At 36.7% G+C, this 72,089-nt stretch overlaps 3 protein-coding genes across 5 annotated transcripts in view; 1 reads left to right on the top strand and 2 right to left on the bottom strand.

The window, feature by feature from the left end:
• Positions 1 to 11,650: 11,650 nt before the first annotated feature.
• On the bottom strand, positions 11,651 to 17,569 carry ftr63 (finTRIM family, member 63). The gene is made up of 6 exons (XM_688693.11): positions 17,087 to 17,569; positions 15,535 to 15,630; positions 15,191 to 15,424; positions 14,944 to 15,103; positions 13,592 to 13,795; positions 11,651 to 13,420 (listed from the first exon to the last, which is right to left on the bottom strand). The coding sequence occupies exons 1-6, from the start codon at positions 17,552 to 17,554 to the stop codon at positions 13,131 to 13,133; spliced, it is 1,452 nt and encodes a 483-aa protein (XP_693785.10). The 5' UTR covers positions 17,555 to 17,569; the 3' UTR covers positions 11,651 to 13,130.
• Positions 17,570 to 28,653: 11,084 nt separating this feature from the next.
• Positions 28,654 to 59,981, top strand: b4galt6 (UDP-Gal:betaGlcNAc beta 1,4- galactosyltransferase, polypeptide 6). 2 transcript variants are annotated; one of them, NM_200938.1, is given in 9 exon segments: positions 29,009 to 29,407; positions 37,504 to 37,620; positions 41,830 to 41,943; positions 47,225 to 47,346; positions 47,432 to 47,548; positions 49,260 to 49,447; positions 54,092 to 54,214; positions 56,005 to 56,106; positions 58,973 to 59,981. In NM_200938.1, coding segments are annotated over 9 exon segments (1,146 nt in total). In that variant the 5' UTR covers positions 29,009 to 29,292; the 3' UTR covers positions 59,121 to 59,981.
• An 8,600-nt stretch (positions 59,982 to 68,581) lies between these two features.
• The window catches only part of ttr (transthyretin (prealbumin, amyloidosis type I)), a 15,464-nt gene continuing 11,956 nt past the window's right edge, over positions 68,582 to 72,089 (bottom strand). The window contains exon 4 of one of the 2 annotated variants that reach the window (NM_001005598.2): positions 68,582 to 68,995. In NM_001005598.2, the coding sequence (NP_001005598.2) occupies positions 68,888 to 68,995 (108 nt within the window). In that variant the 3' untranslated portion in view covers positions 68,582 to 68,887. Of the gene's footprint in view, positions 68,996 to 70,810 lie in introns of those variants that run through there. The other variant, XR_012395471.1, reaches the window with a different exon arrangement.

The raw sequence follows: 72,089 nt of genomic DNA, 5'->3' as shown, positions 1-72,089 counted from the left end.
CTCACGTGAACGCAGGGAGAACATGCAAAATGCACATAGAAACGCCAACTGAGCCGAGGCTCGAACCAGCGACCAAGCGACCTTCTTGCTGTGAGGCGACAGCGCTATCTACTATTTATCTCCATATGGAGAACATTTCTGCTGTGGTTAGATTATTCAGTACCTCACTTTGTAATTGTGATGCAGATCACTCAGGTTTGAGTCTGGATAAGAGTCAGGTTTGAGTGTGAACGCATAAATTTAATGTAAAAATCAAGGTAAAACTGTGTGGCCACAGTGCACTTTTCATTTACGTTTACTTTTGTAAGCACTATTGATTGGGTTTAGGAAAAGCTTAAGGTCAGTGACTTGCTAGTTGATCTGTATGACAAGCCCCACCTTCTCATGGAAGTGTGTCTGAAACGTACAACAAAACACACCCTAAGTAACGTATTTCAAATTCACAAAAATGTAGAAAGCACATCTCTTGTGGATTGATTATCTGAAACATGCAGAAATGTGCAACAAACAAAATCAACCCAGGCTCATTCTGAAAACATAGTCCCGTGGACGTTTCTGGAGACTGCGAATTATGTAGTTGGAGGAATGTAGAGCTGCATTTAATTTTTTAAGCGAACGCTACGGGGCGGTATGACGCTGTTCGTTTTCGCGCTTACCGGTTGACCGCTTTCCTCTGCGTGGAGGGCTTTCCCACTGCAGCCAGTTTTTTCAGTTAGCTCACCATGTGCAATGGCATATTTAAGACTCAGAGAGAAACTGACCATGATGACGATGACCGGGTTCGAGTCTGGGGAAGAGCGGCTCCAGAAATCAGGTAAGAGAAAAAGTAAGAAAAGAGTCCAAAAAATAAAGTGAACAAGTTCATAACAGGGGCGAGGCAGTGGCGCAGTAGGTAGTGCTGTCGTCTCGCAGCAAGAAGGTCGCTGGTTCGAACCTTGGCTCAGTTGGCGTTTGTGTGTGGAGTTTGCATGTTCTCCCTGCCCTTGCGTGGGTTTCCTCCGGGTGCTCCGGTTTCCCCCACAGTCCAAAGACATGCGGTACAGGTGAATTGGGTTGGCTAAATTGTCCGCAGTGTGTGTGTGAATGTGTGTGTGGATGCTTCCCAGAGATGGGTTGCGGCTGGAAAAGCATCCGCTGCGTAAAAACTTGCTGGATAAGTTGGCGGTTCATTCCGCTGTGGCGACCCCGGATTAATAAAGGGACTAAGCCGACAAGAAAATGAATGAATGAAGTTCGTAACAGGGTGAGGATGTGGCAAAATCCAAAATTGTTGTAAAAATCAGTCAAGGACTTTTCTTTTTCTGGACGGCTTTTGTAAATTGTTGGTTGTGTTTAGGGAAGTAAGCGTGTGGGTGGGTCAATCTGTAAAACTGGTTGGGTTTAGAGAAGGAGGAGGGCGGGTCAGCCCTGTCAATCATTCAGTCAGTCAGACAAATGGTCGTTCGACAGCGGTCTCTGGTGGGTTTACGCAAGATGAGAGCGGGCGTGAACGGCACTCGCGAGAGACATTCGCACATAGCAGCCTCTTGTGGATTCGTGAAAACAAAAACTGCAAAAATACGTACCTCCACGGGATTACGTTTCCAGAATGTGCCTGGGTTGAAAAAAATAGGCTCATTCTGAAAATGTAGCCTCATATACATTTCTGGAGATCACAAATGATGTATCTAGAAGTACGTATGGCTGCATTTCTTCGTTAAAAGGAATGCTAGAGGGCGGTATGATGATGTTACTTTTTATGCTTACAATCTGACCGCTTACCACTAAATGTACTACTTTCCCACTGTTACCAGTTTGTCCAGTTAGCTTACTATGGATGTTGGCGAACATGAGAGGAGTTGACCACGATGACGGGGTCCGAGACTGATAAAAAATTATTCCAGAAAGTGGGTAAAACAAAAACAGAAGCCAATAAAATAAGTAATAACTGGGTGAGAATGTGGTAAAATCTAAAAAAAATGTGGTAAAAATCATGTGAGGGCTTTTCTTTTTCTGAATTGCTTTTTAAAAAAAAAGAATTGCTTTTTTTTTTTGTTGGTTGAGTTTAGCAAGTGGGCGGGAAGGTCAGTTGATCAGTCAGTCAGTTAGTCCAGCCTAATCTTACAAGAAAACTTAAATATTTTACGTTTTGCCAGTTTAGTGGCTAATTCGTTCAAATTCGTACGAGTTCAGTCATACAAAATTGTACGATTTTAAAAAGGAGGCGTGGCACCTAACCCCACCCCTAAACCCAACTGTCATTGGGGGATGAGCAAGTCGTACTAAAGTGTACTAATTAGATTGTACGAATTCATACAAATTAGCCACTAAATGAAAAAGTTACGAATTGCCATGAGATTGTGTTGGATAGTCAGTGAGTCAACAGTGACCTCTGCTGGATTTTGTGGAGAACAGCAGGCGCGAATGGAACTCACCAGTTAAATTTGAGATCTCAAAAAGCATACTGAGCGGCCTCTGGTGGATTTGCAAAAACAAAAACTGCAAGAAAAAAAAACGTAGCTCCTGGGATGTATTTGGCGCTCTCCAGAAATGTATAGTGGTTTGTTTTCAGAATGAGCCTGGGATTACTCATACTTAGGGCTTATTTGTGCCGGAACAAGCCGGCTTCGTATCTGGCACCTCTGAAATCTATTCCAGCATCTAATTTTACCGATCCCCCTCCTTAACGGCCCTTCTTACCCATGCACTGTTCACTCATACTTTCTTCCACGGCTCCCCAACCCTCTTCACTTTCGTCCTTCTTCTGCTACACCCCTCCACCATCCAAAACACCGCGGATAGAGTCGCATCCAAATTGTATACTGTATACTTTCCTCATAGGGAAACAGAACATGACTAAATAAATTACTGGATAGAATTTGTCAAGGAAACAATGAATATTATAAAGTATTTTATTCAGAATTCTCATGAATATAGAATGGCAAGAGGTTTAATAAATGAAGCCAGAATGTTCATTTTACAAAAGCAAGAGAGATCCATTTCAAATGGCTTTCAAATCAAAGGTTCCGTCAAATCCAAGTGTGACAAGGCCAGTTTTTTTATTTGCAAAGCTGCTAAGTAATGATAAGGTTTTATATATAACTTTTGTAATACTCCTAATCTGCAAGTTATCTCTGTGAAATTCTGAAGCTGTAATTTGTAATATCTTAATCCTGGCAGATATATGCTGTCAGTTCCTGACACTGCATTTCATTCTTTAAGCTGACCCAGTTCATTTGACTTATGACAGTACATAACTTTAATGTGGAGTGAGAGCTGCGTCAACATATAACTGCTAAAACAAGTCAGCAATTCATAAACTATAAAGACTTTAATTGCACGTCTGGGTTGGATTTGATTTTGACAATTACAGCACATGGAAGGAGGAAAATTCTTTAAGGCCCAGTACACATGCATAGTTATATGCAAGTTGATTGCATATATTAAGCTGATATAATTGCATTTAGGCCACTACATTGATCCATTTTTAAATAAATATTATCCTCATTTAAAGCAACAGTTCAATCCTCAACAATGTATTACTCCATGCTTTATTCCCCCTTAAGCTATCCTGAGTGCACAGTTGAAGTCAGAATTATTATCCCCTCTGAATTATTAGCCCCCCTCCCCCCCCCCCTTTTTTTTATTTTTTTCCCCAATTTCTGTTTAATTGAGAGCAGATTTTTTGGACTAAATTTTTAATAACTCATGTCTAATAACTGATTTATTTTATCTTTGCCATGATGAAAGTAAATAATATTTTATTAGATATTTTTCAAGACACTTTTATACAGCCTAAAGTGACATTTAAAGGCTTAACTAGGTTAATTAGGTTAATTTAGCAGGTTAGGGTAATTAGGCAAGTTATTGTATAACGATGGTTTAAAATAAATGATTTAAAAATTATCTTAAAGGGGCTAATATTGACCTTAAAATGGCTTTAAAAAATTAAGAACTGCTTTTATTCTAGCCAAAATAAAACAAATAAGAATTTTTGCAGAAGAAAAAATATTATCAGACATACTGTGAAAATTTCTTTGCCCTGTTAAACATAATTTGGGAAATATTGAAAAAAATAATAATAATTTAAAGGGGGGCTAATAATTCTGACTTCAACTGTATATGACTTTCTTCTTTCAGACCAACACAAATGGAATAGATTTAAATTTTATCCTGGCTCTTCCATCCTGTAAATGGAGTTGGGAGGTGACCTTTTTTGTAAGCTTCCGAAAGCACATAAATACATCATAACCCTAGCCTTAAAGAATGGAATTGATCACCACTTGGCATTTTAATGTTGCAATCTGAAAATATACTGTATATTTGGCAGTAATTCAATACATAAAATTCTGTAAATACATATACAGCAAGATAAATGGTGCTGTAAATGTTAACACAGTATTTTTGCTGTAACTGGCAATCTGCTGCCAGTAAGTTACTGTAGATTCTACAGGGAATTGTTAACAGTGTATCCCTTTAATATTCAACTGAAGAAAAAAGTCCAACCCAGGTTCATTCTGAAAATGTACCACTATATACATTTCTGGAGAGCACCAAATACGTCACAGGGGCTACTCTTTTTGCAGTTTTGTTTCCACGAATCCACCAGAGGCCGATGTGTACTCTTTTTGAGATCTCAAATTTCTCTCGGCATCCATGCTGTTCCCACGTAAATCCACCAGGGGTAGCTGTCAAAGAAAAACCCTCGCCTGATTTTTACCACATTTCCAGACTTTACCATATTCTCACCCTGTTATTTACTTGTTTACATTATTTTTTTGGATTCTGTTTTTGTCATACTTGCACCGAAAATTCTGGTCTTTGGAATAAACTCTCTGGCAGTTAAAATCTACTCAATCTGAGTATAGATTCAAGACCATCAAATTTACTCCCCTGCAGAGTTAAGTTAATCTGCTTTTTGGCATTAAATTTTAACACATTTCTAAAAATTTAACTCCAAATGTGAAGCTAAACATCAGCGAATGAACTCCAAAATGCAACACAGCAGGGAGTATCCTATAACGCAAATTGGTGTTAAAGTTTAAAAATGAACTCTAAAAATTTAACTCTTTCAAACTTTTTGCCTAACTCCTAATTTTTCAACTCCTGAAATTTGCTGTGTGCTTTTTGGAAACTTTTTTTCACCAGACTCAAACCTCATCATTGTGGTCAACTCCTCTCTGCGTCTCACGCCCAACGAACATAGCAAACTAACTGGGCTAACTGAAAACATCATACCTGTCAACCCTCCTGTTTTGCCTGGGATTCTCCAGTATTTCACAGTTCTATCCCGCTATCATCCCATAAAGGTATTTTCCTGTATTTCTCCCGATTTTTAGTCTTTGTCTGAATGGCAAATAAACATTAAAGAGCCGAGCCTCCCTATCCTCAACCCATACCGCCAAACCACCAGGGGCCGCCACTTACTCTTAAATGCGAATCTGTTCTGTGGCTTCGCTTTGTTTAAGCATGAAAACACTTTAAAATAAACTTAAAAACGGTGCATATGCAATCCTCGAAACAGTCATATAGCGGTGCGTGACTGTCAGCTGACGCTCTCCATTTGATAAATAGACGCTCTTTGCTAAACAGATTCTGTACACGTGATTTAAAGCGGAGCAAAAGTCTGGGTTTTGGGTGCATTTAAACAGATATACACATAACTAATAATAATAATAATATCTAAAGATGTCGATCTTGGTAGGTTGTTTTTTTTCAAACACAAGTAATTTCGTCCTAAATGACCTTAAAAAGTCGAATGCTTTTATTATAACATTAGATGAGTGCATTTTTAAAGTGACACCTCTGTTATTTAATGTAATCAAACAAAAAAAATCTAAATAAATCATTCATTCGTTTCTCTTTAATCAGAATGTGTAGGTTATACAATGAAGATTAATGAGACTTGATATTGATTCTATTTCATTATAATATAGCTATTAATTTCAATAAACTGTTTGCTAATTTATTTGCTGCTAATGTATACTGTTTATTTTTTCTTTTGTAAATAGTAATAAAACATATTACTGACCATTTAACTGTTTATTTCTAACGAAACAGCTCCAAATGAGCATATTTAGTAATTTGGGGATTTTTAAATAACGAATCCCTTATTAGAGTGGGCACATCCCTTATTTTCACATCCCAATGTTGACAGGTATGTAACAGCGGGAAAGCCGTCCTGTGGAGGTAAGCGGTCAGCTGGTAATACGGCCACGTAGCGATCGTTTTAAAATGAAATGCAGCCATACGTACTCCTGGCTACATAATTCACAATCTCCAGAAATGTATATAGGGCTACGTTTTCTAGAATGAACATGTGTTGAAAAAAAATTACCCACAGGTTAAAGAAATTTACCACAAATGTTTATTTATATTATTTTTTAAACATCTTTAAAACAGTTTTCCATTGTACCGATTGTATGTGTGTTAAAATTGTTATGATAAGTGCAAAGCAGACATCTGAACATGCAAACACAGGAAGACACTGATGCATGTGGAGTTAAGGCATCGTCACTATGGCAACCAGGCTGTTTATCTGCATGTGACATTTCTTGCCAACGCAGTAAGACGATGACAAGCGAACACACTAACCTCTGGAGGTCCATCTGCTTCTTGATTCATCTACCTAACCTTTCATTTACGCTCATCATAACATTATGTTTTGATTTGTTGTGACTCATTTTCGACTCTATTTGCTGATCTGTAAATTAAACCATTTTCTGTACAGCATGTGTGGTAATGCATGCACGTTCGGTTGATTTAAATCTAAAATTGCTGCTTAACGTAACGAAAACCACTAGTTAAAGAGTGACTCAGACATCAGATTATTACAGTTTGGCAGTGAGGGAGCAAACATGTGTGTGCTAGTCCAGTAATTGTTTATTAGAAGACTGTGTGTGTGAATGAAATGTGTGTTTGCTGGCAACTGCGAGACAAACATGCGTCATTGGCTCAATTGATAAAATGCTGGCAACAACCGGCACGTGCGCTGCAGCAGCCCACTCACACGGATATATGTGCACCTCTGTGAGGGGGAAACTAGGAAAGGCACAGCCCACGCAGATATACACATTCTCAGCTCACAGTTTATCATCCATTCATGAACAAAAAATTAGAACGAGACTCATTGGTTTAAACTTTAAATCAAGAGTGAACTATATGTCTCAGAGTGAGTGTTCTGTAGCTTTATAACACAAAATGCTGAGCTGGTAGGTTCTTTACATGAAGGATGTTCCAGTAACTAACCAGCAAGCATTTTTTGGTATTTAAAAGATGTCTAAAAGACGTCTAAACATACCCACATAGCAAAATTTCTCTGGCCCAGCTCTGGCCCACACAATCAGGTTTTGCTTGGCCCACATGTCGCAGTGAATTACGGTACATGACTGGACCAAATCTGGCTTCCAGACAAGGGCCAAACACAAACCATATCTGGGCCAAGTCTCAGCCAAGTTAATAACTCATAACTGGACCTGAACTGGGCCAGAAAGGTTGGTGTGTCACGATTGCAATTAAATTGATAAACCCATGGAGTGATGCGCTTTAGGCACACTATGGGCACGCTTTTTCTCAAAGTGACCTGATAGGTAGAATTTTTTTTTTCTTTATTCAAAAATGATTTTAGTGTATTTTAAATGTGGGTCAAGACTGGCCAAACTCACATGGCCCACTTATCAAATTTTTAAATCTGGGCCAAATACTACATTTTTCATCTGGCCCAAATCTTGTGTGCCGCCTTAAAGACGGTGCCACCGCTGCCAAACCCGGGCCATGTTTGGCCCACATGCTGTATGCCAGTGCCGGATGAATGCCTGCTGTGCCAGCTTTATGCCAAATCTGGGCCAGAATTATTTGCTACTAGGGTAGCCGTCTTGGCTAAAACAAGGGTAAACTTGGACTGTCAGTAAAAATCTAATAGACGACTAAAAATGGGTCAAAACCAGTCAGACTAGTCATCAAATAAACAGAAATGAATGACTACACATATATAAAGTATGTCTAATCTGTCCACAGATAGCATATGAATGAGCCTGAAGTTGCCCATCTGTACAATGGCAAAGGGGGGCCAAAGATTCAAATTCATATATGGGCCATTTAAGGCAAAGATTTGGCACTTATGGCAAAATGTAATCTGAATGTGAGCCTAATGTGGCCCATGTGGAAAATGATCAATTTGGCCCAAATGATGAAGGACAAATGTGGGCCACAGTTGGCAAAAATGTAGTATAGTCATTTAAGGGTAATCTGGGTCTGAACCTAAAGTGGCTCACACTTTAAGTGCAAATGTGGCCCATTTATCTTAAGACATATGTGGGCCACTTTTGGCGAATATTTGGCACAGTAAGCTCTGGCTATATTAATTGTATTTTATTAACGTCTACCCCAACCCCAACCCTCAAGAGTATTGTAAAAACAGATCTGGATGTGGAGTCTTCTCTATTAGTATAGCTGATTAACCATGTGGATGGATGATAACAGCCTTCTAAGCAACTAGTAAGCGCAGAAGGCCCCTACTGGCCCATATCTATCAGCTGATAACCACTGATAATGCTTATTCAATCGTGTGATAACAATCTTGAGTGCAAACTTTCTGTCACGTGAAATTATCGGATGTTAGGGATCTATAAAAAGCTTGCTTCAGCTAAACTTGTGGGATTGTAGGCTAAATAATCTTCCATTTCCATCAATGCTCGATTCCAAACTGATCATTTCACTTCATAAGACATTAGTGTGTTGTGTGAGCCTAACAATTTATATTATATTTAGACTTTTCTGTATTTTCAAAGTGCCTGTAGCCAATTATGACCTGCATATCAATCAAGGACCAATTTCAGCCCCTGTGTAAATTATTACAGTTACAACATAGGGAAGAAGATCAAGTTAGCAAAAGAAAATGAATAAATTCTTGATGTTCGTGTTTGTGATAAAAGTACGCAGAGGAACTGCGTCAGAGATTGATGATGAAAAGGAGAAAGTTTCAGAGAAGGTGATGGAGAGAAAGACTGAAGCAATAGGACTGGATGACTATTTTTAGAGCAGCTTTACCCCCCTGCTCCTGCTTCCTCACGTGAGGCTATATTTAGATCGGCTGTTGGCGACAGAGACCAGCACAGAATACAAAACAGTACAGACAGAGAGAGAGAGAAAGAAAGAGAGGGGAGCCCACTCATTCATTAAAACAAGCTCTTCGTGTCTGAGGAAAAAAACCGCCAAAACATCACAGAGATTTTCTGTTTTGTCTCTTAATACAGGTATTGTTTTTGTGTGTTTGTGCAATTCTAACAGTAGCAGAAGTAGCCTATACATGTATATTACTCAGTTAAACGAATAGTTACACTGTAACAATAAGGGACATCCTAAAATAAAGTGTAGGCAGCTAGTTTTTTTGTTTATCCTATTTGGGGCTGTAACTCTCGCACATTGTACCCTCCGATAAGGCCTATGGATACGATGCTGCCCCATTCCATTTACAACATCAAAAGATAATACAATTACCCCCATAGCAAAATTTCTCTGGCCCAGATCTGGCCCACACCATCAGCATTTGCTTGGCCCACATGCCGCAGTGAATTACGGTACATGACTGGACCAATTCTGGCTTCCATACAAGCGGCAAACATGGACCATATGTGGGCCAAGTCTCAGCCAAATTAATAACCCATAACCGGGCCTGAACTGGGCCCGATATGTTGGTGTGTTACGATTGCAATGTTTTTCATAAACCCATGAAGCATTTCGCTTTATGGCTGTGCTTTTCTTGAAGCGACCTGATTTATAGAATTTTTTCTTTGCTAAAAAAATAATATAAATGTATTTTAAAAGTGGGTCAAGCTAGGCCAAACTTATGTGGCCCACATGTACATTTAAACATCTGGGCCAAATACTACATTTGAGATCTGGCCCAAGTCTTGAGGGCCACCTGTAAGACGGTGCCACCTCAGCCAAACCTGGGCCATGTTTGGCCCATATGTTGCATGCCAGTGCCAGACGAATGCCTGCTGTGCCAGCTTTATGCCAAATCTGGGCCAGAATTCTTTGCTACCTGGGTATATTCCAGCTAGCAAAATTCATGTGGCTTAAATCCGGCCCACTTACCACATGGAATAATGGCACGGGCGGTCCACTCCTGTTTGGCAAACACAGGCCACAATTAAGCCATAGCAATATCACATATTAGCCAGAATTCAACCAAATGAACCAGAACTGACCCTATTCTTGGGCACAGTTTGCTTTTATTCTGGCCCAGATCTGGCCCACACCAGACACTTACATCTGGACCACATACTGAATGAAATGATGGCTCCAGAGTGGTCCGCTCCTGTTTGTCAGATCGAAGCCACAAATAAGCCAAAGCAATATCACATAATGTCCAGAATTCAACCGAATGAACCTGATCCTATTCTGTTCTCTAACTTTAACTAGGTAACATTAACAAAGTTTAACTACCGTATTAAATGTATTACTAATTGTTTGCTCATGCTACTAAGAAAGTTAATAACATTAGCATAACTAGACCATTATTTTAAAGCATTACTGCATATTGTTGCAGATTAAGTTTTTTTTTTTTTTTTTTTGTGGGCATAAAGGCGATCATTATTTGTTTTTGTTTTTTTATTATAAAGAACACAACCTGCATGTGTCAGGTCTACTCTGCAAGTGGGGTAGGTACTAAAATAACATCAATATACAGTACAGATTTGTAAACGTATTTTTTTATTTTCAGAAATCCCTTCTACTCAAAAAGGCTGCGTTTATTTCATAAGAAATCAACAAACACTGCAATAGGCTATGATGAAATCTTACATTTAGAATAACTGTTTTTAATGCTAATATGTTTTAAAATTTATTTTACTTCTGTGATTTCAGAATATTTTAAAAGGATAATGTGAGACTGAAGACTGGATTAATGCAACTTAAAAATTTTGCCAACACGCACACACAAGAACTATATATATATATATATATATATATATATATATATATATATATATATATATATATATATATATATATATATATATATATATATATTTGTTTACATATTAAACTGATCATTTAAATTAGAATAATATTACAATATTTTATTGTTGAAACATTTATTATATATTTATGAAAAAATTCTAAATGTATTTATTGTATGTATTTTACTGCAGTATTTTGCACCTTTTTTTAAAATTGTCTTTCTCTCATATTTCTATACAAACTAAACAATGCGACCTCTGAGCTGAGCATTTTATTTTACTCAATTAAAAATGGGGTTTAACTGAATTGAAAATTTAATCAACCTGTGTGATTTGTAAGGATTTTTGACACAGATATTAAAAATGTCTGTTTATTTTCCTGGTTAATTTGGAGACTTTTATTATATCATAAAACTTCTGTATGTTGCTGGTTACTAGTATTATCTAACAAACTATCAATATCTGCTAAGAATATATTTAAATGTACATCTTCAGTTCACAAGATTGAGACTGTACAGTAGTATATCGTGCCAAAACCCATTTCTCAGCTCTCTAGAATTGTTTTGCTGGCATCTAGTGTTTCTCTAGTGTTCTCGTCAATAGAACATGCACAGTAAGTCTGACTCTAAAAAAAGAGACTTTTGAGGTATGGGAACTGACATTGCAAGACAGAAAGTTGTTAAACATGCCAACAAAACCAACAATACAACTTGTTAACAATGCATTTATTAATTTACATATATTCTGCATTTTGGTAAAGAGCAAATTGAAAATTGTAATGTTGCCTTTTGAAAAATCATCCACAAAGACTACAAAAACAACAATGGCACCACGATGCAGGACCATTCGTGCTGTTTCTTTATAAACTGACATCGCCATCTACTGGCATGACATGCATGATACAGCATTTTAGTTGTTTTCGTGGATCTGTGTGTAACAGGATATGTTTTGGCAATGCTGTCATTGGATCGCAAAACTTCAACAACAAAGAAAATACTCAGTAAGTTAGTAGTCTTGGGTAAATGTAATATTTTTAACACATTGTTGTCATGTAATGCCTTTAAATCCCTTACTTACTGAAATGCACTGCAGCACGTGACTGGAATACAATCTTTAGATTAACTTAAGTGTATAGCATAAAAACTCAATTTTCATAGCTTGTTGTTGATCTTGCTTTCCCCACAGGTCCTGTACAATTCCATTACCTTGGCATAAGCAGCAGTTACACAGTTTTTTCCCGACAACATTTCTTAGGAAAATGCAGTACTTGCTGATTGAGCACAATCCTCTCTGAGAATCCTGTTTTACTCTCTATCCTTTATGAGCTGTGAAAATCAAGCATGAATATCTCTACTTTTTCAGATCTGTTCAAGCACTTTCGCTTCAGGATATTTTTTACTATGTACGGTTAAATGAAATACCATTATTTTTCAAGTAAGTACTGAAGTAAACAGTGAATTTAAAATGTATTTTGATTAGCATTTATGTGCTAAGCTAATAATTGTACCTGTATACCACAAAATACTTTGACACAAAATACCAAAACGCATACCATCCTGAGGTGGGATATCCAGATAGTTGATAGGCTTTGAAATTACCTCTAAAATTTCACTATATAGACATAAAATTCATGTATACTTCAAAATTCTACTAGATGTTTCTATTTGTATGTAATTATTTTTTAAATAGTTACCAAACATTTAAAACACAGAAACATATTGATCACTGATATTTCTTCCCATAATGCATCAAGACTATGGCAAGCAACAATACAGTATCATTAGTTCAGATAATATGGTTTACTCTTTGAGTACTTTCTCAACCAAGTTCCTGGAGGACCACCAACACTGCATGGTTTGGATGTTCCCTTTGTCTGTCACACCCATTACAGGTCTTTCAGTCTCTGCTAATGAACTGATTATATGAATCAGGTGTGGTTGGTTAAGGGGATAATGTGCAGAGCTGGTGGTCCTCCGGGAACTTGGTTGAGAAACACTGCTTTTTTTAATATCTAGTAGGAATGAGGCCTATATGAAAACGGTTTTCATATGCTCATCTATAGTTTATAAATTACCCCTAGAATCAAAAGCTCTTTGCCCTTCCACATAGTCTTATGGTATACAGAGCTAAAAACTAGGTAGGTTTTTTTTATTTATTTATTTTTTTTACTGAGGATGTTCTTAGCCTTTAGTCTTTCTGTGTGTAGTATCTGTCACGTGACAGTTTGGACGGTATAGAGCCAAACCGTGGTTTTATCAAACCCCTGGACCCCGTTTCTGTTATTGACGAGGGTCTAGATTGCAACTCTGGTTCCCTGAAGCTCCTAGATTTTAACTCCCTTTTAGGGAAGGGTCCAGGTTTTGACCCTGATTCTCTGAAGCTCCTCGATTTTGACTCTGATGTTGAGAAGGCTTGATGTGTCCATGTTTGTTTATAACTTCTGGACTGTGATGCTGTAAAGAATTTAGGCTTTGACGCTGTGGAGAGAAAAAAAAAACATGGCCCATAGTTAAATATTCAGTCAAGAAGAGCTACAGTATAGTTTGCTTTTGACTGAAATTGTTTATACAATAGGATAATTTGTACCATTGATTAAAAAAAAATGTATATATTCCTTTTTTTAAGCTCATCCTTATCTTTATACTCACTGTCGTCCTCCTCTTCCTCATCATCCTCCTCCTCGTCTTCATCATCATCCTCTTCCTCGTCTTCATCCTCCTCATCTTCATCCTCCTCGTCTTCATTATCATCTTCATCCTCCTCGTCTTCATCATCATCCTCTTCCTCGTCTTCATCCTCATCCTCCTCATCTTCATCCTCATCAGATGTGAAATTGACCCCAATAAATCTCACTACGAAACCCAAGAGTCATTTAATTGAAATATAATATTTATTATGGGACAAGATAACTGATCTAATCCTGTTATAGACCTTTTTCTTGGTACGCAAAATTACCCATTATGCTTTGCGTGTATGAGCAAGGAGAATGCGAAGAACTTCCGGTCGGCAGCTGATGCGTGTAAACAGTCACATTTGGACAGCTTTGAAACGATAGTTTTAATCTATTTTACCTGCTTTTATCCTCTTTAAACTAATACTGTTGTCCATCAGCACCATCTCCTGGACTGATCATTTAAAGAAATGCGATCTAATAGGATGGAAAACAGCTGCTGTGAGGCATTTTCCCCTCGTTGTCAGACGGCATCTTCTGCAGTTTAAATGAAGCCTTGTCATCGCTAAAGTAAATATTTTCTCTTTATTTCAAATATATAACCAGCCCAAACAAATGTAGTTCACCAAAATGTTTGACACACACACGTAGCCTGTACTGTGCCACTGACACACTGATTTAATAACTGTGACAAAGTGAAAATATAGGCTAGTGTCATTTCGAAATGACAGAAAAACACAAACCGTGGTGAAAACAACACACAAAATAAAACACAAACGGCTCGCGATTAGAATGAACAGCAAATCAGCCAGCAGAGGATCAGTAACAGACTTTTATTGGTCATTTTTGTAAATTGCACAACTTTCATACCTGTTAAGTTTCATGCCAGTACTCTGGTTTGCTCTCTCTCTCTCTCTCTCTCTCTCTCTCTCTCTCTCTCTCTGTGTGTGCGTGTGTGTGTGTTAAAGAGCCGCTGAGCTAACAGCTGACAGGCGGGGAACGCACACACACACTGTATTTCTGACGGCAGACACGTGGACTAGGAGAACGTTTTTCTCGTATTTCTGACGCGCTTGACCTACATGTGACAGATTATAACGGCTTTAACAGACACATTTCTAAGTTGTGTGTCACAAAAACACTCTGTTATCCATTAAAAACGTTATTGAAACCCATTTTCGGAGCGCAAATTATCAGTTGTACACGCTGTAAACGGAAGTTTTTAGCATTCTACCGAAAGACGCTCGTCGCTATGGCGCCCTCCATGCAGCAGCCATGAAAAAGGTCTATATGATGCACATTTAATATTTGAACACTCCAGTGCTTTACCTTTACCAGATATTTTGCTTATCGTCTCTGTGCAGAAATCCTCAAGTTTCTTTTGTAGGAGAGAGACAGATTTTCTAATATCGTCATAGCAGATGTAAGTATTGACGGCAAGCTTGAAAGAATCTGTAGATTCAGGGGGAAGAAAGAAAGAGCGGAAGCTCTGCAGACAAAATACGTCAGATAAAGACAATTGAAAACATCTACGTTTGTTAATTTGTATTAAAAAAAAGCTTTCCTGCTTGTCTACCTGAAGGAAAAGAATATGATGCTCTGTTTGTAAAAGCTGCTGCATTTCAGCATCTTGTCTCTTCAGCTCATCAATCTCCTGCTTCATTTGCTCCATGAGTCTTTCAGCCTTAGACACTACGGCGTTTTCGCGAGATCTGATCACCTGTGTCATCTGAGAGCGGCTTCTTTCAATGAAGCAGATCAGTTTAGTAAAGATCATCTCACTGTTCTTTATTGTTGCCTGTGTGGATCGCTGTTAGGACACACGTCAAAATTCAGCTCTTATTGCTATTGCGCACAGAGAGCGTCAATGGAACTGGGCTGACCACTGAGTGGACGAGCATTAGGCTACAGCTGACTCACCTTATGACTTTTCACAACCTCTCTCAGCTCCTGAAGATCTTTCTCTTTCTGCTGGATTCTATGCTTGAAGGTTCTTTGTGTTTGTTCTAGATTTTTCTGTTAAACACAAAATGCTTTATCAGTTAATTATTCTCCAATCACTTTACTGATATTATATGTAATATAAATATATATACAAGGTATATTTTATGTATATAATCTAATATATAATAAAATATAAATATTTAATATATAATATATATAATATATAATAAAATGTAACTATAATCGCAATATACCAATCCAACAAACAGCACAATCAAACTGAAACGTTTGCTTCTATAACTCTCAGAAGAAAAAGAGATGCTTTACGTGACTAATATAAGTGTTGCTGGAGCTGCTGTCTGAAGCATGAGTATACATACTTGCCAGTACTTATGGCAGAATGCCACAACATTCATTCATTCATTCATTCATTCATTTTGTCGGCTTAGTCTGTCATGACTGTCAGTGACCACCTGAGGTCGCTGTAGTTCAACGGACACTGAGTAGGAACTACAGCGCCCAAAAACTACAAATCTATACATACCAAGCGCATTACATCTGGTCCACAATATTGATCTGCCATCACAGCTGTGTCTGTTTTCCGTTGATTATCTGGACTATATATTCTATCATTCCACCTCTGTTTGTCATCGCGTCATTTGTCTATCTTGACTGTCTTGTCTCTAGTTTCCAGTAAGTCTGATATTCCGAGTTGCTGTTCCTGATCTTGTTCTCGTATCTTGCTTAAGTCTAGTACGTGTTTATCTGTGTTAGTTTCTTGTTTTGTTGTTTATTTGTTACTTTGCACTTTGATATAATGTATTTTTTTGTCACTAATACTGCACTAAATATCTAATAAAATCTGCACTTGGATCCGCAACCTTTTGTTTCTGTTTTGATCACGCTAAACGTGACATTGTCCCTTTATTAATCAGGGGTCGCCACAGCGACATTAACCACCAACTTATCCAGCATGTTTTTATGTAGCGGATGTCCTTCCAGCTGCAACCCATCTCTGGGAAACATCCAGAGATATTACAGGTATTACAAAAGGAGGTGAAATATGAGGACATTGGTGACGTCCTCATTTTTCAAAATGCTTATAATTCCCACAGAATGAGTTTAATCAGAGAGTAAAGCTGCACACAGTCTCCTGTGATGGTTGGGTTTAGGGGTAGGGTGGGGTGAGGGCATTATAATATACGGTTTGGGCTGCATAAAATCAATGGAAACCTATGTAATGTCCCCGCTTTTCACAAAACCAAACGTGTGTGTGTGTGTGTGTTGACCACATGTAAAGAACTATTTATTTTTACATAACTCGGAAATTTAATATATAATTTAAAATGTAAAACAATATTAATACCATATGAAACACTGAAAATATGAATTTAATGACTGTGACACCTTGTAATTATAAACATAAAAACATAACTTTTTTTTTTAACCCAGAAAGCATAAAATGTTTTTTTGCATGTTTAACGTGGCATCATTTTGTGAAGTGAAGACAAATGAATTAAATGTATACCTGCTTGATTGTCTTCTCTGTTGTGGCTGTTACCATCCTGTGGTTTTTGTGTTTACCCATTGCACACAGGCAACAAATACAGGTCTTGTCAGTGTGGCAGTAGATTTCCACTTGTTTCCCATGTTGAGGACAGATCATCTGCTTGATTCGTCGAGTGGCATCAATCACTTTGTGTGGTTTTCCTGAGCGAAATTCTTCATGACGATTGAAATGAATCTGACAGTAGGATTCTATACACACCAGACAGGACTTGACGGCTTTGTTTTTTCTTCCAGTGCAGACGTCGCACTGCATATCTCCAGATCCAGCTGGAACAACAGCTGAGATTTTCTTCATTTTCTCCACCATTTCCGCCAGAATGATGTTTTTACCCAACGCAGGTCTTGGGGTGAAGGTTTTTCTGCACTGCGGGCAGCTGTAAACCCCTTTCTGATCCTCCTTATTCCAGCAATCTGTAAGGCAGCTCATACAGTAACTGTGTCCACAGTTAATGGTTACTGGATCCTTTAGTAGATCTAGACAAACTGAACAGCTGAACTGATCATGTTCCACTGAAATACTGGCTTCTGCCATTTCAAAAAATAGGAAGACAAGTGAGAAGTTTTCAGCTATGGAGTTAGAATAGTTTCCTGGTTATTTAGATTACTGAAGGCAGGTCTTCTGTAAAGGGTGTGACTTAACAGTAATGTGAAAGTTCACATAGTGAAAGGGAAAACGAAACTGAGCCTCCAGTTCAATGCTCAACTGGTAGAGAAACTCAAATACAGCTTTTAATGTCAGACAAACCTTACCATGATGACTGCAAAAGTAGTAACCTTTGGGGTTGTGCATTTTTTAAATACAAACACAATAACACTGTAAAAATAACTGTTATTTAACAGTTTCCATATTTTGTTTCACAAGTGTTCTGTGTTTATTTGCGATTGTGAATGACATTAAAGGACCTTGATCTCTGCTCTGTCCACTTTTAATGTTGAAAGTTCAACTCTACAGCTTAACAAAGTGACTTTTATGAACATTTTAGTAATGAACGATTTAGATTTATACCTTCCAAACCATCTCAGCATGAATCAACATTTATCCTTTTCTCATTATTTTTATTAAATATAATTATTTGATTATTTGAATGAGTATTTAACTTTGAATTTTAATTGATGAATAAGTTAACGCATGGCTTACTATAAGAATGTTCAGTGCATTTGCCTGTCTCTTTAAAACTATTTTCAGACACCACCAAACTAGGTCAGAGGTCACGGAGTCCTCGATTGGAACTGAGGGCTGAAGACTGGAAGCAACTAGTTCTGTTGTTATTTCTATTAGTTTATACTGTCTAAAATGTTATTTTTATGGTTAATTCTTTTAAAGTGATTCTACTTTTTATTCAAGATAGACTTTGTGTATTAAGGATTATAACTGCCTGAATGTAGATTATACCGTTTTTAACCAGTTTTGATGAAGACGGCTGAGAGTACACTCAGCCTGGGATAAGAAACAGATTGTACTTTAAGTGTGTGTGTGTGTGTTCTATTTGATTGTTGATCCGTTTCACAGGTCTGGAGTCAGCTCTAATCAGTCTAGTGGATGTCTGACGTCCATGCTTAAGATATTGTTCAGAATATACACACAAACCCCACGTGGATATTTTCCTAGTCTATCTGTGTTTTAACCAATCAGGTTAGAACACCTATATGTATGACGTTATGTGAGACCGTAATTGTTATTGATTGGTGATTGTAAGCAGAGCGGCCAAGGACCTCATTGCGAGTGTCGAAGCTGGCTTCTGCTGATGAAACTGCAAACTATCTTCAGCAAACTTGATTTATTTATTTGCCTTAGTGCCCCCACCAGTGCTGATATACAGCTATATCGCACTGCTACTCGTGTGATATTGCGTTTATACAACAGTTTGACGGCATAATAGTGTATATAAAATCAAAATCAAACATGGAGAGTCTCAAAAACCCTTTTGTATGAGGAACTTCTTTCTTCTGCGTTGGATTCAAATCATAAGCCGACAACTAAACAGCTGAGCAAGCATCTTTTAAACTTTAGATCTGTAGTGTCTGCTTTTTGCCAAAGAGATTAGAATGACCAAGAGGCGACACTCAATAGAACGTTCCATTGCAACAGCGGCAACAGCCCTGCATTCCGCCATTTTGAAGTGAAAGTGGTCGGTCGTCCATTGGATCTCATTACTGTCGCGATGGCAAGCAGCTGCTTTGTTTTTTATTTATTTATTTGAAAAGCGCATTAAAGCTTAGATACAACCTGAAAGACGACAATACAACACTTATTATCACAATCCTCAGCACTTTTAATAGTTTATTTTACAGACTTATAATATGCTGTTGTTCTATTGGAGTGTTCATTCCAAAATGGCCGCCGCGCCCTCTAGTGGCTGTTTCCCAAATTACACTAGAGTGTCGCCTCTTGGTCATTCTAAGCTCTTTGTTTTTGCTGGCTGTATGTGGGCGTAGTAATACACAAAGGGTAAGAGGTTGGGTGCTGATATTACTTAAATATATCACGGCTATCAGCTAATCAGATTTGAGGACCAGACAGAACTGTTGTATAAATTACTTTAAATGTTAATAAAAGTAACTTTATCGTTCTTTTCAAGGTTAAAAGCTGTTGAAAGAAAGATTAAGGTCCCATAATGCAATTCAAAAGTATAAATAAATGGGGAAAAAATTATAATTAAATGAATCACAAAATACAAATAAAGAAAAAAAAAATACTCATTTACGGATATTTTTAGAGTGCAGTTTACTCATTTGAGTAAATTTAGTCAAACATTTTTTCATCAGTTTTAAATGAAACAGACAGTTTAGTCACGTTCTGAAATGTCTACAGTGCATTCTGACTATATCAATACTGTTTAACTAACTATAATACAGAATTCTGGAGAATGTGAATAGTAAGTCGTTATTTACCACCAAATGTATTTGCACTAACTTTGATAAGTGAACAAAGAATTTAAACTAAATAATAGAAATGTTCCTATTTTACTAAATATGCTGTTAATAGTGCTAAAACATTGAGTTTTGATATATTTACAGTAGGGAATTTATAAAAGAATCTTTATGGAACATCACTTCTACTTAATATTCAAATGATTTTTGCATAAAAGAAAAAAAAAATCATTATAGCCATGAAAGGTATAATTGACTGTTGACAAAAACAAACACATAAAACAGTTAAGATAAAACAGTTTATTTGATTTATTTATTTTTTACTTTTTTTGTGATACAGTTTAACAAATTAAGAAAATATCTGCCACAAATATGATGCAACATACAATAATAACAGTTAAATAAAGTTTACCTGAATAAAAAAAGTTCAATTTTTAAATTTAAATTTTTTCTTTATCAAAGAACCAAAAGAATTAAACTTTGTCTTCCAACCACTTCAGTAACGCATTTCTTTATAGCACTGAGAAGCAATGGGACGGCAGTCAGGTTTACTGAAATTTTTTTCTTTTGTTCCCTTTATACTGGAACAAAAGTGCTATGAAGGTAAATGAAAACGGTTTGGAGACAAACATTCTTCAAAATATCTTCATTTGTGTTCAGAAGAAGAAAGAAACATAAACAGGTTTGGAACAATTTTAGAATTAGCAAATGTGTTTTGGGTGAACTAACCCTTTAAGTGACTGATTCATAAACACGAAGGCTAATGAGTGACCTCTCGTGGCAAACTTGTGACATGACACGTTTTCTGCTTCATCTGTATCGCTGCTTTAGAACTCGTGTGTGATTTTAGAAATGGCTCTTACAGATATGTAAATGAATATCAAAACAAATGTAACATAAAAGATAAAGTCAATGCTTAATTACATTTTAGAGACTGCCAATTAAATAATATTTGCAGCTTCCAGCGAACATTAATTTTTTTTCCCATTAGAGCAGGTATTGTTTTAGACCTATTGATAACATGGATCCTGAAGTATAATCATTTTCATGATTTTCATGTGATGGATTCCATTCTTAAATTTAAATGGCATCTATATCATATCTATATCATTTATTGTTCAGTTTGACATCACACAATCCTAATAAGATTACAATATAAGGATTAGATAGATAGATAAATAGATAGATAGATAGATAGATAGATAGATAGATAGATAGATAGATAGATAGATAGATAGATAGATAGATAGATAGATAGATAGATAGATAGATAGATAGATAGATAGATAGATAGATAGATAGATAGATAGATAGATAGATAGATAGATAGATAGATTAGACAGACAGACAGACCCCTCACAGTGACGTTATCTGAGACTGCATGTCTCAGCTTGCATATATGCATCCAGATATTATTGGGGATTTTGAAGGGGACTCATAACAAAAACCCTTTAATTTACTTGATATTGGAAAACAAAATCCCAAAATAACTAGAAGCCTATACTCCAGGTACTCACCTTGAGTACATTCTAGTGCAGTAATTTGTACGTTTACTCTACTACTTTCCTTTAACCTGCAGTCACTACTTTATTTTTTCTTGTCTATTATAAAACATCCAACCTAAAATCAACCAAATATCAACGTCTAATGATGTTATAGCTTGATGTTGTGTGGACGTTACCACTGTGACGTCTATCAGATGTTGAGTTTTGGTTGCCATACCTAACGAACAATGTCAGTATTTGGCGTCAATATGATATTGGTTCAAGACTTTCTAACACAACCTAAAATCAACCAAATATCAACGTCTAATGATGTTACAGCTTGATGTTGTGTGGACGTTACCACTATGACGTCTATCAGATGTTGAGTTTTGGTTGCCATACCTGATGAATAAATGTCAGTATTTGACGTCAATAGGATATTGATTCAAGACTTCCTAGCACAACCTAAAATCAACTAAATATCAACGTCTAATAATATTACAGCTTGACATTTTGTGGACGTTACTACTATGACATCTATCAGATTTTGAGTTTTGGTTGCCATACCTGATGAATAAATGTCAGTATTTGACGTCAATAGGATATTGATTCAAGACTTTTTAGCACAACCTAAAATCAACTAAATATCAACGTCTAATAATGTTATAGCTTGACGTTGTGTGGATGTTACCACTATGACGTCTATCAGATGTTGAATTTTGGTTGCCATACCTGACGTATAAATGTCAGTATTTGGCGTAAATATGATATTGGTTCAAGACTTTCTAACACAACCTAAAATCAACCAAATATCAACGTCTAATGATGTTACAGCTTGATGTTGTGTGGACGTTACCACTATGACGTCTATCAGATGTTGAGTTTTGGTTGCCATACCTAAAGAACAAATGTCAGTATTTTGCGTCAATATGATATTGGTTCAAGACTTCCTAGCACAACATAAAATCAACTAAATATCAACGTCTAATAATATTACAGCTTGACATTTTGTGGACGTTACTACTATGACATCTATCAGATGTTGAGTTTTGGTTGCCATAACTGATGAATAAATGTCAGTATTTGACGTCAATATGATGTTGATTCAAGACTTTTTAGCACAACCTAAAATCAACTAAATATCAACGTCTAATAATGTTACAGCTTGACGTTGTGTGGACGTTACTACTATGACGTCTATCAGATGTTGAATTTTGGTTGCCATACCTGATGAATAAATGTCAGTATTTGACGTCAATATGATATTGGTTCAAGACTTTCTAGCATAACCTAAAATCAACTAAATATCAACGTCTAATGATGTTACAGCTTGACGGTGTGTGGACGTTACCACTATGACGTCTATCAGATGTTGAATTTTGGTTGCCATACCTGACGTATAAATGTCAGTATTTGGCGTCAATATGATATTGATTCAAGACTTTCTAACACAACCTAAAATCAACCAAATATCAACGTCTAATAATGTTACAGCTTGACGTTGTGTGGACGTTACTACTATGACGTCTATTAGATGTTGAGTTTTGGTTGCCATACCTAACGAACAATGTCAGTATTTGGCGTCAATATGATATTGGTTCAAGACTTTCTAACACAACCTAAAATCAACCAAATATCAACGTCTAATGATGTTACAGCTTGATGTTGTGTGGACGTTACCACTATGACGTCTATCAGATGTTGAGTTTTGGTTGCCATACCTGATGAATAAATGTCAGTATTTGACGTCAATAGGATATTGATTCAAGACTTCCTAGCACAACCTAAAATCAACTAAATATCAACGTCTAATAATATTACAGCTTGACATTTTGTGGACGTTACTACTATGACATCTATCAGATTTTGAGTTTTGGTTGCCATACCTGATGAATAAATGTCAGTATTTGACGTCAATAGGATATTGATTCAAGACTTTTTAGCACAACCTAAAATCAACTAAATATCAACGTCTAATAATGTTATAGCTTGACGTTGTGTGGATGTTACCACTATGACGTCTATCAGATGTTGAATTTTGGTTGCCATACCTGACGTATAAATGTCAGTATTTGGCGTAAATATGATATTGGTTCAAGACTTTCTAACACAACCTAAAATCAACCAAATATCAACGTCTAATGATGTTACAGCTTGATGTTGTGTGGACGTTACCACTATGACGTCTATCAGATGTTGAGTTTTGGTTGCCATACCTAAAGAACAAATGTCAGTATTTTGCGTCAATATGATATTGGTTCAAGACTTCCTAGCACAACATAAAATCAACTAAATATCAACGTCTAATAATATTACAGCTTGACATTTTGTGGACGTTACTACTATGACATCTATCAGATGTTGAGTTTTGGTTGCCATAACTGATGAATAAATGTCAGTATTTGACGTCAATATGATGTTGATTCAAGACTTTTTAGCACAACCTAAAATCAACTAAATATCAACGTCTAATAATGTTACAGCTTGACGTTGTGTGGACGTTACTACTATGACGTCTATCAGATGTTGAATTTTGGTTGCCATACCTGATGAATAAATGTCAGTATTTGACGTCAATATGATATTGGTTCAAGACTTTCTAGCATAACCTAAAATCAACTAAATATCAACGTCTAATGATGTTACAGCTTGACGGTGTGTGGACGTTACCACTATGACGTCTATCAGATGTTGAATTTTGGTTGCCATACCTGACGTATAAATGTCAGTATTTGGCGTCAATATGATATTGATTCAAGACTTTCTAACACAACCTAAAATCAACCAAATATCAACGTCTAATAATGTTACAGCTTGACGTTGTGTGGACGTTACTACTATGACGTCTATTAGATGTTGAGTTTTGGTTGCCATACCTAACGAACAATGTCAGTATTTGGCGTCAATATGATATTGGTTCAAGACTTTCTAACACAACCTAAAATCAACCAAATATCAACGTCTAATGATGTTACAGCTTGATGTTGTGTGAACGTTACCACTATGACGTCTATCAGATGTTGAGTTTTGGTTGCCATACCTGATGAAAAAATGTCAGTATTTGACGTCAATATGATGTTGGTTCAAGACTTTTTAGCACAACCTAAAATCAACCAAATTAACGTCATTTGACGTCATTATTAGACATGAAAATAACTTTGTCTTTAGATGCTGGCTAAACATTGAATTTTGGTCACCTGACGTCACAACCTAAATCTCACCTAATATTAGCGTCGTAGTACATTGTGTGCCTGCTGGGCAATAACTAAATGCACTACAGAATGTTACGTTTACACACACATGCACAAATTACATGTAAACAAATCAGCTTTTCACAGCGTAATGATCACTATACTCACTACTCTTGAGTACTTTTGAAAGGTCTACTCATTCTAGGACTAATTTTTACTCATACTTTGAGTAATATTTACAACAGATACTTTTACTCGCACTACATTTCAGGCAAGCAATGGTACTTCTACTTACGTATAAATTTTCAATACTCCTTCCACCACTGATTTTTGTAGGCTAATCATTTTTTATTAGCCAGATCACATCTTGCATTCAAGATAGTTTGGGTAGCTGCTGACAAAATTCAAACCAATAGGAATTAATAGGCTTTCCATTGTGCGCATTGTGGAAGCTAAATCTGGACAGAAGGCACTGATAATGCTGTGGTGAATGAGCTACAGGGCCATTTCAGTGGCTGATTTCAGTGCTGTCTTATCATGTCCTCCCCAGGAACATAAACCTCAATTACAGCCTATTTACAGCTGTAACCACAAATTAGAAGTTTATTCCTGTCTTAGCTGTTGCTATGCAAATGTTAAAAGTCACAGTAACTAATATTAATAATATAATAAAACTCAAGGCAGTTTACCAGTGTCCTTTAGTTTTAATTTTCACCTTGATCTCCAATGACGTTAGCGCTGCTTTTAAAAGCACTTTGTCGGCTGGCACTTTTCCAGCAGACCTCCTTTCTGAAAATATGAAATCTAGAGCGTTTTGTTTGCAGAACCTTGGAATAACCTTGGATGGAAATGGGATCTAACAATTCCCTTGAACTGAGGCCTTGTTATGAATAACCAGCCTCTCTGTCATTAGTTTCTGTGCTAATAGGGAAGTCAGTGTTTCCATAATGTTTTTTATCTGATTTTTATTAAAAAATATATTTCTTCACCTTTTAATTAAACTCAATTAGTTCTAAACATTTATAAAAAAAATATTCTGTTGAACATAAGGTATTCTGAAGAATGTTGTAAAAAAGCAGCCATAGCGTATATGCTGAAGCATGCTAATAGGACTTTTAGTTTGCCAGTAACCTGGGTTAATCATTTCCGGCGAACTGTATGCCATTGCAAAAAGCGTGTTTAAGGTCTGTTTTCTTTAAAAATCAGCGATCTCCACTAGCTGAGTGATATCCGATATAAAGTGGGACTCAGATTGTACATGAAGCACTGCATTAAATTACATGTTCCCCGCCATGTCTTTATAATATGAGCATTTATTTTACCCCAGTATATTCAATGGAGCTTCTGTACTAACCTGCCGATTCTGACGGGCGCGTGCGAGTAAACGGCTTTTTGTCTCGTTTTACGTTTGAGCAACTAAATGGATGTCAAAGTCTGTTTAACTGATTGTATTTGAATTACATTACAACATTGATGCTGTAAAAGGAACCATATAAAATGGAAAAAAATCACGATAACAGGTCACTGGATGTGTATCAGCATGAGAAACACATTAGCTCAGCATACAGTATACCCCATTGACATCCAGGACAAGATAATGGCAATGGGCATTTTTCTCCTCCAGCATTCTACAGTATTATATTTGTGTTCAACAGAGGAAAGAAACACAAACAGGTTTGGAACAAGTGCAGGATGAGTAAATGATCACAAAATTTGTATTTTTGGGGTGAACTATGCCTTTAAGGTTTTGCACTATGGGGTCAAAATGTGGCACCACAGACAGATACAACACATATGAGATTGGTGTTAGTTTAAAAAACAAGAAAAAAACAAGAAAAAAATGCATGGAAATTTTGCAATATATATACAATTTTGAAATATACAGTTGAAATCAGAATTATTAGCCCCTCTTTGATTTTTTTCTTTTTTAAAAATTACCCGAATAATGTTGAACAGGGCAAGGAAATTTTCACAGTTTGTCTGATAATATTTTTTCTTCTGGAGAAAGTCTTATTTGTTTTATTTCGGCTAGAATAAAAGCAGTTTTTAATTTTTAAGAACCATTTAAGGTTAAAATTATTAGCCTCTTTAAGCTATATATTTTTTTCGATAGTCTACAGACAAACCTTCGTTATACAATAACTTGCCAATAACTTGTTATTACCCTAATCTGCCTAGTTAACCTAATTAACCTGGTTAAGCATTTATATCTCACTTTAAGCTGTATAGAAGTGTCTTGAAAAATATCGAGTCAAATATTATTTACTGTCATCATGACAGATAAAATAAATCAGTTATTAGAAATGAGCTATTAAAACTATTATGTTTAGAAATGTGTTGGAAAAAAATCTGCTCTCAGTTAAACTGAAATTAGGGGAAAAAATAAACAGGGGGCTAATAATTCTGACTTTAACTGTAAGCTATAAAGTAGTTATAAAGATGTCAACATAACTTAATAATAATAATAATAATAATAATAATTATATATATATATATATATATATATATATATATATATATATATATATATATATATATATATATATATATATATATATATATATATATGTATGTATATATAAAAAATTTATATTATTAAGTTATGACATCTTTATTACTACTTCGATTACTGTAGAGATTTACTAAAGAGAAACGGTGAAACTCAAACGATAATAAATACAGTGATTTTTGCCTCTGACATTATTGCATGCTTGAGTTTTACTTTTTACATGCAAAATATGTGTGAGGAGATTTTTTTATTTAATTATGCAACATGACACACTAAATTTTAATGATCATGACACATCTTCAGCCTAAAAATTATACAAAATTAATCCTCATATAATTTAACTACTAGTAATTTTTTAAATTAAAACTACAGGCTTAAATATGTTTAGAAATATATTAATAATATTGAGAGTTAACACGTAATTTAATTATATGTAATTTCATAGTTTAAAAGTAATGATTTATAATGTGTTTAAATGCAATTTTTAGGAGCACAAAAAATAGGTAGAGTAGATTATATTTCAAACACATCATGCTGTTACCAGTACAATTAGGTAAAAGATTTTTTTTTTTTTTTAGCTCCAGGTTAACTACTGTTTAATAATTAATGCCAATTTTAGTCTAATAAGCAGGTTTGGAATACTTACAATTTGAAAATATTGTTCATGTTAACACTATCTAAATAGGCTATGTTCAAAAACCCTGTGATCTGCCCGGTGATGTTCAAAAACACAGTGAACTAAACACTCTTTAAATTGATGCACAGTAATCCTTCATGCACCAGTGTGCAGTTAATAATGTTTTCTAGTTACACAGCTAGATTTTGCTAGGTTTCAGCTAGGATTTGAGAGACAGCCAGAGGCAATTAGAAATGTGCTTTCAGTGCTTTCTGGCTATGTTGGCAACCCACTTAGTCAGCAATTATTTTGTTGATAAGTTTGAAGTCCAAGTTCCAAGCTGTTAATGTGTTCAGCTGCTTCCTCCATTACAAATATTAACCAGTATAGTAAATGTGTAGTAACAACCATTTTGGAAGATTTAATACCATTTTAAACCAGTTTTACTCTCAATAGATTACAATGGATTTGCCCAGTTTGTAGCTACCATGGTTAGACTACAATTACCATGTTTTGAAATTATTATTTATTTTTAATTTGTAGTAAAACTATAGTTAGTTTTTTTTTTAAAGGTTGGATATACTAATTTTAACATTCTCACCACATGCTTGTAATATTTCTATCACAAACACGTGGCTTAGAGTAGTTTATGAGATTACGTTTATCAAGTGTGTTTAAAAAAAAGTTAGGATGGTTAAAACCAGCCAGAATGAATATTAACCTCTGTATGAGCTAACGTTTTTCCCTATCCCTCGCCCTTATTCTGACGTTGTATGACTTTTATTTTGAAAACTGTCTTCAAGCGTAAACCACGATGATGACGCTTTTTACTGGCAGCCATTTTGTTAGTCACGCCTACCGGAAACGGTGTCTGCACCTGCACCGACAGCAGAACCGATATCGGAGGAATTCCGGTCGAGATCCGTCACGTTTCTCGGCTCTCCCACTCCCACTCCCTTCCCGGTCATCGCGGTGTCCTCTGCGGCCCGAGCGCCTTTCTTCGCCGCCGTGTCGGAGAAGCGTTCCCTGGAGCGTGGGGGGGATTTCACACCGAGAGAAAAAGGGGGGAAGAGGGAGGAAGGGCAGGTCCCTCATCATCATCACTTTCACTCCCTTCATCATTTCCAAACATCATCATCATCAACGCGACGAGGCGTGTCTGCCTACACTAGAAACACACCGGAACACTCAAGCAGCCTCAGCACCGGACAAAATGCATCGCGCTGACCGCCCGCCGAGCACGGACGGCGTTTGATGTAGCACGTTTTATTATTTATTTATTTTTCGATCTGGAAATTTCTTGACTTTGTTGGGAGAGCGAGCGAGCACTGCGGCCTTGCATCCAGCTGAATGAACGATGCGGACTTTACCAGCAGCCTGATTTAGCACCGCATTTCCCACCCGGATGACCGTTTTCAGCACAGCCAACAGCGTCTCTTTTCTGCGATCTGCGTGTTTTTATGGGAGTGACGGATAGCTAGTAGCCGAGACACAATGTGGAAGTGGAGGCGGCTGATGCGGTTGTCCAACCGCTCCTTAATGGCCTTCATCTTTTTCTTCTCCATGTCCACGACCTGCCTCTACTTTATTTATGTGGCTCCCGGGATAGGTAAGTCCGGCTCTGATAACTTAACCGGCCCTCGTGGCTCATCGGGAGTGATGCGAATAAACGTGTTAATCGTGTTTCATTCATCACTGACTCTGATACTGATCGCCACCTCCCCAAACTAACAAGCACTAGCGACGGGTTGTGTTTAAAAACCCAGTGATCCACCTAAATAAACAGCTATTGTGTTGTTTAGAAATGTCCCACTGCGCATGTGATGTCCAACAATTGCCGTCTAGATAGGTGGATAACTAGGTTTTGAGATGTTTGTATACCGTGCAGATTTCACTTTAACCTTGTTATAATACCCAGGCTTTCTAAGTCTTTTTAGCTACGCTATCTAAGTTTGTGTATTTGAGCTACACTGTACTCCATGTGTGTAGTCGCGTCTTGTTGGCTTTACTCATAAACTATATGGTTGTGTTCAGTTTATATCTCTTTGAGGTGTATTTACTATCACTTTTCAAAACACTACAAGTTCATAATTGGTAAAAACACAGCAAGCATGGCCGCTCGTTAGCATAACAAACCATGGTGGCAACATGTAAAACTTACTATCTGGTGATTCAGTTCTGATAAAGCTGATTTCCTTCCTTGTAATATGTAACATATCTGCAATGTTTCCCTCACTAAGAACATAGTTAGCAGTGTGTTAGACTATGTAGGATACTATCTATATTATCCTTGTTGAAATAGTAAAATTCAGCATGCTTTTAAAACATAGTAAAAAAAAATACAGGCTATAGGTAATAAATTGTGATTTAGAATATAAAGCAGAAATGAGTGAATATTTTGGAAACATTGCATGTTATTTACATTTAGTTTAAATACACATTAAATGTACATCATGTATAGAGTGATTACTAGTTAGTCAAACTATATGACTTTAAGTGTAATTCTATAAGTCTTTATCTTAGAAATGTGACTTGAGCTTGTGCTGAATCTACATATTAACGCATATAATGTAATCTTTATTGAAATTATTAGTAATGATAATGTTCAGTATGTTTTAAAATGCTGTAATCAGTTTATTTAATGCCATTTAAAGCAAAACAATGTTTTTGAAGTGCAACAAACCACAACGGCAACACGAAAACCATCATAGACTTCAAGTTAAAGGGCCATGAAACCCCCTCGTTTCAGCAGGGTGTTTTCACACCTCTACTTTGGAAAAAGTCAGAAAAGTGGGCGTGTCCAGCTCTGTTTGGGGGAGTGTCGGAGGAAGAAAAGTGGGATGGTGTGGGAGTGTCTGTTTGGGCACGCGCGAGTTTCAGAGTCAAAATACACACACACACACACACACACACACACACACACAGTAGAAAGTGATGGTGTTTAACCTACATGGACATCTGTAGTCGAATTATTTGCCAAATTATTAAATGGTTGACTTCACTGCAGTTTGGCTCTTTCATTCAGGGAATTCATTCATGTCCCTTGCGACAAACGAGATAATTGATTCGAGGAACTGCTCTAAGCGTGTATTTTTCATGCAATGTTTGATACCGCACGGCGAATAAGAGAAAAAAACCCTCCGCATTTCCCAGAAACTTAGATGCACTCGGCAGGTAGTGTCAGAAAGCCGCGTGTGTTATTCCGGTCACTAAATGCGGTGGAAACCCTACACGAGGTTAAAGTTTGGTTGTGGTGCTAACATGTTTACACTCGGTGCAATAGTTAACTTAGTTCGATACGAACAAACTGAATAAACAAAGAGCACTGGTCGCTCACTTACCAAATCTGTAGAGACAGGACAATCACCAGCAACTAGAGCCGCGTCTTTATGAAGAGAATACTACAAGCGAATCCGGATCTCAGCGTTTGCAGATGAGAACAGCTCTCAGGTAAACAATGTTCCTCCTTAGACACGTAAGTTATTGTTGTCGAGCGTCGCGTACACTGTTAATCCACGAGTTGCTCCAGCTGAGCTCTCACAGAGAGAAAATGAAAACAAAACTTAACTGCAGCAAACTATAAAAGCAACACTTCACACTTGTTTTGCCAACACAACGTGGCGTCTCTGTCGTCTAAACACTGTGACAGTAATGAATATTAATGAAGTTGCACAATAGAGCGCGCTGATTGGTTTGAACCAAGCCTTACTCATGCATTAATGCATCACACTGTAAGATGTAATAAGACACACTCTGGCACAGACGTATTGGAGATTTCTGTTCAGTTTGATCTTGCCTTAGCACGTGCAGTCATGAATAATTGAGAAGCCGGGTCTTTTCATAGGATAAGAAAACTCCGCTATGAATAATAATAAGAAACCAACGCATCATCTTTGCACTTGCAGTTTTGCGCTACGTTGCCCATTTTAAACCCGGAAGCTAAAATTAGCTGAGTAAAGCTCAAAACTATCCGCTTTTTCCCACAATTAAAGCCAACAGGTGCTAACATTGTCTTAACTGATGCTTAACACACACAAATCTGTTAAAACATTTTTTAAAAAGTACTCGAGAGTTTTGTGAACCTTTAAAGTGTCAAGATTGAATTGTGTTGTTGTTTTCATAGCTGAAAAGTTGAAAAAGGTAAAAAATCTAAAACAGCATCTACTGATGATGGCACAAACTGTTGTCCTTGTTGTCATGATATAAAATATATAGTATTGCAGTTCTGCTTTCAAAAAGCACAAAGACAAACTTAGTCAAAATTTAAATGCTGAAGAAAGATTAACATGTTTCTTTTACGCATATTGTCTGCACTATCAACGGTTGCACATTACTGTCAGTAAAAAAAACTGAGCTATACTCTTAAATATCCTTTTGTATATAGTTGTAGGCCACAAACCACTGTCTTAACCCATTTTTAAGGCAAGGCAAGTTTATTTATATAGCACGTTTCATACACAGTGGCAATTCAAAGTGCTTTACATAAACAGGAATAAAAGAGAGATGTGAAAGAAAATAAAAACAAATAATAAGAATTATAAAAATAAGATTAAAACAAATAAAACTGTTAAAAATGTGTTAATAGGTTATAAGATAATAAAAAAGAAAAGAAAAACATGATAGTGCGATCTGTCGGACGCAGCACAGTGCTCATTCAGTAAAGGCACAGCTAAACAGATGTGTTTTCAGTCTTGATTTAAATGTGCCTAATGTTGGAGCACATCTGATCATTTCTGGAAGCTGATTCCAGCAGCGGGTGGCATGGTGGCTGAAAGCCGATTCACCCTGCTTCGACTGAACTCTTAGAACTTCTAGATTATATGATCCTAAAGATCTGAGTGATCTGTTAGGTTTGTATTCAGTCAGCATATCTGTAATGTATTAAGGTCCTAGGCCATTTAATGATTTATAGACAAGTAATAATACTTTAAACTCTATTCTGAGTGTAACTGGAAGCCAGTGTAAAGACCTGAGGACAGGTGTGATGTGCTCTGATTTCCTGCTTCTGGTCAGAATCCTGGCCGCAGCATTCTGGATGAGCTGCAACTGTCTGACTGTCTTTTTGGGAAGGCCATTGAGGAGGCCGTTACAGTAATCCACCCTACTGCTGATAAAAGCATGAACAAGTTTCTCTAGGTCTTCATTGGAAACAAAGCATCTGATTCTTGCAATGTTTTTGAGATGATAGTATGCTGATTTACTGACTGCTTTGACATGACTATTGAAACTCAGATCTGACTCCAGAGTCGCACCAAGATTCTTGACCTTATTTTTTTGTCGTTTGACCCTTAGTGCCAAGGTACGCATTCACCTTGAGAACCTCATCTCTGTTCCCAAACGCAATGACGTCAGTTTTCTCTTTGTTTAACTAAAGAAAGTTTTGGCACAACCAACTGTTAATTTCGTCAATGCACTGACAGAGGGTGTCAATAGGGCTGTAGTCATTAGGCAGTAGATCTTAGATCACTCAGATCTAAGTAGATAGCTTAGCTGTGGTTGGTTCTTTCTCATTATTTGGCTCAGAGGGAGCATGTAAAGGTTGAACGGAGAGGTGCCAGAATCGAGCCCTGTGGGACTCCACATGTCATGGGTGTCCACCTTGACCTATGGTCACCTATACTGACATGGTAACCTCTCCCTTCAAGGTAAGATCTAAACCATTAGAGGACCGTCCCAGCCAGCCCAACCCAGTTTTCCAGCCTATCCAAAAGTATGCTGTGATCGACAGTGTCAAATGCAGCACTGAGTTCGAGCAGTTTTTAGTTTGTCTTGACTCTATTGAATGCTTTCATAAATGCTAAGTTGCTCTTAGCCTGTGTAATTTAACATCTTCATTCTTTCTGAATGCTGTTGTTCTCTTGTAGCCTAAAGATGGGATTTCACCACCTTGGTAGTCACAATTGTGTTGATTTGTAGACATGCTAGACCTGTAGTCTGCTGTCCCTCATGCAGGGTCTATACTAAAATATTCAGAAAAAATCCAGGCAACCCTCCAACAAAATTCCACAACACTAGAAACACACACACCCAAATCCTGTTTAATGGCTGTCGCTGTGTTTTTAGTAACAGTGTCCAAGAAAGGTAATGCTTTTTTTCCACACAGTTGTTTGACTGGCATTCACTGGACTGTGTCTAATTTATGAAGAGCTCTGGGCGCTTAAGAAGGACCAATGTGTGCTTTTTGTCCCTAGGCTTGGAGTAATTTTTTTTCTCATTTTAATGGCTGCTATATTCTCAGTCACTTAAAGATCAGCTTTGTGAATTTACTGACTGTGGTGCAGTTTCTACAACAAAGCTTTTTTTTTTTTTTTTTTTGATGTGATGTCTAAACCCATGAGATAATTATGTCATTGCTTGAATCTTTATAGCATTTAAGTTTAGAAAAGTAGGTTATTGTCTATGCACACTAGGGTTGGGTCAATAGACAATGACATCTTCCATCGCTGAGAGACATCACGTTGCTGAGTCGGCATCGCAATCTTTTGCCCCGCCCTCATCACAGCAGCAACCCACTCAAGAAAAATACACACTTAAGGCTGATTTATACTTCTGTGTCAAACGCCGGCGTATGCTACGGCGTTGACGCATAGCCCTTCGCCATGGCTGTCGGCGTCGCTGACGTGCACCTCTCACAAAATGTAACTACACGTTGCAACGACGCGTAGCGCAAGCTCTGTGATTGGTCGGCTTGGTAGCGCTGATGAGTCTGGGCGGGACAGAGAGCTGCGTGAATGGTGCGAGCCTGATGGAGCGATTGTTTACAAGTGTGGAGTCCAGTGAAGGAGCTCCGGATGTAAAGTTTTGTTTTGTGTTTACCTCATAGTTAAAGTTGTAGCACATCCGCCGGTTCCTGCCTCAAAATGAGCGAATTTGAGCCACTTGCACATCCTGGAAGTGTTCAGAAAAAACATAACAGCAGCGAAGAAAATCGACACAGAGAAACATTAACACCTCACGGCCAACTAGCGTTTCGGAATTGTTAATGCAGACCAACAGAGACCGCTCGCAGAAGTAAATGCACAGTTACGCGCGTTGCATGCGCAGTGGGTTACGCCGGTCACTTGACGCAGAAGTATAAACCAGGCTTTAGGCCCTGTTTACGCTAATATGTCTTAGTTTTAAAATGGCATTTTAGAACGAAAACGATCCACGTCCAAACGGCTGTTTCACCTAGCATTTCTGAACGACGTCAGCTCTCCGTCTACACAGCTGTACACAGATAAAAACGCACATCACCTGACCACACACACACAGACATGCGCTGCTTCAATCCTTCGCTTTCACGCTTTTACTTAGTAATTTTAGCGAAAACCTCAGGTACTGTTGGCTGGTTCCTGTTGGTTGTGCACCTTTTTTACCAACCATGTTTGTCGTCTCTATTATAACGACTCGGATCACTCTGCCTATTCATTGCAGAGTCTAGCAAAAAAATTTGTGTGCAGCTTATTTTTATTTTGTTTATGATTTGGTTATGGGTAAAACAAAGACCATGCGGGTCAGGTAGTTGAAACAGTAGGCTACAAATTCATATAATCATAATAATTAATTTGCCTATGATGATGATGCCATCATTCATAGTGATGTTCAGATTAGACATCATACGATAACAAATTGGCCAACATCGCCCAACCATTATACAAACACATAATGTCCTGATATACTTAAAGTGAAGATATTGTAAGTTTAGTATGCTAAAAAAAACACAGTTTGAAATCCTAAGTAGTGGTAAACTGTTAAGGCCGGAACACACCAAACTGATGTTGGCCTGTGTTCTTACATTGGTGAGGATTTGGTGTGTTCCACACATCACCTCTCACCAGGTTAACGTTGAAGCAACTTTACCCAATTCAGCATGAAGAATCGACTGTTTGCGATTTGATTGGCTAATCAGCAAGGAATCGGAGCAAAAACTGAAGTCACAAAACCAAGCAAATAATTCAAGAGGGAACACAATGAACCCAACGGCTATTTTGTTGAAGTCCGAGTCAAAGAAGGCCGAACCCATGACCTCAGCTAATGGTAGCTTCAATGCGTTTACTGGCTACAGCCAACTTTTCTGGGATGTTGGCCTTGGCAAGGTGTTAGAAGGCCTAAAATCCTAACCAACTTTGTTTTGAGACAAATTTTTTTTTTAAATCTGAAAAAACTATTTTAATTGACTAGACTATATTTTTTTGAGACTACATTGATTTCTAGTTTCATCAGACCTTTTCAAGTTTTATTAAAGTAACCTGCTGAAGATCTTTATTTAAATATTTGTACATGGGTACATGGATACTATTGAATTTGAATCACAGGAAATGAGGAACCAGATAATGTCACAAAAGAGCTCAAATTGTGCTGTACCCCTATGGATCTGAAAGCAGTAATACATTTATATGTTAATAAATTGAATACATATTTTGGTCACACTTTACAATAGTTCATAAGTTAATGTTAATTAATGCATTAACTAACATGAACAAACAATAAACAATACATTTACTACAGTATTTGTTCATGTTAGTAAACGTTAGTTAATGAAAATACAGTAGTTCATAGTTAGTTCATGTTAGCTCACGGTGCATTAGCTGATGTTAACAAGCAAGGACTTGGATGTTCATAATGCAATAGTAAATGTTTAATTTTGATTAATAAATGCTGCACAAGTGTTGCTCATCATTAGTTTATGTTAGTAAATGCATTAACTAATGAGCCTTATTGTAAAGTGTTACCCATATTTTTAAATTGACAAAGCCTGATTGCTATAGCCATTTCCGAACTGACCATTCTAAGATGACATAATATTTCAATTTGTTCTTGGTAAAAATCCTTTATCCTTGAAGGATATTAAATTAGTGTTCTGGATTTAGTCCCATTGAACTAAATCCATGCTACTTAATATTATTGGGTTAACATTTTGAGAAAAGTTACTCTAAATATGGATTGCATTTAATCATGAAATTATGATTGTTTTATTTCATGACATGAAAATTCTTCACAGTATCCGTCATGGTGTTTAAAAAAACAAGCTGTTACAGAGTAGAACATTTACAGTTATTGGCTCAAGTTAATCTCTAATATATACAAACAAATGTCAAGTGATTTTTTTTTTTTTTATCAAATTGTACCTATGAGAACAAGATTGCATGCCTTATCTTTTATACACAAGAAAACCTTCTTTGCAAAAGCCAAAAGATCATTTGCTTATTTATATGGTCTACACAGATGTTATGGGTGTACACTTGGCAGCTTATACAGTTTTCCCATTGGAGGATGTGAAACTTGGTATAGCTTTCCTTCAGATACACAGCTGAAACTCATCGGTAGACATTCTGCTGATCTCGGTTCATTTCTCTTCATATCTGAACTTGGGAATGCTGACGCAACCTTGCTGTAGTGGGTAAATTAAATCTACATTACACTGACAGGAACTGAGGCGAAACCACAGAAAGCCATTGATGCTTAGTGATAGCTTCGTGTAGTTTCAAAATAATCGCCATTTTCTCATCATTGTTTCTTGTTGAGAGGATGGAATTCAAAATAAAAGCTTACAGTTTTTACTGCCCTGCTAGTTATTTTTACAATGAGGATGTTTGCGAATTTGTGATTTACGCTTTTGTTTTGTTCAGCAGTTCTCTTCTGAGATCACTGTGCTGTTCACCTTAATGGTTTCCTCTCTGCATCATTTGGGAAATTCATTCTCTTTTTCTTTCTCTGTTTCAGTCAACACATATTTCTTCATGGTACAGGCTCAGGGTATCATGTTGCGAGACAATGTGCGGACCATTGGTCACATGATCAGACTATACACCAACAAGAACAGTACACTCAACGGCACAGGTAAGAGTGAATGCCATATCACTAAAATCTGTTCATATTGATAATTATCATGATGAATGTCAAATCTCTCTTTTTGTTTTTTAATGCATATTTTGCGTGAGTATATTTGGTAAAACCACACATCTAATTCCCATATACAAGGTGTAATATTTATAATAATAAATAGTAATTAAACCTGCACTTAATATAAATGTATGATCAATAAAACAATAATAAAATCTGTAAAGATTGTATTTATATATTCAGCCTTTACTTGTGTCAAAGTTAACATTAATATCTATAAAATGAGCATTTAGATAATCAATATCATAGGTGTATCTTTTAAACTGTTTTTTTTTTTTTTTTGATAGTTGTATAAAGCCTGAATATATTGTGTAAATGAAAATACCCAAATGCTGTAGCTCAATAAAAGTTACCTTATCTATATTTGATTGCTCTTATAAAACATTTATGGCTCGTTTCCACTGACTGGTACAGTTCGGGTCGGTACGGGTCACTTTTATCAGGCTTGCGTTTCCACTATAAATGGTACCCTTTTGGTGGGCGTGGTGTAAGACACAAAGTTTCAGTCGCATCACTCTCGCTCGAGGCAATGTCTACAGTAAAGCTGCACAGGTCGTTCACATATCATATGAAAAGCACTTCTCACAAAACAGATGCTTTACACACATAAATACTTCTGTATAAATGTTTATTACTAACTTTTCTATGAACATAAGATGATTATAACTGCATATCAATGACAGTGCAAAATAGCCTACTGTAACGTCTGTAATTATATAAAATAAATAAATAAATGAACATATATGAACACATACAGACCCTTACAGTCTCCGATATTTTACCAACTACAGAAAAACTACACATATAATACATTTTGTTCTTAATTAGGTTCAAAACAACACAAAGTATAGCCTACAGTCAGTGAAAACCTCTCATCTGTGTCTGTAATCTTCAGCAGCACATGTAGCCTCTGTTAGAGAGTCATTCCATCATTCCCAGTTCATATTAGTCCAAAAGATGATGATAAAAATTAAAACAAGGCAGTTTGTTCACGTTTGCTGAAGAAATAACGTGCTCCTTTTTTCCGCGCTCCACTCTCGCGTTTGTCCTTTTCTTTCTGAATATGTCATTCCCGCGTTTGTCAGCTTCTCACGGGATCGGGTTTCCAAAGCATGTCAATAATCAAGCGTATGTTATTATTATCAGCTCAAGATGTTTGTTATTTCAGATATAGACGCGCGGCGAGCGCAAGGAAGAAAGCGAAACCGCTCGCGCGTCAGACTGGCTCGTAAAAAAACTGCGAGGCACAGGGTAGATTCTGCTCTACTCCATGGCTGTGTGGCTGTTCATCAGGACGATGATATATGAATATATAATTCCGCTGTAATCTCTCACTTTGTATTTCAAACATGGCGGGTCCTTTGTTTACATTCTGGCTTGTTGTAAGTGAATGACGTATCTCTTCTGTAAACCAATAGCGTTCAGCTGCGCGACTAGCTTTGCCTTTTGGTACCCTTTCTTGTGTTTGGGACCCTTTCGAAAGGGTCCCGAAAAAGTGGTACGGTACAGTTTGGTTCGGTACGCCTTTTGACAGTGGAAATGGCCATAAAAGCTTACCAAACCGAACCGTGACGTACCGTACCACTCAGTGGAAACGGGCCATTAGTATATTGGTAACACTTTTTTTGATCGTCCATTTGAGTATTAGTAGACTGTCTGCTTAATATCTGTTGAGACTGCTCTTTTAGGGTGCTTTGACATCTGTAGTTCGCTTCATTTGGTCCGGACCAAGGGCATTAAATGATACATTGTAGCATTTTCTGCCTTCTTTGGGTGGTTTTCACACCACACTGCTGGCTTTGGTCCGAACCGGATGAAAAGAACCAAAATGTAGTCATCTGACAAAATCCACATTTCTCATTGGCCAGATGTTGTTGAACATAGTTCCTAAACTGCTTATCGATTGGTCAAAATTCCAGTGCGGGAAAATGCCAATGCCAAAGTCCTGCAATGACAGTTAATGTGAGACAGAACCACCATCCAAGGCGCTTTTGAATGGCTTTCCATTAGGTGACCATTAGGGCTGCACGATTCTGGCAAAAAATGTGAATCTCGAAATTTTTTTTTTTTTTTTGCTTAAAATCAAGATCATGATTTTCTCACGATTCTGTAAGTGTAAAATAAAGATAACATGATTAGCCTATTATTATTGGTAATTCTTAAACATATTGTTAAACAATAATATTAGGCCTATGTGTGCTTAAAATGCTAAATAGTCTTTATGGTGGACTTGAACAGACTTTCAATATGTCCTGTTTATTAATTCACAGTAAAATGATGATATCAGAATACAACTATTCAAAAAAGAAAGCCGGTTGAATATTGAATGAGAGGATAGATGACTGATGTGATGCGCGTGACTGTTTAAAACACATGCGCGGTTGCTTTTCTTTGCTTAAAAACAACCGGGCCTGGAATCGCAACTGATGTGATCGGTTATTTTTCAAATAGACTAGACAAGTGTTGTTCATGCACCCACAATCCTGCTGCTTTCAAGAGCTCCAGATTGGTCTTTTTATAAGCAGCACCAGTTGCTTTCTCTTTAACCATTATTTGAGCAGTATATAGTATATTATCTTCCCATTTATGTTTAGTTAGTGTCAACTGTTTTTTTTTAAAGAAATTATTTGTTAAATGAAAATTATAGTATACAGCTATATTTTGCTTGTTTTGACACATTATTTAAAATTTGTGGCGAAGAAATACAATTTATTTATTTTTTAGCGTGGTCAGAGCTAAATTTGGTAAATCCTTTGAGCTCTGAAAAGTCATGTGAAATAAAAACTACTTGTAGTACAACACTATGAAACCATGACCCTTGTGCTCATGCTCACTGAGGAAGCTCATACACGACACACAAAAAGTGAAATGAATGAGGCATGTGGACATAACACAAAATCTAAATCAAGTAATTTTAGCATGTCAAAGTCATATTTATGCAAATAAAATATATTTTCCCAACAACAAAATTGGGTCTAGTAATATTGGAAAACTACTAGCCACACTGGCTAGTAATCAAAAAAGTCAATATCAAACCCTGCTCATAAATACAATATTTGACACTTTTAACGCCATTTGAAGGTGTCCATGTTGCTGTGAAGACTTGTGCGACTGCCTTGCTTTTCTCCTGACCTTTAAAATATAATGGGCTGAATCGTGGAAACGCTGAATTAACATTGTGTGTAGGGTCGAATCAAGATCATGACCTTTTTTCGATTAATCGTGCAGCCCTAGTGACCATTGGGATTCAATTACAGATCGTCAATATGATAATAGAAATAAAAATTAAATAATGACCATCACAGTTGTGTTTTGTTTTTGAAGCCAAATAAGGACTAAATGTCTGCTGTGTGTAGTTTTACTGTAATTGGTAACATATCAGAGACTGTAAGGGTCTGCATGTGTTCATATATGTTGCATTTTATACTATTGCAGATGTTACAATAGGCTATTTTCTATCATTGATCTGCAGTTATAAGCAAATCATGTTCATAGGAAAGTTAGTAATAAACGTTTATACACAAGTGTTAATGTGAATAAGCATTTGTTTTGTGAGAAGTGCTTCTTGTGATATGTGAACAACCCATAGCTTTACTTTGACATTTCTAACAATGGTACCTTTTTGGCAGTGGAAATGCAAGCACTTTGTCTATATACAAAAATGCTATATATGGTGGATTTATGACAAAAATGACACCCTGTGGACTTTCTGCGAGTCAGATCGAAGCCGAGCAAGGGAAGTAAACCTTTGGCTCGTTAGATTCTGTTCCTCTACACACAGTCAATTTCATCTTATTTTCTCACTTAATGAATGTCCCTGGTCTCGCTGTGAAGTATTTATTACTCTTCCAAAGAAGAAACATTGGTTGAATATTTAATCAAAATGCAGAAATGTAGTTTTCCTCTGAAGCATAGCTTCTCTAGCATCATATATAATGCAGGCTGCTGAATGATCTTAAACAATAGCTGAAGAGCTGTTTAGACACACCCATTCAGACTCGCTCCATTAAATTCATCGACCAATTAATTCCCAATGGATAAAATCAAATCTCCTCTTAAAGTACTTTTTTCAGTCATAAGTAATACTGTGGAACTGGAATGGGAGCAGCAATTGCCATTGACTTTATTGTGTGTTTGTTTTAACAGATTATCCAGATGGAAGTAACTCCAGCGAGTATATCGCTCAGCCAACCACATACCTCCCAGAGAACTTCACATATGCTCAGAACCTGCCCTGTCCAGAACGGTTACCTTCTATGAGTAAGTGCTTTAAGCTAATGAAATGTGTTCGTCTTGTTCAGGGGTGCCCAATCCTGTTCCTGGTGATCTACCTTCCTGCAGAGTTCAGCTGCAACCTTGATCAAGAGCACCTGTCTTTAATTACCAAGTGCTCCTTCAGATCCTACTCGGTTGGTTTAGTTGTGTTTGGTTGGGGTTGGGTATCGTTTGGGGTTATTTTGATACCGGTGCTAAATCGATACATTTAATAAGGTACCGGTGCCTGAACCAATACTTATTAGTAGGGATGTAACGGTATCAGAATTTCACGGTACGGTAATACCTCGGTATGAATGTCACGGTACGGTATTTATTGAATCATTTACAGGAAAAAACAAAACTTATGAAAATACTCCAAAAAAGTGCCAAAAGTGTCAATGACATACAAATTAGCCATCTATCTGTAAGCTTTAAAACAGGAACTTCAATTTTAATAACAAAAAAATATTAAACCATGTAAAAAAATTAAGTTTCAATTTAGTAGTGTTGAAAACTCATCACATTCAACATTTAATCACTCACTCACTTAGATAGAGATGGGTTTAAAGGAAACTTATCATATAAATATAATCTGGTAAAAGCTGGTATCTCTGGGCATTTACAATGTCCCCTGCAACAGAAAAAAACCCTCTCATTTGGGACTGAGGTTTCTGGGACAAGAGAGATATGACTTGGCCCAGGTTGACAGCAGTGGGTAACGTTGTGCATTGTCTTTCCCCCACTTGAGAGGACAAACCATGAGTAAGATAACGTTAGAGGTCTCATGTCTGCATCAATCTGAACAGTGTGCTGTGTTTCTGCAATCCCCATGACTAATTATTAGTCGTATTCCCCAACTTGCAGGCACGTGCACACACAGGGCTCAACCTGTGCAGTGCACATGCCCTTTTTAGTCTTGGATAGAAAGTTCCCTTCCAAAATGATCAAAAGTGCCCCCGCGACGCGACATACCCTCCGTCCCCGCTTTACAGTACGCGCGCGACAACACAGCTGATAAGAACTCGCGCGACAACACAGCTGATTAGAAGGCGCGCGACAACACAGCTTATCAGAAGGCGCGCAACAACACAGCTTATCAGAAGGCGCGCGACAACACAGCTTATCAGAAGGCGCGCGACAACACAGCTTATCAGAAGGCGCGCGACAACACAGCTTATCAGAAGGCGCGCGACAACACAGCTTATCAGAAGGCGCGCGACAACACAGCTTATCAGAATGCGCGCGACAACACAGCTGATAAGAACTCGCGCGACAACACCGTTATTCAGTACGCGCGCGGCGACAACACCCGCTTTAGGGTTTTCCAGCTCTTTTTGATCCCCGCTTCTAGCAGCACACTCCATTTCCGCATTACTGGATCTGTAGCGACAACAGACCGCAAGGGATTATGGCTAAGCCTGGGCTGATGGGAATTGTAGTTTTCGCTACCTCCCGTTCGCTTCATTCGCCTGAGCAAATTTTCTCAGAAGATCTATAGTTTTACCGAGTCATGCGACTACGGTAATATCGAAAAAAATTAATATTGCGGTATGAGGATATTTACAATACCGTTACATCCCTACTTATTAGCCACAAAATTATTTGAAAAAAAAATCTATTTTAATCATTATAATTGAACAATATATTTATATTAAGTTTAAAGTAAACACCAATTAATATTTTTCATATTTGAATAGCGTTAATATATTTCTCTTGATCAGTTGTTTGTTAGCATGAATGAAAGATTGGCATTATGCTATTAATATTACATTAGCTTACTACTAACCTGTGGAAAGGCTGTCATCAAAATCAGGGAACGCCTTTTTTCTGGGTTTGGGGCTTGTGACTACTTTTACATGGACATCAGTGATCTAATGATTTGCCTTAATCTGAATAAGACATATGATTCAGGTGTTTACATGAGTTGCTTTTTGAATGTTACATTCATGATTCCCACTTACATGTTAGCACATAGATCCATCAACGTCATTGCGTCACCAGCCGTCACTCCGCAGTTTGTGTCTGTGGTCCTTTAAGATAATCAAAAATCACTGTTTACGTGGTAGACTCTTGATCAGAGTATTGTCTTAATCATATTAAAATCAGAGTGTTGGTGTCCATGTAAACATACTCGGATAATGTGCCAGATGATGTCACAAGCTGTCGAAGAATTTTTTGTGCTTAAAATCAAAATCACGATTTTCTCACGATTCTGTAAGTGTAAAATAAAGGGAACATGATTAGCCTATTATTATTGTTAATTCTCAAACTTATGGTTAAACAATAGTAATATTAGGCCTATGTGTGCTTAAAATGCTAAATAGTCTTTATGGTGGCCTTGAACAGACTTTCAGTATGTCCTTATCATTATTTGAGTAGTATATAGTATATTAACTTCCCATTTATGTGTAGTTAACTAGTGTCAACTGTTTTTTTAAGAAATGATTTGTTAAGTAAAAAGTATACTATACAGCTATATTTTGTTTGTTTTGACACATTATTTAAAATTTGTGGCTAAGAAATATTATTTATTTATTTTTAGTGTGGTCAGAGCTAAATTTGGTAAATCCTTTGAGCTCTGAAAAGTCATGTAAAATTGTAAAACATTTAAGACAGTCCATTCCTCACCTTTAAGTTGCTTCCTTGAGCTCTCACATTTCATAAGTTTGTCGTGTTTCCCCCCCTTACACACAACTTTTGTAAAGCATCCACTTCATGTTGGTGTGTCAGAATCCTTGCTTGTAAAATACAGCCATACTTTAGTATGTTTAGTTTAAGCTAATTAGATGAATACGATCATGCGTGTTGATGAAGCGAGTCGCTCACCGCATGCACCGTACTGCGCACTTTGTAACAAGAACAAATGCCTGACATTGCTGACATTCGTATCCCTCAAACCTGTTTGGAATTAAATATTTCGAGATGGTTTGACACAAAGCGTACTCATGTGTGCCTTTGATGCACCCCTTGATGCTTCTTAAGGGCGTCACACACTGGATGCGCCACTCACAGCAGCGGCTAGGTGCGCACAGCACATTCGCATGTTATTTAAAATGAAACTATTCAGATCGCGCTCTATTGTGCGGCAGAAATATAAACAGTGTCCTGAGTCGTGGCTTGGCGGACAGCCGCTAACTTGAAAATTCTAAAATCTGTGGCGTGACACTGTGTGTTGCCGACCGGTGCTTCTCGTGCGCAACCTGCTTTATGCTCTTGTCGCAAAACCAGTGGCACCGGAGTTCACATGCTGATTCGGTTCGGTACCCAACTCTAGTCAGGGTTGGAGCTGAACTCTGCAGGAAGTTTGTTCTCCAGGAACAGCATTGAGCACCCCTGGTCTATGTTATTTGAATACAGTTTGGTGTTAGCTTGTTGGTGAGCTAATGATGAGCTGTTCAAGTAAGTATACAATTAAGGAAACAAATATAAAGTAAACACATTTTTTTTGGCCACAATTGTGGTTTTGATTAGTTCTTACATTTAACTACTTATTAGATTGCATATCTTGGTATTTATACACACTCTGGGGTCTGCAAACTTGTATACACTGTTTGAGGCGTCTTCTAATGGCGAAAGAACTTACATTAGACTGTCAGTTTTAATCATACAGATAAGAGCAATACATCAATCGAATCTGTCAGGTGTCTACTTTTTTGTATACACCCACAATAACAACAAAAATGTGTGCTTTTGCAAAATAAGGAAAATAAACAGTTCACGCATTCTTTCTTTTGTCTCTCTGTGAACAACTTCTAGAAATGCGTCAATAAAATGCACTGAAACACCATGAAATCAAAACGCACAGACATGTGAAGTGTCTACTTTTGAATGCAGTGAGTGCATGTTGAAAACAAATAATGTTTGATAAAGTAATCATTATGAAACCAACTCTATTTCTAGTTTCTTAGTCTAAGCTCATTATTTTTAATGCGACCACGCCCACAAGGCTTTGTTATTGCAAACGTCTATGTGAGACTCGCACGACAATGTAAACTGTGGTCAGATAAACAGCGAAATCCCCACCAATACATGAGACATACCTGCATAAAGCTTGGAAGGTACACTTTCCAACTCATTTTGAAAACAAATGTTGACTCGCTACGTAATCCATAGAATTCTCCCAGCAGAGCACGCATCACGCCGGCTCTTCCCATGTCCACCATTAACACAATTGATGACGATGGCTGCCTGAACTGGCTAGAAAGGTCATTTTCAGTTGGAATTATGACCTATTTGACCTCATGAGACCACTGTGATCGGATGCTGCTTTATTCAGAACGTGATGAATGTTATACAAGTTTTTAATTTATTTTTTATTTTATTTTACCGTAGGTGAACCAATCAAATTTTGGAAAGAGTTAACTAAGGCTGCAATTATTTGGGCAAAAAATATATATAAGGTTTTAGAAATATTGTTTTGATTTAATGTAATTGTATTTCATGTTTACAGTGTTATTTATTCTTGTGTTTAAAGCTTTTGTCATTACTCTACTTCAGTGTATCGGAGACATTCAGAAACTATACACTTTATACATCTTTAAATATATATTTATGCATCCTGTACAAGTGCACATACGTTGCTTACCCATAGTGTTTACATCACAGGTGTCAAACTCAGTTCCTAAAGGGCCGCAGCTCTGCACAGTTTAGTTTCAACCCTAATTAAACACACCTGATCAAACTAAATGAGTCCTTCAGGCTTGTTTGAAACCTACAGGTAAGTGTGTTGGAGCAGGGTTGGAACTAAACTGTGCAGGGCTTCAGCCCTCCAGGAATTGAGTTTGACACCCATGGCTTACATGGTCATAATACAGCAAGCATTTAGTTTGGGCTAGCTTTTGCAGATGGACATTGCTTTACAATTCCCTTGATGGGTGAACATTAGCCAGTGGGGGAGTGTCTTTTGTCTCTCCAGGTGTGAACTATTCATGAATATTATAACTCTTATGCATACAGCTGAGCTGATCTTAAACAGACTTTACAAAATGTAAATCATTGTAATGTTTTCTGTAAATAAAAGAACAGAATTGTGAAACAAATATTCTAGCTTACAATAGTTACTCAGAGGTCTTATTCAGGCCCTTTCACTGTGGTTTTTCAGACCTTATTTCAGCTACATTTTTTACATCTTTTTTTTTCTCATGCTTAAACTTAACAATTGTCTATCTGACCGTGAAATGCATAAAGTTTCATGTTTGGGTAATGTTCTTAAATCATTCAAAAGTGTTCATTTTAAACCCTGGTCTTCTCTTTTCTTAGTTCTTTCTTTTGTGTTGCCTTGCAGAGGGTCAGATGGATGTCAACATGACAGAGGTTCCTATGGAGGAGATTGAACTGAGACTCAAACATATGGACATTCAATTTGGAGGCCACTGGAAGCCCAAAGATTGCAAACCACGCTGGAAGGCGAGTCACTGTTGTGATTTCATTGTTCAGTACAGGTCAATCAGGACATCAGTCTGACACTTTTTTTTCTCTTCATCCCCTTCAGGTGGCCATATTAATCCCCTTTAGGAATCGCCATGAGCATCTTCCCATTCTATTTCAGCACCTTACTCCAATGCTCCAACGCCAACGCTTGCAGTTTGCCTTTTATGTCATTGAACAGGTGAGCAAAGCAAGGTTTTTTAACTTCAAATACAGTCAAATGCAAAATTATTCAGACAACAGATATATTTATTTATAATTCTTTTTAAAAGATTGTGTTCAGCACACTATAATTCATTAATGCAAGTGAGAATAGCAAAATGAAGTAAAATGACATCAGCTATGTTTCCATCCATTTATTTTCATACACATTTTGGAATATTGCTTAATAATATGCTTGTTGGAGATTCCAAGATACACACAATTTCTGTAAATGTGCATAAAATTCTTGTGCACACAAATGAGTAGGATAAAATAATCAATCAAAATGCGTAAGGACTATGATGGAAGCCCATTTACCAAATAAATTCTAGCATGCACATCATGTGATGGCAAAAATGGGCATGGTGAGACATTTTTTTTTTTTTTTTTTTTTTTTTTTTTTGGTAATTCTTAAATCCCTTAGCCGAAGTCTGTCATCAAAATGGGCAGGTATTATTACCTTAGAGTGCTCTCACATCTCCAAAAACCACAGTGTGTTCATTGCATTTTTCTGAGGAGAAGGTTTTATTTATATATATATATATATATATATATATATATATATATATAATGACTTCTTGGATGGAAACTGCTTTAATTGCAAATATTTTATGCAATATTTCAGTTTTGCGCATAAGTCTATTTCGCCTCTCTAAATGTAAAGATTTTAACTATTTAGGCTAAGGATAAAACGACAAAGTGTTGATAGCTGCTAGTGTTGATAAACTGGAATTTGCTGAATTATTTTGGTTGATTATTGTACACTATTCATATTTCCATATTTTTTCATTATTAAGATTTTGTTTTGAAAGTTCTTGCCATATTTTATTACCTATTTCTAAAACGATAGAGAGTAAACTGATAATGTAAGAAATTTTATTTAAATTCTCCCATGTATACAAATAGTTGAAGTCCGAATTATTAGCCCCGCTCTTTATTTTTTCCCCAATTTCTTTTTAGTGAGATTTTTCAATACATTTCTAAACATAATAGTTTTGATAACTAATTTCTAATAACTGATTTATTTTATCTTTGCCATGATGACAGTAAATAATATTTTACTTGATATTTTTCAAGACACTTCTATACAGCTTAAAGAGACATTTAAAGGCTGAACTAGGTTAACTAGGCAGGTTAGGGTAATTAGGCAAGTTATTGAATAACCATGGTTTGTTCTGTAGACCATCAAAAAAAATTTGCTTAAAGGGGCTAATAATTTTGACCTTAAAATTGTTCATAAAAAATTTAAAACTGCTTTTAATCTAGCCGAAATAAAACAAATAAGACTTTCTCCAGAAGAAAAATATTATCAGACATACTTTGAAAATTTCCTTGCTCTGTTAAACATAATTTGGGAAATATTTAAAAAAGAAACAAAAATTCAAAGGCGGGCTGATGATTCTGACTTCAACTGTACATATAAAATCTATTTAAAAATTATACATTTTAATACAACAATTCTTGTGCTGTGAAGTAAAATATAAAATTGTGTATGGAAAGCATCAGCAATGCACTGAGACATCGGATTGAACCGAATCGATGGCATGATAATCATAACCAAACCGTGAAATCAGTGTAAGTTCACACCTCTAGTATTTGTTTGTCAAGTTATTAATACCTATCATGTAAAATAAAAGAACACTTATTGTTAGTTTGGGTCTGTTTTCAGTCATGTGTCTGTGTGCTTTCAGACGGGTACTCAGCCGTTTAACCGTGCCATGCTGTTTAACGTGGGCTTTAAAGAGGCTATGAAAGACCTGGACTGGGACTGTGTGGTGTTTCACGACGTCGATCACATTCCAGAAAACGACCGTAATTACTACGGCTGTGGTCAGATGCCTCGACACTTCGCCGCCAAGCTGGACAAATACATGTACATGTAAGTCAGCCATCTGAAAGCATTGCCAAAGGTTTATTTTTGTTATTCTCTTCTTTTAACTCTCATTCTTTTGGTGTTTTTTTTCTGTTTGTTTGACTTTCATTTTCTTCATTGCCCAGTTGCTCCAGGTTTTTAAGGCAGCTAAGATGAGTGCAGTTTGTTTTCATAGTGTGTGTTTTTGAACTCTTCTAGACTGTGTTTTGAAGAGTTTTAGTGTTGTAGACCACACATTGTCAAGTTTAAGTATGTGTAATTGTATTAACTGTTGTGATGTTATCCAGTGCCTGTAGACCCTTGCAGATCCTTAGGGATAAATCTAGTGTTTGTGTTTCGTTGGAGTGTTCATGAGGGTTTTTATTAGGGTTCCAAATGACATTTTACGCCAAAATAAAAAAAAAAGAAGAATCTGTTTTCATGAAATTAAAAGTTAAAACTTTTAAAATTTAAGAAAAGTAAATAAAAACGTTTAAAATGTTAAGAATATTCATAGCTTAAATAATTTATTTAATTCTGACATTGTGTTGTTGCAAACCCATAAGGTTTACATTTGTCTTCGGAAAACAAACATGATCATATTTATAAAATCTGAGAGATTTCTCCATTAAAAGACCAGAAATAAATAATAGATTTGCAAAAATAAAACTCATGCATACACCGCACAATTCACATATACAAAATACAATTCGAAAAATTCAAAACACTGTTCATGAATACACAAATTCAACATGTAAATTCAAAACACAATTTGTGAATTCACTGGTTTTTACATCCCATTGTATAGTTTAAAATGACCATTTTATATTACATATATATATATATATATATATATATATATATATATATATATATATATATATATATATATATATATATATATATATATATATATTTTTTTTTTTTTTCATTTTATTAATTTAATTTTGTTTTATTTTATTATTTAAGTTTATTTTAGCAATTTCCTCCAGTCATATTCTCATTAGTGTAATAAAATATTTTTCCTGAAGTTATTATTTTTAAATTTAATTTTAATTGTGCTTAAAAACACCATATTTTACGCTCTATTCAACAAAAACACCTTTGATATTTACATTTAGTCATTTAGCCGACGCTTTTATCCAAAGCGACTTACAAATGAGGACAAGGAAGCAATTTACACAACTGTAAAAGCAACAATGAATAGGTGCTGTAGGCAAGTTTCAGGTGTGTAAAGAAAAATGTAAGAAGCAAAACAGTAATTTTTTTTTTTTGGTAGTTAGTGGAGGAGTCAGAGAAGGAATTGCATATTAGTAAGGAAAGTGGAGACTAAATAGTTGAGTTTTCAGTCGCTTTTTGAAGACAGTGAGTGACTCTGCTGTTCTGATGCAGTTAGGGAGTTCATTCCACCAACTGGGCAGATTGAGCGCGAGAGTTCGGGAAAGTGTTTTCTTCCCTCTTTGGGATGGAACCACGAGGCGATGTTCATTCACAGTACGCAAGTTTCTGGAGGGCCTGTAAATCTGCACAAGTGAGAGCAGATAAGAAGGGGCGCAGCCAGAAATTGCTTTGTAAGCAAACATCAGAGCTTTGAATTTGATGCGAGCAGTAACTGGCAGCCTGTGCAAACGGATGAGCAACGGAATGACATGTGCTCTTTTAGGTTCATTATAGACCACTCGTGCTGCTGCATTCTGAAGCATCTGAAGAAAAAAATCATAAATATTGTGGACAATTATGAATTCTGTTTTGAATTTGCAAATTGTGTTTTGAATTTAGTATTTAGTCTTTTATTTTGTAAATGTATTGTTTTTGAGACTGATCTGGCTCCATAGAATGCTTTATATGATGCTTTAATAAAGAGTTCCAATTCAAATGATCCAATTGAATTAAACAGTAGTTTAACTTTGCAGTGAACTAACCATTAATTGGTATAAAATAATGTGTGAAAATATAGTTTATCAGTTTGAACCACAGCATACTTTGTGTTACTTGCTTGATCTTAAGAGGAGAACTTTTAAACCACTTTTGCATGCAAAACTATCAGCTTAGTTAAGATAAAACTAGTCAAAGAAAATCTGTATATAAAATAAGAGCTTATCAAATTCACAGAAGACTTGGACGCTTGAATATTTAGGGTGTTTTTGCATTGATTTTAATGTGCGTTTCCTGAAGAACCTATAATTAAACTTGTTTTTCTGATAACTACTTATTTATGTATAGGCTTTCATGCTGCCATGCTTGAGAGTCTTTTGTTTTTTTCTTTTTTGTTTCTCGTTCATCCAGACCATAATGTTTGTTCAAATCCTTTTAGAGGGCTTCAGGAAATTGTCTGTGTAATTTCGCCAATGTTAAGCACCAGAAACTCCCTGTAGTAGCTGCGTTTGAGTGCCTGTTTCTCAAAGACATCCTGACATGTTTGGTCACTAATGCAGGTCTGCAATTAGTGCTTTCATAAGTTCAGTAAACCGCTGTGAAATTGCACAAATGTGAAGTAGAACAGAAATGCTTTTGAAGCTGGTGGATTGATACTTTCCGAGTGTGGTTTTGTGCTTTCATTGTTTCTAATGTCTCGTTTCCACTGACTGGTACGGGTCACATTTATCAGGCTTGCGTTTCCACTACCAAGGGTACCCTTTTGGTGGGCGTGTTGTACTACAGAAAGTTTCAGTCAACGTTATTTTCGATCGAGGAAATGTCTACAGTAAATCCGTACAGGTCGTTCACATATCATATGAGAAGCATTTCTCACAAAAAGGTGCTTTATACACACAAATACATGTTTATAAATGTTTATTACTAACTTTTCTATGAACACAAGTTGATTATAACTGCAGATCAATGATAGTGTGAAATAGCCCACTGTAACGTCTGTAATTATATAAAATAAATAAATAAATGCAACATATATGAACACATACAGACCCTTACAGTCTCCTATATGTTAACAACTACAGAAAAACTATACATAGCAGACATTTAGGCCTTATATAGGTTCAAACACAACATATAGGCCTCAGTCAAAGCAAACCTCTCATCTGTGTCTTTAATCTTCAGCAGCACATGTAACCTCTATTAGAGTCATTCCATCATTCTGAGTTCATAATAGTCCAGAAGGTGATCATAATGGTTAACAGGGCAGTTTGTTCATGTTTGCTGAAAAAATAATGTGCTCCTTTTTTTCCAGCTTCTCCTTTGTTTTTGTTTTTTTGCGCTTCACTCTCGTGTTTGTCAGTTTCTGACAGGATCAGTTTCAAAAGCTCGTCAATAATCAAGCGCACATTATTATCGTCAGCTCAAGAAGTTTGATGTTTCAGATATAGACACACGGCGAGTGCAAGCAAGAAAGCAAAACCGCTCACGCTATAGACTGGCTCGTAAAAAAACTAAGGGGCAAGGGGCAAATCTGCTCTTCTTTTTGGCTTTGTGGCTGTTCATCAAGAAGACGACAAGGTTTGTTTGAACCCTGGTCGACCATCTCTCGTTATTATATGTATATATAATTACGCTGTAATCTCTCGACTTGTCGACTGTCTTCTAAACATGGCGGGGTTTTTTGTTTTCATTCTTGCTCGTTGCGCAAGCGAGAGTTTCTCTGTAAACCAATAGCGTTCAGCTGCGCGATTAGATCCGCCTTTTGGTACCTTTTCTCGTGTTTGGTATCCTTTCGAAAGTGGTACGTTTCAGTTTGGTACGCCTTTTGACAGTAACGGCCATAAAAGCGTACCAAACCGAACCGTACCATACTACTGAGTGGAAATGGGCCATAATGGGTAAATAAATAGGAAAGGTGGTTGTTTTAAGTGATTCACTGAATCATTCTTTCAAATAGTAGATCATAATTCATTTGATCACAATTTGGTTAAGGAACGGCACGGTGTTAATGCACAATGTTTTACTTGAACATGGTTTGGGATATTGTGAAGTTCAAATAATCTGAACTATTCTATTCCCCTCATTTGCATTGCTTGTACACTTATATTCATTAAAAAAAATGTATACTCTTGCATGTGTGAAACTACCACCAATATAAAATGCTAGAAATGTCATGTCTTAAATATAAAATAGAATAAGTATTTTAACTTCATTCTAACAGACTCCATCTTGGAGTCAGTGCCCAGTGCATGTGTTTCTGTCTGTAGTTTTGCAAAGTTAGTGACATATTCAATGATACCAGCTTGCAAATATTGTATTATCAGTGACTATAAATGTTGGGATTTTCATTCTCCGTTATGCAGATCATGAGATTTGCATATGGATGCGTTAACTTCCATAATTGCTCCGCAGAAGTGTTTGGGAATAGCTGGATAATTTAGCCTTATTTTGCATGTGATGCGATGGTGCGGCTTTCCTATGCTCGGGTTTAAAAGAAAAATTATTCCTTAGGGTGGATCTTGGTTGGAACTAAAACTGTTTTGTGGACAGCCTGCAAAGGAATAAATGTGTGCTGAATCTCCTCATCACCTTGTAAAGTAGTATGACAGTCTGTACTATTAAAAGGCTTGTTTTTTGTTGCCTATTGCTTTCAAGAGATCCCTGATGGTAAGGTTTCAGTTTCTTCTTGTGTTCTCTGTTCTCCTTTTGTTTGTTTGAATTTGTTTTAGAAGGTTTTTCTAGAGTTTGTTGTGGTTCTTCAGTTTAGTGACTGTCAAATATTGTGTGTGTTTTCAGCCTTCCCTACAATGAGTTTTTTGGTGGAGTGAGTGGACTTACTGTTGAACAGTTTCTCAAGATCAATGGCTTTCCCAATGCATTCTGGGGCTGGGGAGGAGAGGACGATGACCTCTGGAACAGGTTGGTTCTGTTTGATTTCTTAGTATGTGTGTAAATATAGGACCAGCATGGCGATTATTTTATTAACAGGGAATTAATGTTACGTTTTAATATTTAACAAGTTAAATTATATTCCATAATAATGAACTCAAATGGCAATAGGTGCCAGCAAATCATACTTCCATACTATATAGTACGTTAAAAACAGTATGCGAGCTAAGTAGCATGTTAGAATTCATAGATTTGGAAAAACAGTATGCGAGAAGTTCCCAGTTGACCAGGGGCCTGTTTCAGAAAGAAGGTTAAGTGAAAACTCTGAGTATTTTAACCCTGAAATGAGAGAAACTCAGGGTTTATTGTTTCAAAATGGCAGGTTTGTTAAATTCGAGAATGCAGGGTAAGTCAAGCCTGATTCTGAAAGAGAGGTAACTTTAACTCAGAGTTAGTTACCGTGGTAACTTACTCTGTGAACCTAACCTGGTCAGGAGCAGGTTTTATTCTCTAAACTCTGAGTTTCTGTCGGTCTCTTCCCCTTTTTTAGAGACAAAGCGGTATTTCTCGCCTTAGCCTTACGTTTCCACCCACCTATTTTAATGCTCATTTTGAATATGTGCATAAAAACGATTGATGGTAACGTCAAGATGCACATAACTGTTGAAAATATGCATAAAAAACATGCACATAATTGAGTAGGATAAACTTTTTTTCGATAGAATATATGCGCATAAACTACGATGGAAACATAGAGAAAACCGCAATTCACAGGTGCATATTGAACAGTGTAAGTCGTACCGTACGTTCAATATTATATTGAGAACCGTAGCATCCCTAGTGTATAGTGTTATGTGATTGGCTGTTGTCACACTGACTACCTGGTGTCTAAATCAATATTTTTATTTGTAACTAGTCATGGGACAGTATAAGATTCTGATGGTATGATAACCTTGGATGCAAGTATCATGGTTTTACTGTATTGTGATTACTGCTACAAAATAAGTTCTTTTTAAATTTCTGGAAAAAAATAAACTTTTTCCATTTTGAATACAAAATATGTTATTTTGAGAAACATTTATAATATTTTGCAACAGTAAACTTGTCAGGCAAAATAATTCAAATGAATCGTTAACTTAGACATAGACTTTTGTTTCGGAACCTGTCTCGTTGGCCAAGTTAGCGTGGTTCGTTTGGCATATGTGAATCCAGCAATCACGCTCGGATCCGCGCCAAAACAATCAGTCTGAGTTTGCCTGAATGAGATGGTCTCGGCTCGATTGAAACGAAATCTAGAGCAGATCGATTGCAGTGAGAAAGCGATACGATCCTAGCCCGGCTATATCACAGTGTTTTATGGATATGTAATAGGCATACGGCTTTATGAAGAGAGAATTATGAGTAAAGCGGGAAGTACCGGGAGTTATCCGCAAATGCACCGAGACTCCCGGATGCCGCAAACGGGTGATAGTCTCCCGGAAATCGCGGGTCTCAATCCCGGTCCTCAAATACGTTGCGTACCCTTGTCACACCCCTGCCCACCGCATCCCTCCTCGCTTTTCAGTCATGTCGCACGCACACTGTCAAACACCAACACCCCCCCCCCCCCCTTTTTGCGGGACTCTGCAAAATAAACTGTGTACTCACACGTGACTTGTTTTAGCTACTTTGGTCCATTTAGAAACTTTGCCTGTTTAGGTGAAAGCACCGTTCCACATACCTTAGGTTTTAAAACCTTGACTTTTCCAAACCACATTGTACATATATAACAGTTACCGTCTCATGGCCATTTGTAACAGTGTGTTTTTGTTGTTTTTCAGGGTTCATTATGCAGGCTTCAATGTTACCAGGCCAGAAGGTGATATTGGCAAATACAAATCTATCCCCCATCACCACAGAGGAGAAGTGCAGTTCTTGGGAAGGTCAGTGCAATTTAATTGAATTCTAATGTCATCACAAAATTAAACTGCATATCGCAATGCATGTATGCGTGTATATATGTATGTGTATATATATATATATATATATATATATATATATATATATATATATATATATATATATATATATATATATGTGTATATATATGTATATATATATATATATATATATGTATGTATATATATATATATATATATATATATATATATATATATATATATATATATATGTGTATATATATGTATATATATATATATATATATATATATATATATATATATATATATATATATATATATATATATATATATATATATATATATATGTGTATATATATGTGTATATATATGTGTATATATATGTATATATATATATATATATATATATATATATATATATATATATATATACATATATATACACATATATATACACATATATATATATATATATATGTATATATATGTGTATATATATATATATATATATATATATATATATATATATATATATATATATATATATATATATATGTATATATATATATATATATATATATATATATATATATATATATATATATATATATATATATATATATTAGTACGTTTTCATTTTATATTTTTCTTAAAAGCTACAGACAGATATGTATCACTTTAATATTTATTGGTAACACTTTATAATAACTACACACTCTAAATCATTTATTAAGCATTAGCAAATAGTGAATTCATTATCTGTTAAGCATTAACTCTACATTAATAAGCGTTAGTAAGCAGTTTATAACTGAAGTTACAAATTCTCTATTCTTGACTTATAAGCACCCATATAATGTGTTTAATAATTATACTTTCATACTTAATGATTTATATTTCATTCCTAAATTAAGTATTGCATTATTCACAAACCAGTTGTATTTAAGAGTAGTTGAGGGTTTTTTAGGATCATTCAGAATGAGTTAGTAAATTATTAATAAACTATTGAAATCAACGTTTATATATCTTATAATTCAGGCATATATTAATGGTTACTATGTGTGTTAATAAATGCTTTATTAACTCAACTTCATCCAGTTTTGTGACCTAATCTAAAGTGAGGACTATTCATGCTTTATAAATCCCTTATAAATGACAAATAAAGGCTCAGTTAAATTCTAAACAGAAAAAATGACACCATTACTATTCACTTACAGATACACAAATGAAACTGTACTTCAAATAAAAAATAAATCTTTGCAACCTTTACTAAAATAAAACCACTGTAGAGTTTAAACATTGCATCTTATTATATTGGTAAATTATTAAATTATTAAATTGTTGTTGTTTTATCTAGTTTGTCATATTTTGACACTACTGTTATTCATCAATGTTTGAACTTTACTGTAACTTTACTTTTAAAAAAAGATTGCAAGGATTATTTTCTTATGATTCTGAGCCTTTGTCATTTACAAGGGATTTATAAAGCATGAATAGTCCTCACTTTAGATTAGGTCACAAAACTGCATGTAATTGAGTTAATAAAGCATTTATTAACATATTTGTTAACTATTAGTATATGCCTGAATTATAAGATATATAAATGTTGATTTCAATAGTATATTAATCATTTACTAACTCATTTTGAATTATCCTAAAAACCCTCAACTACTCTTGAATACAACTGGTTTGTAAATAATGCAATACTTAATTTAGGAATGAAATATAAATCATTAACTAAGTATGAAAATACAATTTTTAAACGCATTATATAGGTGCTTATAAGTCAAGAATAGAGCATTTGTAGCTGCAGTTATAAACTGCTTATTAATGTAGAGTTAATGCTTAACAAATAATGAATTCACTGGATGCTAATGCTTAGTAAAAGATTCATAGTGTGTAGTTATTATAAAGTGTTACCTATTTAATTTTACTGTAATAAACATATTTACATTTTAATTTGCACAGCATCCCTAAAAAGCATATTATAATATTGTAATTTACATAATCCTTGCATACTAAATAATAAAGATTTCTTTTCCAGTGTATGCTAGTATCTAGCAAGCAGATTTTTGAACAAAAACAAAAAGCACCTAGTATTGACGTGGTTCATCATGGGTCAACATTTTTTTTATTATTAATTTCAACTGCAAAATGAATCCAGTTAAGTCAAATGAATTCATTAATAACTCTTACATAACTCTTGTAAGAGCTCTTAAATGACACCTGAGACTTTGCATTCTCACCATGTGTTATATGTATTGTGTAAAAATTAGGATACAAATTAAACAGTTAATATAATTTTTGAGCTGTTGTGTATGAATATCAATGATTTAATCTAAATTAATTTAGTAGGAATAATATTATTTTTGCATTGTTTTTTTTTTTAAATCCATTACCTTTACTTATCTTTACCTGTAAATTTCTGGCATCAAAACAGTTCTAGTGGGTGGAAAAGCCTGACCTTACACCGTCCCCTCCCTCCCCCCTTAAAAAACACCAACTGCTTGCTTAGCACATTGTTAGGTTGACTGCACTGAGGAAGTGCCTTTTTGTTCAAACAAACATCATGTGAAGGAGCCTTTTACTGATCCACTTTCTTCAACACCCCCCTTTGTTTAGGAAGCTAGGACTTCAAGCACTACTAAGATACGAATGTAGAAAACATCTTTGTTCGATCTTTACCTCTGACCCGCATACTCTTGACCCGACCTTAAAACTTGTATCCATCTTTTGCTGTTTAACCTAGAGTGGATTGACCCGTGTGTGGCAAAAACATATTTGCAGTCATACGTGCGCAGAGATCTTTACATATTCCAGCAGATTATCTCAAGGACATGCTAACTCGCGTTCATCTCGCCCTCCCCCTCAGGTACAAGTTGCTGAGGTACTCCAAAGAGCGACAGCATCTGGACGGCTTGAACAATCTGCAGTACTCTCCGGAAATCTCTCTGAGCAACCTGTATAAGAACATCACAGTCAACCTCAATCCTGAGCTCGCCCCCATTGCAGAGTACTGACAGGCTCAGCGTGACCAATCCTTCCCCGCCCCTCGAGTCAGAAAATGTGATGTATCGATGCCAAACGCCCTTAAAAACAGGAGCAACGAGGGCAAAGGCCTGCCTAATGCACAGTTAATTGCGTGACGTGAGTGTGTGCGCGCGTGCGGATCTACTGGATCATATCTGTGAAAGTGTACTAGCGTGACTGCGTCCGTTCAATTGCATGTTTCTCTATGTCCATGCTGGCTTTAGCGAATCCGATCGCAACACATAAAAAAAAAGAGGTGGGGAGTGCCAGCGTCAACGAATCAGATGTTTACTGCGAAGCCTTAATTGAATTTTATAGGCTATCAAACGCTAGATCCAGTCATCTGTGCTTACATTGTAGAAAGCTTGGTTTTACATTGCAACAGCACTATATACTTGACGCCAATAGACATTTTTGTCATGTTCTGTTAATATCAAATTTTTTTTATATACATATCTACCGTTTTTTTTTAAAGAGAAATTGTCTAGATGATGTTATTGCAGTTTAAATGGATGTATTTTAAAACTGTCCTTCACCTTTTTTTGTAATCTTATGGAATACATCTCACCTTGGTGGTGTGTAATGGTTGTTTTTTTTCAACAGTCCCATGGCTATACAGAATGCTGACAAGTTGCATGAATTACCCAGACTACCCTGTAAATAACTGGCCTTTTAAACAATGCTTTAGCTTTGTCCCCTAAAAGACGCCTGTGGTTCCAATGGAAACACTCTTCTTTTCTGGCAGCTATTAGTTGTTTTTGTTCATTTTAAGTGATTTTTAAAAAAAAATCTTCAATGGTGTGGGACACTACAGACATATAAATAAAAAAAAAGTAAAAAAAAAAAAAAAACAACAGCAATGACCGTAGAATGCAGGACAACAAATCAAAACCAACATCAGATATCATCACCTACTGCATGCCTTAATTTATTTTTTGTTACATGATTATTTGGTGTCTTAAACCTTTAGTCCTATTGAATGTCTTTTTTTTTCCGTCTTTGCTTTTGTTTATAGCATAATCATTCTCACATCTTGCTTTTTGAAGTGCACTCCTCAGTAGATGTGACTGAAGCGATAGCGAGGTGTTTACGAGACAGGTCGTTCGCAGGAGGACCTGATATTCAATCGGGTTTGTAGCTGCTAAAGCCAAAACGCCCTTTACTGGGTTTGGCGTGTATTTCAACCTGTGTTTTTGTGTTTTGTTTTGTTTTGTTTGTGTGCGTAGCTCTCCGTGTGAAGGTTGTGCTCCCGTAGGGCCAAAATGAGAGGGCGACAGCATTGTTTGCCCTTGAATGGCATTCGGAGCACACTTGGGCCATGACAACTTTATGCTGTTAAAGTTTCGAGCATTACAAGCTGTTGGAAATCTTTTTTTGGAAGACTATTGGTTGGTTTATGTTTGCCTTTTTTGTATATAATTTTAATTTTTGGAGTTGTACCATAAGTTGCTTTATTTTGTGTATTTTTATTTTTAAGTTATTATATACGTGTTCTAAAACTGCTGTTTCATGTCCTCTCATACATCCTGTCTGTCTGTGCGCGCTCATGTATGTTTGTGTCCACTTGAAGAATTACACATCGAGGGAGAGATTTTAGCAGCGGCATTAACTGGACTTCTAATTCTTGAAGTTGAGACACTCACAGCTCACAAAACATTTTGCTTTTGTAGATTCTTTCCATCTGCATATTTTCATTTCACATTTTCTGAATGGACGCTTTGCAAAACCCTAGTACAGTCTTACTACTCTTGTGGTGACCCCGACGTGATCTCCAGTACTCAGTCTGCTGTTTACAGTCTCCTTTTAAACAATCAGACTTAAAATTGGGTCTAATCAGACCTGTTTACTGTGGTTACGGGTTACAAATACCATTTGACCAACTCAAGAATTAAAAATTCTTGTTATTTCATAAACCAGATGTAATATAAATATAAAAATGGAGGTTACTGGTGCCAAAGTCTGCTTTTTCGCTCTCCCACTGTTTTTAGCATTGTATGTTGAAATGTAGCTCAATATAAACGTTTGATCCGGTCGCTAAAAGTGACTTGTTTGTTTCTGTATGGGTGAGTCTGTGTATGTCATGACCACATGTTGCATACATATGCAGTTTAATATGAGAGGATAGCTCTAGGCTATGACATGGAAAACTCACCATGCTTTTCCACTGCACACGGTCAACCATTTACATAAACAAAATTTAGGCAAAGCTGGAGCAAATGTGAGTTGGCTTGCACCCCGTGTTTGTGTTGAAGTGGCTAGTGAGAAATAACAACTTGTTGGGTGTTTGACGTAGAAATAGAGGCGTTTTAGAAGGAGTATAAGCTTTTGAAGAGGGGAAGTGTGGCATACATGGTTTTCAGAGTGTTCAAATAAACAAGTATCATTCCACCTGTCACAGTGCACTGTTTTCTTATTTATCCAGGCGTGAGGCCGCACTTTAGTTTGGAAATGGATTAATGGTGGAGTCTTGTGCTCATTATTATCAGACAGGGCTGTTAGGGATTGCTCTAATCATTAGCTTTTGCACTGCTGCAAAGTGCTTGGTTGCAAAGTTTGAGACTGAAAATGACACCTTGTTCTTAAAGTATGGTGGGATGCAATATGAATATTGAATGTTTAGGTCATTTATTTAGTTTGTTTTTGGTGGTGACGCCATTTTCATGACATAACTTTATAACTTTTTTTTTTGTTTTTTTGTTTTTTAAAGGAGAAAGGTACTTGTGAGTGAGACTGCTCTGGTGTGTTTGGTTCTGGCATTTAGCTTTTTGGGGAAGCTTTTATTTTCAGTGCTGTCATCTGTCCGCTAATTTGCATTCATATCATCTCATTTTCCAGCCCTTTCATAGCTGCTCCATTCTGTCAGAAAATATCCAGAAAATACAACAAACAATAGATAGAGAGTTTAAAAAAAAAAGATTTATTCACCATTACAGATCTGTAATGTGTCGAGTGTTACATTTTTGCAGTATTCATATTTGTGCCTTGAGTTTTTAAAAATAAATATTTATTTTTTTTCCACTTTCACTTTATTTGTTGAGATGTGCAGTGGGGTGCGTGTGGATGGTGTTTAAAAATAAACCGGGTGCACATTTACATAAATTTTTCTTTTTTCATTTTTGTTATTTCGATCTGGAGCTCTGTCTCCTAAATCCGAAATGTCTGCTGGTCATTGAATGGGACTGAAAAACGTGGGATTTCTCTTGCTGTTCTCTCGATGTTTCTTAAACGCCGAGGGTCCACTTTAACTGTAACACCAGTGTGAAAAGCAGAATGTCTTGAGATGCCTGCTGTTTTGACTGACATGTACAATCCTGGCTCCAGATTTCTCTTTTGTTTTGTTTTCGTTGTTGTACCAGTCTGTTCACTGCGTTTCGCTCTGTAATGATCATTAAAAGACTTTATAGTTGAAAACTTATTATGAGTCTGATGTCTTTTCTTGATTATGCTCAAGGACCAAAATTAATGCCCGGGAGGTACCAAATGCAAGTTGTAAAACTGGAGTTATGGAATAAATTATTAATTTTTAATACCAGCCACATTAAAGACACTTGCGGTTACCGTTTAAATGTTGTTTTGTTACCACAAAAACACACCAAGAGATTTAACCTTGTGTTAACAAGCATTTTCAGTAATCCATTGATAAGTGGACAGCCAAGCTGTACAGTTTCCACCTGGTATTAACATGTTCAGATAGGCCTTTTGTGACCTTATGGTTTAATTTAGAGATGCCAAAACTAGGACCTGCGGGCCAAATTTGGCCCATGGCAACCTTTGATTTGGTCCTCCATTCCATCTGAGAAGAGAGGGAGATGATTTTGATTTTGTCAATTCAAATGTAATGTAACTCTGTTTGTTTTAATGTTAAAGCGAACTGTAATGTTTGAATGGTGTAAATAAATGAGATTTAGCTTATTAAAAGTACATGCTGGCACCCAAAAATGCTGGAGCTTTGTGACCAAATCAAGTCAAAGGCAGATTCTGCTTGACTAGTGTTTTCACTCCACTGTGTTCTAAATGCGATTGTTTTTAATGCAATATGTTATCATTTAAAACGTTTTACTTCATTAGTTTATATGATTTAAATAAATGTTTTCTATTTATTTTGAAATATTTAGAAATTTGAATACATTTTGAAATTACCCATGGCAACTTTAATGTAATATAGTTTGGTATATTTACCTACGGCTCTCAATGATATTTACGGAGACCCGGAAGGGACGTGATGGTGGAGAAAAAAAAATGGGGGGGAAAAAAAAAAAAACGAGTGATAGGTAAACATTTTTTTTTAAAGTTTTTGCATTCCATCGCAAAGATGTTTTGCGTTCCCTCGACAAACACTTCACTTCATTTGTGACAACCCTCCTGTTTTGGCCGGGATTGTCCCATACATTATATCCTATTATTCGATTTTTTTTTGTTTTTTTTTTCGTATTTCTCTCATATTTTTAATCTTGAAAGGCTGTTGAAATTGATATAAAACTGTCTGAATTCACTTTCTTTCCATAAAAGCTGTGCGTCGATCAGCTCCCCTCATATGCAACCTCTGAATCAGTGAATATGCGCTGACATACGAACGCGCTCCGTATGATAAACTGATCCCAGATCAGCTGTGACACCTCTGTTATCAAACAAGTGAAGAGCAGCAAATGAGGCCATACTCACACTAGGTACAGCTGCCTCGAACCACCACAATCGATTTGACTCACACCACAATCGGGCCTCGGCGCGCTTACGTCATCGCTGCTGTGCTGTTGAGTGAGAAGCGCTGTCACTCAGCAGCACAGTGGAGATTTCTCTAGTTATATAGTGACAGTCGGTTTGATATGCAGTCAAATATTTCGCCAAACAGTCCTTAGGGATGCAGTGACACCCAGTCAGATATTTCGCCAGATCCGCCACTTTTGGCGTTCATAATCATAAAGCTCTCGTGCTGCAGGAATGAGGAGGTCTGCCTAAAGCCTAGTTCACACTACAGGATTTTAAACATCAGCAGATCGCTGTGCCGTTCACACTACATGACTTGACTTTGTGTCTTTTGATCTCTGTGGTGTTCACACTACGCAACACTCCGTGAACGATCCACAAGAGGGGGGTCACACACTACATGATCTGACAACAACTCATTCCCCATCAGCTCATTCAAGCTTCCAAACCACAGCCAATGAAAATTTGAGGGAGGAGTCGTCAGAAAAAAGCTGAACACTATTGGCTGCTTGTGTGCTGATGACATCACTGACAGCGTTTCAAGCATTAGAGGAAGCATTTAAAAACATCGTCAAATCAGCTGATTTATGAGCAGATTAATCACTCATCTGCAAGGTTTGAGTGGATAGATGCACAGAGTTTTTAATTTTTGTAATTTTATAACTCTTTGAAATAAAACTAACATATTTATAACACCCTGCCGTTTCTAACTATCAGTGTATTTCTTTCTGACATTGTTTTTTTATTACAAAACAGTAAAGAACTGAGCATTTCTGCCTTAAATTACCATATTGGTCTTAATGACTGCATGCATGTCTGATACTTTTCGCTGTGACTTTAAATATGTGTGCATTTTCTTGCCTAGCAACTTCCTGCTAACATAAACAAAACTTTCTGATGGCAAAAACATCAATTTACTCCAGATATCTTTCAAAACAGCATATTCTGTGCTGTGAAATAGCTCCTGTTTGAAAGTGAAAATGAAAGCCAAGCCTTTAAGTGTTTTAGTATCTTAACTACATATTTATAGGCTGTATTACCAAAAAACTATTATATTTTTAGGGTAATGGTGTCATTAAATATGATGCCAGACATTCAAAGCTTAATTTTAATATCTCAATAGAAGCTTTGAATGTAAATATGTTGTGACATTATGGCGTTATATATGAGGACGGTCAGAATGAGCAGTATGGTAATTCTAATAGTTACAGAATTCTAGTTCCACTGTTAATATATCCTCTTCTCATGTCTGTGCTAACGCAGAATGAAGCGAGTGCATCGATGCCCATTCTGACCAATCACAGATGTTTCTGCTGAGCTCCTGAACACACAGCCATTCAGCTCATGCTGATATGCTCTCTCATTGGCTGCAGCTTGTCACTACATCTGACCACACGTGGGGTTGAGTCGGCCGACTGCTCTGGAATATTTAGCATGCTGAATGTTGGATTTCCATCTGCGAGGTGTCGGCGACGCGTCAGCGAGCCTCGTTGATGCGTTGCTCAGTTCACACATAAAGAGCGGCGAGCGCCGAGCACCCGCAGATTTCTTCCCGATCACAGCCCTATCTGTCGGCGAGCTTGTTAACTTCAAAATCGGGCTCAAATCAGGCTTAAAATCCTCTAGTGTGAACTAGGCATTAGGTGCGCAGCTGTCGTGCAGTGAGGGGTTTGCGTCTTCAATAATCTACGGCAGTTTGCGTTCACTGAAAAGTAAGAATGAGTAATAAATCCATATGAAACAGTCCCTTAAAAGTCACTTATCGCTTTCAGTTTTGGGCCCAAGTGAACCGCGCTCAGGCCCACCTCCTCCAACTGGGTCAGGGCCGACCAAGGGAACCGTGCTTGAGCCCGATTCAGCACACTCACACTTCTCAAACGATCCAGGAAAACGGGCCTGGGCACGGTACGGATGGCATAGTGTGAGTAGGCCCTGAATCTCTCATTTTGTTTTGTTTGATTACCGAGGTGTCACTTTACGAACGCAATGATATATAACGAAAGCATACTTTAACTGTTTGTGCTCATTCAAGAAGAAATTAGTTATGTTTGAAATAAAACACGCAAGACATCCTGCATGTTTACATATTAAGTGTATTTGTCTGTTTAAACACACCCGTATGCCAAATTGACCTGCACTTTAGCTCTTCTTTAAATGGTGTGTACAGCTGATCTGGGAGTCAGTCGGCGCTTAGGCATTCACTGATTCAGAGGTTGCATATGAGGAGCGCTGATCGACGCACAGCTTTAATGGAAAGAAAGTGAATTCAGACATTTTATATTAATTTCAACATGCTTTTAAGATTAAAAACATGAGAGAAATATGGGAGAATACCTAGGATATAATGGTAAAATACGGGAGTCCCGGCAAAAGTTGTCATGTAGGAAGTGAAGTGTTTGTCGAACAACAGTTTTGCGAGGCAATGGAAAAACCTTCAAAAACATGTTTATCTATCACTCGTTTCATTTTTTTTCTTCCACCTATTTTTTTTCTCCACCAACATGTCCCTTCCAGGTCTCCGTAGATATTTGATTTTTGGCCTTTTATACGAAAAGGTTAGGGCATACCTGGTTTAAAGCATGAAGTCACTGCTTTATTGCTTAAGATAAATGGAAAAGAAAGTAAATGCCAACTATAACTTTGATTGAAATCTTTGGGTTTTGGAGGAATACACTGAATGTGCATGTCTTGTGTTGGTGTGGTTCCTCACAGCACAACCCATAATCGTGCTAGATTAGTAGTCAGAAAATAGATAAACTTTTGTGTCATTCTCAGTCTATTCAACCCTAAAAGTTGGTAATTCAATGCATTTTCAATTCACCTGTGGGATTGGTCAAATATAAACTTAAATTTAAGGTTCAATCTATTATGTGCACAAATGAATAGAGTAAAATTTTGATTCTATGAGGAAAAAATGTGCATAAATTACGATGAAAACATTTAACTAAATAAATTACAGCATGCAGTAACGAGATTGTGAACATCAAGTTTAAAAGATTGCCGAAACTTTTGTTTTAACAGATCATGATAACAAAAATGTTCATGATGGGATGACATTAATAGACAAACCAGTGGATTGACCACTTTGTAAAACGTAGTCCACAGTCAAAAGCCCCTTTCACACACACAGACCTTTCGGGAAAATAACCGACAATTTTCCGGAAAGGTTGTATGTGTGAACAGGTCCTTTTTGAAAATACCGGTAAATTCGTTCTGGCTATTTTCCGGAAAGAGAAGTTGTAACATTACCGGTAATTTGAACGGAATGCTGCTCTGTGTGAATGCAGAAGGAAGATTGCCGGAAAGAGCGCATGCACGTCTAGAACGTGCTGACGTGAGACGTCTGCTTTAGCCAATCAGAACAGTCAGACGCGTTTACGTCCGCGTGGTTTATGAGAATAAAAGCCTTTGAATATTTTCCCAGACGCATTTAGTTGCTAGAAGTTAGTCAGATAACGTTTATATGTACTTCTTAATACCAACTGTGTAAATAAGCATCGATAAGATGCTTATAAGCCGCTGTTTGTTTACCTTCAAGCTTTGCGTGTGCCTGTGAAACAGCCTGTGAGCGCCAGCTCACGCACATATAATACAATACAAATACAAGCGCAGCCGTTTAAGGCTCATTTGTGGAGAATGATGTCAGAATTTACTGGTATTTTGGAATGGATGTGTGAAAGAAATGTCTTTTCTGGAAAATTTCTGTAACGTCCTCGCCTGTGTGAACAGCGATTTTTTTTTTTTAATATACCGGTAAAGTCGTTCCGGAAATATTCAGGATATTTACAAGGGGTGTCACGATTTCGATTTTCAATCGAAATCGATGGAAATTTATGCTCAATTTCGATTATCGAATCAAAAAATAGAATCGTCGATGCTGCCACGCCCCCATGTCACGTCAGCTTGGCTTGCCAAGCGGGAAATAACAGGCTTGTTGAAGTGCTTGTTAAACTGCAGAAGCAGAGACCCGTCGACAGAACTTAAACCCTCTCCTCTTTCAATGAAGTCGCCGGTGTGTAAGCATTTTGGATTTCCAGTGAGTTATGTTGACAACGTTCGTGTTGTCGACAAAAAAAAAACACAGTTTTGCAAGCTCTGCTATGTACGTATTACGTATGGTTCGTCCGATAGACAACACCAGCATCGCAATCCTCCACCCGCCCCCGTTGCAAATCCGCTCGTGAAAAGTACACACTCAGGCCCTGTTTACACTGTCTTTGTTTTTAAATGGCATTTTAGAACGACAACGATTTGACATCCACAGTGGCGTGTAGCATTTCTGAGCAGCCGTCCTTCCTCTCTACCTCTGAAAATGCACATCACGTGACAAACAAAGACCATGCAGGTCAGGTAGTTTAAACGGTAGGCTACAAATAATTAATTGGTCATTAATTAATTAATTATTCATAATCGAGAATCGAATCGTGCCTTTAGAATCAAAAATGTAATCGAATCGAGGATTTGGAGGATCGTGACACCCTTAATATTTACTGGTATCACTGTGTGAAAGGGGCTATTGTCAGACCTCAAAGTGTTTCGGTATTACTACCTCTCAACTTTCTTGAGTGACTGCAGTCTCAGGCCTCCAAAAGCCACTGCGCGATCATTGTTTCGTTTTATCTTCTGAGGCTCAAGTAATTTGTTATATAAGACATAAGTCCCACAATAGCTTCTCCTACCACACCAAATTACTTTTGTCTTCTTGAAATTCGTCGTTAGTTTATTAGGAAGTGACAATTTCATTCTCTTTTGCTCATTGGATAGAAATGGTGCTTTATTCGCAAATGTTTTAAATGATATTCCAGTTTCGCACATAAGTCACATTCGCATCTTTGGCTGGAAGCGTAACTAGTGTCCCTCACTTGTAAATAGATTTATGAAAACCAGGTGTGATGAAATGTTTAAAGCTATCAAAAAGTTACCACAAATACCTACATAAATACTTATTGAAATGGCAATCGAATGACTTGGTTACTGCAAGAAGGTAATCTTGAACTCGGGATGTACAGTATTTGGTTTCAAGTTGTTGATATGGGCCATCTTTTAAAGGATGTCAGTCATGTGCCTTGACGACCACAGCAGTTGTGGTGTACGAGAAAGGGCTCAGAAGGAGAGCCAGTGTGTAATGACGATGTCCCTCTGCATGAGCTTCAAACACCACCTGCAAAACACACACACACACACACACACACACACACACAAGAACCACTGAGAAACACTTTTCAGCACATTTGGAAGACTTTTGTACTTGTCTCAGCTAGTCATGTAATCTGTTACTGTTATTCCAAGATGACAACTTATTATGTTCTGCAAGCTGTTAATATTGTATTTCAATGAAAAAGCTGAAAAACCTTTACACCTAGTGTGTAAATATACAACACAATCTCAAGGCAATTCGTAATGTTTTTATTCACTGCCTAAAGGCTGATTCACAGTTCTGTGTCAAACGCACGCGTATGCTACGCCGTTGACGCATAGCCGTGGCCGTTGGCTTGCACCTCTCAAAAAATTTAACTACATGTTGCAATGACACGTAGCGCAAGCTCTGTGATTGGTCAGCTTGGTAGCGCTGACGAGTCTGGGCAGGACCGAGAGCCGCGCAAGCCCGATGGAGCGATTGTTTACAAGTGTGGAGTCACATGAAGGAGCTCCGAATGGAAAGTTTTGTTTTGTGTTTACCTCATAGTTAAAGTTGTTGCACGTCCGCCGGTTCTTGTCTCAAAATGAGCGAGTTTGAGCCACTTGTACATCCCGGAAGCGTTAAAAAAAAACACAACCGCAGCGAAGAAACTTGACACAGAGACACATTAACACCTCACTGCCAACTAGCGTTTCGGAAGTGTTAATGCAGACCAACAGAGACAGCGCGCAGAAGTATAAATGCAGGGCTACGCGCGTTGCATGTGTCGCTGGTTACGCCGGTCACTTGACGCAGAAGTATAAACCAGGCTTAATCAGTATCCATTTTTACAAACTCATTGACACTTTTTAGTATGATTTGCTCATTCCCCCAAGTGAGCGGTGGTGGGCAAAGCAAGGCGGTAACACTTTAGAAAAACTATCTGTTATAACTAGTTAATAGATCATTAATAAACTGTTATTTAATGAGTTACAAATGACTTGTTAAAAAGAAGTTAATAGTTTGTTAATTATTTATAACTGTGCCTTATAGATAGCCAAAAGATAATTTACAAGCTGTTAGTAAACAAGTTATAAATGACTTGTTAACTGTATTTTGATGATTTATAACTATAACTTATAAATTAGTAATAGATCACGAACAAGCTGTTGGTAAATTACTTACTAAAGACTTGTTACGTATCAGTTTATATGTGTTATTGGGACGTTATTCTAAAGTTGCAACTATTTATCATTTATTAACTCTTAATTGCAATTGGAATAGTTGCAACTTTAGAATAACGTCCCAATAACATACATAAGCTAATAAATAACACTTAACTAGTATATTAACTCACACTTTACAGATCAGTTGTTCATAGTTTGTTTACCATCTACTAATACGCACTCCAGAATCTCGCCGGAAGTAGTAAGTCATCCGGGTACTTCTCGCATACTGAATTTCAAATTCTATAAATTCGGACATACTACCCGGCTCGCATACTGATTTTAGCGTACTATATAGTATGGAAGTATGCGGTTTTGGACGCAGCCAAGGTTTACAGAAGCTGGAAATATATTTTACGTAAAATAAACTAAATTCGTTCATTTAAACTGGAGTTTTGTTTTTAAAGCGTCCTGCCGTTATCTGCGTGCAACGAATCTTGGGACGTTCGAGGCTGCGAAGTTTCCACCGGTTGTGTCCTTCGTTATCTGGGAAACATTATTAAAATACATCGTCATAATTTAAGAGTGTTTGTATTAGTCAGGATTTGAACTCTGGTTATTTGCAGCACAGTTCCTCTGTGCACGTGAACGGTCCACTAGCCTACATATGATTTTTTTCTAAGTTTTTTTTCTCTGAACCTGTCATTTCAAGGCACATTCGTCAGGTCTCAAAATGCTTATGAAATGTTTTGAATCGCTTTAGTCACGTGACCTGGTGTTTCGAAACACTTTAGTCACATGACCTGGGTGAATCACCTTAGTCATGTGATTGGGTGTTTCGAAATGCAAGCTTTGGGATCTTGACACTGTCGAAACATCAGTTTCATGGCAGCCATCCCCACAAATCAGTAATAGGGTAAGGGGTGGGATTTTTGGGACACGCCTCCTTTTTAAAATCGTACATTTTCATCCAATTGAAATTGTATTCATTTGTACAAATTATCCAATTTTGTTAATACATAAAATAGTTCGATTTTTAATTACAAGTTGTAAAGTTGAATAAGAATGTCATCGTTTTTGTTTTACTGATCTCTCATCTGAATCTGAATCCCGCAATTACAGGATGACATAAATGCAACTTGAGATGGTTGCATGCAATGGCACTTTACTTTAGGTACATCTGTCAAACCTCTCGCTAAGGCAAATGTCTAAACAGCCAATCAGTGGCAGGAGATGTCTTGAAGTCATCTCTGAGCACAACAAACCTTGAAGCAGATGGGCTACAACAGCAGAAGAAGAGAGCATACAATTGACACTCATTTCAACTGAGGCTACAATTCACACAGGCACAACAAATAGAAGTTTACGCGTTTGTTTCCACTGCAACATTTCGATGGTTGGATCAAAATTTGGAATAAAAGACATGCAAGCATGGATCCAACCTGCTCAAAATGGTAAATATAATGATATATTTTCAATTTTATATTAATATTTTCTTGGCACACAGTGGACCTCTTGAGCACCAGTTCATCTGTGTTCCTAAATATTGTTGCTGACCATGCCTATCCTTTTATGATCACGCTGTATTGTGTGTGATGGCTGTTTCCATCTTAACACTTACTTTCACAAATTTCAAATCATCTTAAACTGGTTTCTTGAACATGACATTGAGCTCACCAGTACTCCTGACCTCTACAATCACCAGTTCTCAGTCCAACAGAGCACCTTTGGGATGTTTGAAATTCCACAGCAATTGATTGTGATAGTGTCATCCCGGTAAGGATAAAACCTAAGGAATTTTTCCGGCACCATGTTAAATCTATGCCTTGAACAATTCAGGCATTTCTGAAGTCAAAAACAGTCCAGTATTAGCCACAGTATGCATGTGCTCTGTATGTTTGAACATATATGCGCGTGGTGTCCTTGAATGCTCTATCCTCTTATCTAAAACTAGTCGATATACTGTGTGT

This window comes from Danio rerio, chromosome 20, assembly GCF_049306965.1.
Source record: "Danio rerio strain Tuebingen ecotype United States chromosome 20, GRCz12tu, whole genome shotgun sequence".
Classification (NCBI taxonomy): domain Eukaryota; kingdom Metazoa; phylum Chordata; class Actinopteri; order Cypriniformes; family Danionidae; genus Danio; species Danio rerio.
The sequence above is the reverse complement of the archived record's forward strand: the minus strand, read 5'-3'. Positions and strand labels throughout refer to the sequence as shown.

Excerpts from the sequence above, each read along its gene's own strand:
- b4galt6 (XM_073932233.1), top strand. The coding sequence starts at position 29,293 with ATGTGGAAGTGGAGGCGGCTGATGCGGTTGTCCAACCGCTCCTTAATG. Across the intron at positions 29,408-37,503 it reads TTATGTGGCTCCCGGGATAG|TCAACACATATTTCTTCATG; the intron begins GTAAGTCCGGCT and ends TCTCTGTTTCAG. Across the intron at positions 49,448-49,566 it reads CTGGACAAATACATGTACAT|TTGCTCCAGGTTTTTAAGGC; the intron begins GTAAGTCAGCCA and ends TTCATTGCCCAG.
- ftr63 (XM_688693.11), bottom strand. The coding sequence starts at position 17,554 with ATGAGCTGCCTTACAGATTGCTGGAATAAGGAGGATCAGAAAGGGGTT. Across the intron at positions 15,104-15,190 it reads ATCATATTCTTTTCCTTCAG|AGCTTCCGCTCTTTCTTTCT; the intron begins GTAGACAAGCAG and ends TTTTGTCTGCAG. Across the intron at positions 13,796-14,943 it reads AAGCAAAATATCTGGTAAAG|TGAGATTTATTGGGGTCAAT; the intron begins GTAAAGCACTGG and ends TGGGTTTCGTAG.